The 72,089-nt window shown below is 37.8% G+C and overlaps 4 protein-coding genes, 1 long non-coding RNA gene and 1 pseudogene across 6 annotated transcripts in view; 4 read left to right on the top strand and 2 right to left on the bottom strand.

Moving 5' to 3' along the window:
- The window catches only part of LOC110921456, an 8,186-nt gene extending 7,424 nt beyond the window's left edge, over window positions 1-762 (top strand). For both annotated transcript variants that reach the window (XM_022165780.2, XM_022165779.2), the window contains exon 12: window positions 618-762. In XM_022165780.2, the coding sequence (XP_022021472.1) occupies window positions 618-685 (68 nt within the window). In that variant the 3' untranslated portion in view covers window positions 686-762. The remainder of the gene's footprint in view (window positions 1-617) is intronic.
- A 26,808-nt stretch (window positions 763-27,570) lies between these two features.
- LOC110923801 (glutathione S-transferase T3-like) lies at window positions 27,571-29,260 on the bottom strand. The gene is made up of 2 exons (XM_022167859.2): window positions 28,673-29,260; window positions 27,571-28,490 (listed from the first exon to the last, which is right to left on the bottom strand). The coding sequence occupies exons 1-2, from the start codon at window positions 29,073-29,075 to the stop codon at window positions 27,742-27,744; spliced, it is 1,152 nt and encodes a 383-aa protein (XP_022023551.2). The 5' UTR covers window positions 29,076-29,260; the 3' UTR covers window positions 27,571-27,741.
- Window positions 29,261-32,284: 3,024 nt separating this feature from the next.
- Window positions 32,285-34,542, top strand: LOC110925995 (probable xyloglucan endotransglucosylase/hydrolase protein B). The gene is made up of 4 exons (XM_035986736.1): window positions 32,285-32,400; window positions 32,473-32,803; window positions 32,911-33,104; window positions 33,956-34,542. Exons 2-4 carry the CDS (start codon window positions 32,495-32,497, stop codon window positions 34,353-34,355), a joined length of 903 nt encoding a protein of 300 aa, XP_035842629.1. The 5' UTR covers window positions 32,285-32,400; window positions 32,473-32,494; the 3' UTR covers window positions 34,356-34,542.
- A 2,947-nt stretch (window positions 34,543-37,489) lies between these two features.
- LOC110921598 lies at window positions 37,490-40,017 on the top strand (annotated as a pseudogene).
- Window positions 40,018-40,048: 31 nt separating this feature from the next.
- Window positions 40,049-41,753, bottom strand: LOC110921599 (40S ribosomal protein S27-2). Its single transcript, XM_022165949.2, has 4 exons — window positions 41,621-41,753; window positions 41,387-41,488; window positions 41,284-41,312; window positions 40,049-40,376 (listed from the first exon to the last, which is right to left on the bottom strand). The coding sequence occupies exons 1-4, from the start codon at window positions 41,621-41,623 to the stop codon at window positions 40,250-40,252; spliced, it is 261 nt and encodes an 86-aa protein (XP_022021641.1). The 5' UTR covers window positions 41,624-41,753; the 3' UTR covers window positions 40,049-40,249.
- Window positions 41,754-48,653: 6,900 nt separating this feature from the next.
- On the top strand, window positions 48,654-49,516 carry LOC110926425. Its single transcript, XR_002585224.2, has 3 exons — window positions 48,654-48,716; window positions 49,356-49,417; window positions 49,495-49,516. It is a non-coding gene; the product is annotated as an uncharacterized LOC110926425 (long non-coding RNA).
- Window positions 49,517-72,089: the final 22,573 nt, after the last annotated feature.

Genomic DNA, 72,089 nt, shown 5'->3' with positions numbered 1-72,089 from the left:
CCCGGACAGACAAGGAAAAGGCAATATCATGTTTTGTGGGTCGAGTGCGTGAATCTTGGAATCATCAAAAGTTTGCTTTTGGTTGTCTAAATTTCTTTCTTTTTTAGCTTTTAGTGAGGTTAGGTGATTGTATTAGGGTGGCCGGGGTACTCGCGGAGTCCCTGGTTAGGCTGTTACGGGTTCGAGCTCGAGTCAGAACATCGTCGTCACCCATGTTGGTTCGGTGGGCGGGTTTGGCTAGCCACAACCCAAACCCGTGTGAGATGTTTGATTTTTGTGGTAATTATGACCGTTGCCTTTAAAAATTCAAATAATTTTCTCTATTTAACCAACTCGTTCCATATTTTAATCTACCTCATCCACGTAAACTCTCTCAATTTTTTATTTCCATCAACAAAAAGTTCCTCTCAAAATGTCAAGGAATTCGTGGACCGAAGAGGAAGATATAGTGTTGGCTATGTCTTATGTCGCAACCCATCATGAACGCGTGTCCACTAGTATAAGGGTTTCGTTTTGGAACCGGGTTTTCCAACAATTTTGTCTCCATGTTGTTGAGACCACCTAAAACGTGAATCAACTTAACTCACGTTTCTCATTTATCTGTTTCAAATGTTCAGGATTTCACGGAAGGTTCATGAATGTGAAAAATCCCGACAACGAGCTCTCGGAATCTGAAATCATTTAAGTGGCCCTTGTGGACTACAAACACACCTACTACGAGAACTTTGAGCACGATTCGACGTGACAAATTATTAGGATGTATGTTTAAGTTTTATATTTTATTTTTATTTTTATGTAATGTTTAAGTTTTATGTTTTATTTTTATGTAATGTTTAGGTTTTATGTTTTTTCTAAATGTGATGTTTAAGTTTTAAATTTTATGTTTTATTTTTATGAAATGTTGGGGCAAGGGTACTACCCTAATGCCTCTTCCTCCCTTAGTTTAGAGAGGTCGTTATTGTGTTGTGCAAAATATTTTTAAAAAGTTTTCCTAAGTATAAGAATTACACATGTCATCGATACATATTGTTCACTCAATCATGACACTTTTAGTTCTTGAGACGGATCTCCATTTGTGTTACGTTAAATTTATAAAGCTTACTATTTTATTTTACTCGAAATAAAAATATAACCCAAGTTCTCTCTTCAATTCATTGTTATCACATTTGATTTCAACTTTAACTGTTCATTTTAATAATGGCTTTTACTAAAAGAAAAATGTGATGTCCATAAATATGTCGTCTCAAGCGTGAACACATAAACCCCTCAACGGTGGTCCGATTAGTGATTGAACATACCGGTAATCCATGTTTACTTGTGGTATGAATGAAATGGAGATGGGGTCAGTTTTAGATGAAAGTTGAGACCGAAGACTGGTTTAGTTTTGGCTAGGTCGATTCTTTTGGTTATCAAGTTTTTAATGATTTGTACTAAATATTTTATATTTTGTTCTCGTCGTTTATTCTTGACCATTTAGATCTTTTAGAGTTCCTAGATGAAGGAAGGGCAGATTATTATGTAGGGAAAAAACAGATAATTATGAAGCACGTACATATTCACATTCCAGGTAAAATTTGTTATGGATTGAATCCATCACAAGGTATGGAACTTGTCCTACTTCAATTGTATGGGCAACTAATGTGGGGTTTATAATCCAAATACACCCTCTCCCACTAGGCTAGTCTTTTGGGACGAGTTCTACCATTTGGATTCTAACAAAATAATATGACCAACACCACCCATCACCACTCTTTTAGGCCCAACGCTTGTGAGGCCAACGCAACCATCCACACCTAAAGGTCGTCGCCATTTGCCCCACCATCTACTAGCCCCTAACAAAACCACCACTATCATCACCTATCGGTCATTGTTGACATGACCATCGTCATCGCCACCAGCGCCGCATACACCACCTTCACCGCCATGTCACCATTGACAAGACCTCCGTCACAGTCATCTACGCCATCGCCACTGCCACCATATTGGCCCCCACAGTGTCGTTGTGTCATCACCACCACCTCTATTTTGCATACCTTGTAATGGATGGTTAAATTTTCAACTTTTGGTCTTTTATTGATTGTTATGCATATTACTTGCATAGTATAAATTTATTTAAAACATGTTCTCAAAACTTCACTTCGTCTGATTTGATCATAATATTATAGTTTTTTATTATTATTTTGATTTAGTTTAATGATCACTCACATATTTAGTTGTTCTCTATGATTTTTTTTTATTATTATTTTGATTTAGTTTAATGATCAATCATATATTTAGTTGTTCTCTTAGAAGATTTTATTACTCTAGACACCTATATAATTGTTTTATGATTAATTTGGTGATCTGTATTGATATCATCATAGTTGTATTATATGAAAAACAGTAGTAGCACATGGTTTGATGATATGAAATAATAACGAATACTCAACGTACACATAATACCGTTTTCTGTTGGTAACTTATAAAATAATAAAGAGATTCTATCTTGATGAGATTTAATACTATAAAAACTAAAGGGGCATTGCCTATTGCCTATGGTGTTAGAAAAACCTAAATCTTTAATAATTTTCATTAAATCATCAGTGAATACAATATTTTTTTTATAGAACCATCAGTAAATTAATTTTTAAAAATCTCGTAAATAATGTTTTCATTAATGAATAATATGATTATTTAACATTAATAATTATCATTGAAACCAATACAAATATACATAAACTGAGAGGTAATTTTGCGTAACTATTTTTAAATAGAGATTTAGAAAACCGTATAAACATTTATATATGTATCGTTTTAAGTGATACATTAGATGGTTTTTTAACCGTATATTTTTCTCTATTTTAATGGTCTCTACAACACAATATTTATAATTATATGGTTATCATAGCTCTCCGTTTAAATTTAGTTACGTTCCTTAAATTTGGTTTTGTATGTCTGAATAGAGTCACATATGTTATATGATAAACTTGTAAAATGTACATCTTTAGAAAACCCTATGAAACTATTACGTTTTCATTGATTAAATTCTAAATTTGATTTTAAATTATATGTCAATTTGCTTATTTGGTCGGTTGACTTTTTAATTTGCATAATTGGTCTAAAATATGTAACGTCAAATGTTTGAGCCATGAGTAGTTTAACTTCAAGAAAAAGTTGTTAAAAATTTGTAACGTATGAAACATGGATTCAAATTGAGCATATTTTTGGCAATTATGACTTGGTTGTCATATCGTTTTTCAGCCGTAAAAATCATTTAAAAATATATTACAATCGCATGTCATGAAAATATTCATAGCTCCTCGATCCAAACTAACAGACAAATTCGTTCCCGAAAACTCTTGAAAAAATTTAGGCCTCGGACGACGAAAAGAGGTGGGCCCAAAATTATGGTTAAGGGTAAATGAATTACAAAAATAAAAACTTAGTTATAGAGGAAAGACTCGACCTGAGACCTTTGCATTATTTTGAGATGCTTTTTGCCACTACACCACCAATAATTTTTTGCATAATAAACGGATAAATATACTAAATATATAATTTAATAAATATATACAAGCTTATAAAGACTTTTCAGGCCCTTTGAAATTTTGGGTCTCGGGTGTCGGCACGGGTTTGCCGGGCCCAGAGCCGGCCCTGCTAACAGGGCCGGCCCTGAGAATTCGTGTACCTTGTTCGAGCTTAAAAAAACGTGCCCTTAGACCTTACGAAATTGGGTATTGGGCTCACTAAACCTAATGTCAAAGCGCTAATAACTAATCTAAATCATAAAAATAGTTTTGTAAGTGGGCCTATGTTGGTGTTTGTATGAATATACCCTGTTAATTTTTTTTTACATATACATATCCGTTTTTTTTTAGATAATATGTCCTTCGAAATATCGGGCCCTGACCGGTGGTCCTCCCCGCCCACCCTCAGGGCCGCCCATACAAACTAAGTGGCTGAAATTAAACTGTAATTAGACATGATTTGTATTTTCTATCCTTTAACGTGTTACCAAATTATTAACGTGATCCTATTAACGAGATCAGCAAACCAATAAAGGCTATATTCGAATATAGATCTTTGGTGGAGAGATAAAAATTTATTACCGCGATACCTTGTAAAAGTTTATTGGTGTAGTTTAGAAGTAGAACAAATATAAACTTTCTCATTCAAAAAAGATATAATAACTTGGGTGGAGATATAATAGGAAGTTTATTTGGCTAGGAAGGCTAGGAAGTGATCTTGACCATCCATTTACTTAATCAAGGGCTAAGATTAAATCAGGGAAATTGAAAGTAAAAAAAGAGGCGCGTGACTTTTTTCAGGGGCAATCTAGTCAATCCAAGCCAATAGTTTCTCTCTCCTCCAATTCCCCCCATTTTTTAAACGTTAATAACTCTTTCATACGACATTATTTTTTTATAAAAATTGCACCAAAAAAACGAGTGTTTTTTTATCTTTAAAACGAGTATACTATTGCTATATTTTGAAAAAAAAAAATTTAAAACCCAGTTGCGTAAAACGCAATAGAAAAAACCCCAGTATCGTAAAACGCAATGAAAAAAAAACCCTAAAAAATGACATTTTTCTAAAACGCAATGCACAAAAAACACAAAGAAATGACTTTTTTGTAAAACGCAATGGCCAGAAAACACATAAAAATGTGTTTTACCTAAAACGCAATGCACCAAAAACACAAAAAAATGACTTATTTGTAAAACGCAATGGCCAGAATACACTTAAAATGTCTGTTTTCTAAAACGCAATGGACTGAAAACACATAAAAAAGTGTTTTACCTAAAACGCAATGCACCAAAAACACAAAGAAATGTCTTTTATGTAAAACGCAATGGCCAGAAAACACTTAAAAATGACTCATTCTAAAACGCAATGGACTGAAAACACCTAAAAAATGTGTTTTACCTAAAACACAATGACTAAAAACACTTAAAAATGTGTTTTTTTCTAAAACGCAATAGCTGTCTGTCACTGTGAACTGTCTGTCACTGTGAACTGTCTTATTTCTAAAACGCAATGGACACATAAAACTGTCTGTCACTGTGAACTGTCTGAATTGTCTACGAATTACTGTCTTCGAAATGAGCCAATTTATGGAAATTTAATTTTTCTGATGCGTTTTTAGTACAGCAATTTAATAGAAAAAAAAAATAACCCCAGCCAGGGGCTCTGCCCCTTGGACCCCGCCAGGGGCTGCCGCCCCTGGGACCCCGCTACCGGGGGCTGCCGCCCCCGGACCCCCGCAAAGATCGTAAAACGCAATGACTAAATAAAAAACCCAGATCATGAAAATGAAATTAAAGAATTTCTTACATGGATCGAAGCCGATTTCTTCATCAATTGACGGAATTTGAATGATAGAAACACTTATCAACGCTCGAATCGAACGAATCGAGTGATTATCTCCAAAATCACCGGAAAAAACGAGATTTTTTTATGAAATTAAACTGGGTTTTCTTCAAAAAAAAAGCTGAAGAACACGTTGATCGGGTTCTGAATCATTGATTTGTGATGAAAATCGCACTATAATGTAGTGATTATTGAGATATAAAGTGAAGAAATAGTTGAAGATGGTGGATTTTGAAAATGATGGGTTTTTGAATTTACTGGGTTTTGAAAAAGGAAGAAGAAAGAGTTGGATTGACTAAAATACCCTTTCTCTTTATTTTAAAATTTGCCACATGTCATAATCCTATGGCTTCCTATCCTTCCTAGAGAAAATTAACTTCCTATTTGATCTTTACCCATAATAACTTTTTAATATTGAAAACCGCATTACCCTGTAAGAGTTTATACTGGTTTTTAATGTATATAATAACCTTTTATTAATAAAAATCCTGATTAAGCTTATGAGGCTGGTGCATATAATAACGCGGCTAACATCATGACATGACTAAATGTCAACAGTAGGTCGTAGTTGGTCTGTGACTTTAAGATCTCTTTATAAGATGATGGAGCAAATTGTGGAGACATACAACCACCAAGTATAATTTAAAGAATCTGAAAATTACGGAGGAATATATTTGATATGAATGCAATTATATATTTGTCAAGTCTAGTTTTTATATCACAATTTTTCAAGATGATTGGATTGATAAAACGCTAGGAAAGTTACATAAGAATAGCAGGTAAACGGCCAACAAGCTACAGTGTATTCCACTTTTAAATAGCAAATCCATTTTACAAAAAAAAAAAAAAAAAAAAAAAAAAAAAAAAAAACTCTGGTTCCTAGGCATTGAGATATTGATGTGCACGATCATCTACCTTTTTCCAGAAAGTTGACAGTTTCATGAGCAAGGGAATCAAAAGTATCAAAGGCAAAAGAAATGAAGAGATGCTAGTTCTCGGCATAAGTTTTTTCATGCTTAGCAACTTTCTCTGATTATGCCTTCAACACAGCCTGACTAGGAACAAAACGGTTTCCCCTGAGCCCAACAGGAAGATATACTCCGGTAAGGTCCGATCCACAAAAGCATGTTTCCCACCTGCCCAACTGAACACAAGAACATTCGCTAGCCGAAGGGTGGACCTCCCTTCAAGTGGGTCTGTCAGGAAATTCGCAAGGGCCACTTTTTTTTTTGCAGAGATTCTTGCCCGCTTAAGCACATCACGTAGGACATTTCTGACCAAGTCATGTTTTTATTTAAAGCCCGGTAGCTCCTTGCAATAGACCGCACGCTCCTCAAAGTCATCCAAACAAACCTTGCGGCAAATTGGGCAAGACTCGTTAACAGGAAAGAAATGGATCATCAACTGGTATTAAGGATGACCCGATACTCCACCGCTGACATGTGTTGGCCTAGCCCTTCAATGGGGATAATAGTCATAAAATCTTGAGCATGAGGGTCTCGTAGACACTCTAACACTACTTTTTGGCACAAGGATAAGTCAAAATTCTCTTTCAAACTCTGGGTGGCTTTACTGTTGGTGTAGAATCCCATCCATTTTCGCATTCAAAGTCCAAGATCTTTCTGAACTTCACAAAATTCTTCGGGTCAGCGAAACTAAAAAGAATGTAATCAATGTTATCGTTTTAACGACTTGCTAGTGGATCTAGAATACTCATACTGATAAACACTTCAATAACAAAACCATCTCCATGTTGGTTCAGTTCTGTTTATTCATAATGGAAAACATGAAAATATACCTGTCACCGTAGACAGTGCAGAGGAGAATCCAGTGAGAGAAGACGACATGGAGTTCGACATCTTTGTCAAGGTGATCTGGTTCCTCCTTAGGGTGCTGACTGATGATGGTGACTGATTAAACCGAAAAGGGTATCGGCTATGGAGTGGTAAGGTCCGCTGGCTTATTCTCTCTTAGAGCATAATCAAAATCCAGCAATCCAAGTGTAAGCATGAGAGCATCCTTCCATGTAGCAAAGTTATCACGTCAAAGGTGGAATCCCGCAATTGGGCGCTGATAGTGGAAATAAGATGAGCAAGTTATGATACTAAGGAAGAAGTCCTAATGTGATCTAAGGGCACGTTAAACTAAGGCAGGCATAAATAATGACAATTTTACATTATGAAGCTGTGATATTGTCTATTACTAGCATCAAAATAATAGACTTAGTTAAAAAATTCTACTTAAACGAAGACAACTCAGCTTTGGCCAGAAGTGTAATCATTTAAGCATATGTGCAAAGTGGTTGTAACAAATCAGCTTTGGCCAGAAATTGAGACAATCACTTTAGTTATGCAATTGTTGAGTATGCCATCTATGAAGGAATTAAATCAGCTTTGGCCAGATATTAAGACATTCATGTTTATGATGCACACTCAACATAGCTTTCATAACACTTGAATGATAAGTAGATGTATCAAATCAGCTTTGGCCAGAAATGATACATCAGAAGCTCATTCAGGTAAAGCCATTTTGGTTTTGTAAAACATTATTTGATTCTGATTAATTAACTAAATAATTACAAAACCAATTATTTAATAACAAACCACCCGAGCTAATTCTTAGTTCACATTAAACAGCCTAAAATAATGAGGTTTCGAGTCAGGTCTCGACTGAGTTATGAGATCTCGAGTCAGTTATGAGGTCTCGAGTCGCAACCACGGTCTCGAGTTATGATGATATGCTGAAAATGGGTCAAATAAAACTAACTAAATTACCCTATTTCTAGACTCTCTAAGCTTTAAATTTATAAAACTAAGACTCGACCTAAACCCTAAAACACGCAACCGGCAAGTGAATCGATCGACGTAGTAAAGCTAAAGTAAGTCCGAGTGTCGAACCCACGAGACTCTACTGACTACGCTACGACTCTATCTAGACTCAAACTGACACGACATACTAAATTGTTTATTAATTTGGGGGGGGGTTCTAAAAATCCTAAATAAAATAATAAAATAATACTAGAAAGCTAGAGACGAACTCAAACGAAGGGTCTGATCAGTGAGAATGAAGACTACCTAGGCTAGACGCAGGCTAAACTCAGAATGGATTCCTATATGATAATGATGTGGTGTGGAACCGGGATCTTCTAATGCTAAACCTATTAAGATACCACTAAGCCCCTCAAACACTCTCGAGGCGATTCTTGTGGCACTACCTAGGATGTTACGCTCACCGGTTTTCTAGATTTCTTGTCCGTCCTCTAGTTTCTTGAAAGTGCGTATGTAAGACGCTCTACTTTGTCGCGCGAACGTCTAAAGCAACTATGGGTTTAATCTTGGCTTAATAGACAATGGGTGGTTAATTCCTTATAACTACTCCGAGACTATTAATATCCTCGAGCCTTTCCGCGACGAGTCTAGCAGCACACTTGATTTTAATTAATTACCGAATATTGTTCCTAAGGTTACTAACGCGTTTTCACCCTAAAGGATTAATGGTCTATTATGTGATATAGACACTCACCTAAATCAAGAACCCTAATCCGACTCTATTCCGTGATAAACACCGTCACCAAGAATCGAATGAAACAATAAACAATAATAAAATAATCACAAGCACACATACGCACCAAGACAAACTACCATAGCGTTTACAATACAAGAAAGATCCACAACCACATCAATAATCAAATAAAAATCCGAACTTTATTATGCCATAGTCATCGCCTAGGTAGTTTATGGTTTTAGCCGGAAAACATCATCAAGAACGTAATCAAAAACATTGTATAATCTGAATTCATGGGTAACAAGGTTTAAACAAACGAAGAACGAAAGAAAAAGGTATGTAGAACCCGAATCTTCACTCCCGAATGCTCCAAAGTGCTATCCCAATGATTCCAAGCTTCCAAGATGCTCCAAACACTTCCACAGCCTTCAATCAGCAGCCAATACTTGCCCTAAGATGCCCAAGTTCGTCTATATCCGGCTGTGCACGCGTATATGTTATTATATAACCAAAAACCCTAACTTTCCATGCAATCCGCAACCTTCTGCCGACACAGACTCTTCAGGCGGCCCGCGTAAAATATAGTGAAGAGATGATGCGGGTCGCCTAGGGTTTAAAAGATCAGAAACGTTCTTCATGTCACTCGCGGCCCGCGTAGAAGTTCTGCTCAAGTTGACGCGGGGCGCGAGAGGTAAAGATTCCTCTAATTCTCCTTTAAGTCCATGCGGGGCGCGTGAGGGTGCCTGTTAAGTCCACGCGGCCCGCCTGGGAGCTCCAGAACTGTAATTTCGCTTCGTTTCAGCTCCCGACTTCCTCGGTTTCCGTGCCAGCCTTCCGCCTTTCCAGATTTCTGCTCGTATTCGATCCTTTTGGCTGTAAAGACCTGGAAACACAAATAAATCAAAAGTATGTACATTCTAAACTAAACCGACACTAAAACTAACTAACTAACGACTAAAACCGACGCGAATACCGATGTATTTTGCAATACATCAAATATCCCCACACTTATCTTTTTTCGTCCTCGAAAAAGAATAATGCAAACGGAATCATAGTCAAGATAGTCGATCGGGACAAAAGCTTAGGTTATTTTATTAAATCGATACTCGTGTTAGCCGCGATTACAAGTATAATGATCCTCTTAAACCCAACCCGGTTTCAAGCCCTTATCATGCAATTTAGGTTCAAGTTCGGTCAATCCACCTAGGGTCTCACACTACGAATTGCAAGTCCACCTACTCCCCCCTCAAGCTTATAGGACAAAAGGAACCACCACTGAGTTATTTCCTAACCGCCTTATACCAAGATCAAGAGAGTTTAAAATCAAATCTATTCTTCCCATTTTTTTTTCATCATTTTATTTTTTTTATTTTTTTTTTAATCACATTTACGAGCGTAGACGTTGCTTTCCCTAATCCTAGAGGTATTCCGGCTGTAGAGTCGCTATCCCCAACCACAGATTACATAGGCCTCGGTACTTTTTATTTATTTTGCAAGGTCGATTTCACACATTCTAGCGGTATTCCGGCTGTAGAGTCGCTATCCCCAACCACAGATTACATAGAATGGCTACTTTCATTTAGTTTCTAGCTCGCTTATTTATTTATTTATCTATTTTTTTTTCAACGAGATAATGACCAAAAACTCTAACGATCTTAGCTTATAACGGCATCCCTTATACTATTATTGGCGGTTTCAATTTCCCCACTTTCCCTAGATGAGAACCCACTAGTAGACCGACAATTAGGTATAATTAATATCAAAGGAACCCGAAACCGAATCAAGCCTACCCGCGCATCCCAAACTAGACACAAGCACGATTTTTTTTATCTCATATTGTTATTATTTGAACCCGATCAAAAACCCGACTTTTCTATCATTTTCCGTTTTTATTTTGCAAACTTCTTATTTCAAAAGACATTTTCTATTTTTTTAATTTTTTTGGATTTTTTTTGAAATTTTTTTTATTTTTTTGTATTTTTTTTTTCGACTCAAGACTCACTAACTACAAGTTCCCATCCCCACACTTGAATGTTGCATTGTCCCTAATGCAAGGATGTAAACCTGACTCCTAAAACCTAAAAACAAAAATAAATAAATAAATATACAAGTATACAAGTGGAACGACTTAGCTGAATCATATGTGAGACTGTCAGTATGCCAGTCGATACCACACATGCCCTCCAATCCAAAACGCGCTCAGCAAACTGTACTAACTCGGACACGCGAACGGAAGCGGCATCAACATCAACCTATCACTCAAAACATACTAAACCCAAAATAATATAAACCATCAAAGTATCATCACAAGTATCAACCAACCCACAACCCGACCAACCAATATATCATATCAATATAAACCAACTATGAGGATCAAAAACAGCATAAAAATAAAACAAAAGATATAAATGCTCCAAGCACTGCTGCACATCCTCATGCATCTCCTGCTCCACCCTGCTGTGCACCGGTAGGCTCCTCCTCTCCACCAGCTGGACCCCCCTGCTGTGGCTGCCCTACCAGTGGTGGCTGTATATGGAAGTGATCGTATATAGCCTGAAAACCCAACTGCATCTCATGCCTAACCTGCTCCACCCTATTGTACAAACCCTCCAAAGTCAACGGCTCTGGCCGCGGCTGCCTGAAAGGATACTCCCGTGCTGGGAGCTGGTGCCTCTGAAGTGGCACCTGATACCGCTCCGGAATCGTGGTGTGCGCTGCCTCCTCGGCAGTCGGATCCGGAGACGGTGGTGCTGGCAGAATCTCTGTCCATGCTAGCGGCTCAGTAAACGTGACTATCCTAGCCAGCTATAAACTCCTCAACTCCACGAGAGATGGAGCGGGTCCCTCAGTCATCCTCTCAGCCGGAAAATCAGTAAACACGCCCAAATTGGCTGCCAACATCGTGATATACGGCCCACCATACAATCTGGCCGTACCTCCCCCCTTCTTCGGCCTCGCTAGGGACCATGCCAAAATACTAGCTAGGTTGGCTGGCCGCCTCTCAACCATGCACATCAAACAAAACAAACTGTGCTGGTTTACCTTGTCTCCCTCGTGCTTCCCTATCAAAGTAGACGCTAAGATCTTGTGCACGAACCTATATACCGGATCCCTGATGTCTGACGCCACCAAATTGCTCGAATATGGTGAAATAGCAATGGTGCGCCAGAACCGTGCTAAATCCTCCTTCAGCACACACGCCTCCGCCGGCTCTCTCACAACCTGCCTCAATAATCCTCTAAACTCGTCTGACCCAACCTCCTCAGCCGAATATAACCCTGTCGCCTCTGCAAACTGCATCAGACTCATATTAAAAACCTGTTTGCCCAACGCAAACGAAACCACATCCGGCTGGTCGAACCCTCCTGGTGCCTATAAATGAATGTGGAGTGAAACTCCATAGTCAGCTCAACATACTGAGGCATCTCACACTCCAACGCCCACCTAAACTTCTCCCCTAGAAGCTCCTGAACTCTCTCGACCTGTCCCAACCTCCTAACCAAATCCCAGTCAATCCTCTTAAACTCTAACAACTTCACCTTTTTTATTGCCTCGAATTTCATGTACTCATATGATCCCACCGTAAAACGCAACAACGGGCTCTCAACCAGCCTCTCACTCTGCCCGTGTGGGGTCCCAGCATCCCTGTATGTGATCTCTCGAAGTACCGGAGCATCCGGCTGCTCCTGTGCAGCCGCCTGAGCACGAGTATTGCACCTCTTGCGCTTCACACCCGAAGAGGATCCTTCACCTGACATCCTGTTCACAACAGATCAAATAAACATGCAAAACAGGTGAACCGTTAGTAATCACAAGCTATTTTTGGTATTTTTGAATTTTTTGATTTTTTTGGAATTTTTTTTTTCATTTTTTTCATTTTTTTTAAATAAAATAATAATATACTAATGTACAATCGGACGACGGCCGTATAGCATTTCATTCGCGGCCGTTGTCCGATATAAGTGCATATCACAAAAACAACTCGAAAATAGGCCAAACCTCGCCCGAATGGAGATTGAGTACGAGCGGAGCGGCCTAAAGTCAAGCGATGCAATAGTACGCGCACAACATGACACTAACACGACGCAACATGACTCGATACGGACAAAACACACTACACGACCCTAGACGACGCAAAAACTAGACTATAGACGCAACCTACGACTCGAAAACGACACTCTAGACGCAAAATACACAAAAAAATACACTTTTACCCCCTCCCGGCACCTTGCTCGCCCTCGAGCAATCCCAAGTGCCGAGAAATCATCACACACCAAGTGCGGAAGCAATGGAAGCAATGCGCGCAAAATTTTGTGAAAAATGGAATTTTATGAAACGGCGCGAAAAGCCTCCCCACACTTGAAGTGCATTATATCCTAAACAAACGTCCGCGTCCAAATAATATGCACAATAAATCCGCGGACAAAACCACCCCTCCTATATGTCTCTATCACACCCCACGCGCACATCGCTCAAATCAAGCATAATCAACTCAAACCAACCCGAGCCACCCGCACCCTAATGAATGTTCAACAACGCAGACTATAGGGACTCGATGTAAACACCTGCGGACTGACTGACCTACACACACTGACACTGACTGACCCGAACCATAATGACTACAAGACTCAAGAAACCGACGACTCGACACTTACACAAGACCAGACCCAGAATTATAACCTGCTGACCCAAATTTAAACTGACAGACCCGACCAAGACACAACTGAACCAACTCAACACAAATCTGCGGACTCAAAACGACAACTTGACTAAACTAGACTCGATGACGAAACAAAGTACAATAAGTAATTAAGCAGGACATACCTTATAAGCGACCGAGACTGTGGGGTAATATGGTGACCGGAAGTGATGGTGGTCGGAGATGATGGTCAGCAGCGGGGTGAATGGTGGTGTTGTAAGGCAGTGGTGGACAGGTGGGTAATAGTGGTGGTGATGGGTGGTTACAGGGTAATCGGCTGCAGGGGTGGTAGACGGTGGGACAGCAGGTGTGGGGTTTTCAGTGGTGGAGATGGTGGTGGTTGTGCGGTGGTTAGCAGGTGGGGGAAAGATCGCCGGCTGGATATTCGGTGATGGTGGGTAACAGTGGCTGTAATGGTGATGAATGGAGGTAGTGATGGGTGGCGGTTGACGGTAGAGATGAGGATGGTGTATGGCGGTCGTGAACAGTGGTATTGATGGTGGTGTTTGGTGGGTGAAAGCGGTGGTAGTGGTTGTTTGTGAATCGCCGGTGGGAGTTGGAAAAAAAAGTTAGGGTTTGAAATGAGCAGCGATCGGGGCTTTTGTTGGTGACACCGACTGAGAATGTTCACGCGACCCGCGTGAAGTATCAAGCCAAAATAAAGCGGGCCGCGAGTGGGTGATTATTTTTTTCAATTCCTTTTAAGTCCACGCGGGCCGCGTTAAATAGGGAAGAACCCTACGCGGGCCGCCTGGACAGCAAAAACCTGTTGTTTGGCTGACAGCAACAGCAGGTTACAACAGAAAATTTTTCTTATTAATCCCCATTTTACCCCCTGCAATTATTTCCGCGTTTTCAACGTCAAACGTACCTGTGCAGCTGTTCGGTGATCGATCTTGGCTCCGTAAAGGCGATGAAACCTGCAAAAATACTCACGACACACACAAGACGCAAGAACACACAAAACGACAAAAAAATGACGCAAAAACTCACAAAAACTAAACTAAAGACACGACACGGACAACGACGCAATATACAAACTTTACACTTGAGTTTTCACTCAAGAACCTACGTGGCGGTGCTAGGCGGGTCCGAAAGAGGAACGGTTTCCTCTTCGGCGGTATCGATGGGACCTCCTATGTAGTGTTTCAACCTATGCCCGTTTACCTTCCACACATGCGAACTCGCTTCATCAAACAACTCGACGGTGCCGTACGGGAAAACCTCCTTCAGGACGTACGGCCCGGACCATCTCGACTTCAACTTTCCGGCAATCAATTTCAACCTCGAGTTGAACAATAGCACTCGATCGCCCACTTTAAACTCCTTCAACTTTCGCAACTTCCTATCATGCAACGCTTTCGACTTCTCCTTGATACTCCAAGAACGATCATACGCGGCGTCCCGAAGCGCCTCTAACTCATGGATTTGGAAAAATCGTCTCCTAGCGGCCTCGGTCAAATCTAAATTCACCGTTTTGAGCGCCCAAAGAGCCCGATGCTCTAACTCGACCGGTAAGTGGCACGCTTTCCCGTAGACGATCATAAACGGTGTCGTACCTAATGGCGTCTTGTAGGTGGTTCGGAAAGCCCACAACGCATCGTCCAACTTGTCGGACCAATCTTGCCTACTCTTCCCTACTGTCTTCTCCAAAATCCGCTTCACTCCTCTGTTCGCGTTCTCCACTTGACCGCTCGTTTGTGGATGATACGCGGTGGACAAGCGGTGCGTAACTCCATATCTCTCCAACGCCTTTTCCATAACCGCATTGCAAAAATGCGTGCCGCGATCACTAATAATGGCTCTAGGCGTACCAAATCGCGTAAACAACTTCTTCAAGAACCTCACCACCACTCGTGCATCATTCGTAGGCGAAGCTTGAGCTTCCACCCACTTCGAAACGTAGTCAATCGCAACGAGGATGTACCGATTTCCACTCGAAGATGGAAATGGTCCCATGAAATCGATGCCCCAAACGTCAAAGACTTCCAACACTTGAATGGGATTCTGGGGCATCTCATCCTTGGATGAGATGTTGCCGGTCCGCTGGCACCGGTCACACTTCCTCACAAACTCGGCCGCATCATCTACCACCGTCGACCAATAGAAACCACAATCAAACACCTTCTGTGCGGTCACATGCGCACCATGGTGTCCTCCAGTCAAACCCTCATGCACGTGTCTCAGGATCCCCGCACCTTCTTCCCTACTAGCACACCTCCTCAGGACTCGATCACCGCCTATCCTGAAGAGATAGGGATCGTCCCAAATGTACTTCCTAGCGTCCCTCGTCAGCTTCCGCTTCTCCTGCAAACTCAACCTCTCCATCACAAACCCGTCGGCCAAATAATTGGCTATATCGCTAAACCACGGGAGGTCCACGGCTCCTGCCGTGACAGCATCAATAGACTCGTGAGGGAATTTATCTCCTATCGCCTCCTCACGAATCTCCTCACGCTTCGGATCCTCTAAGCGGGACAAGTGGTCCGCCGCCACATTCTCTGCCCCCTTCTTATCCCTAATTTCAATGTCGAACTCGGAAAGAAGCAGAATCCATCGTATAAGACGTGGCTTCGCGTCCATCTTCTGAAACAAGTGACGCAGAGCAGAATGATCAGTGAACACGACGGTTTTCGAAAGAACGAGATATGATCGGAATTTATCGAACGCGAACACCACCGCCAACAACTCCTTCTCCGTGGTGGTGTAATTCTCCTGGGCATCATTCAGCGTTTTACTCGCGTAGTAAATCGGGTGAAAATGCTTCTCCCGTCTCTGCCCTAACACCGCACCCACTGCGTAGTCACTCGCATCGCACATCAGCTCGAATGGTAAGCTCCAATCAGGCGATACGAGGATCGGTGCACTCACTAACCTCTCCTTCAGAAACTCAAACGCTCGAAGGCACTCCTCATCAAAGACGAAAGGAACGTCCTTCTCCAACAATCGCGTCATGGGGCGAGTGATTTTGGAAAAATCCCTAATGAAGCGCCTATAAAATCCCGCATGACCGAGAAAACTACGAACCGACTTGACACTAGTCGGCGGGGGAAGCTGGCTAATCGTATCTATCTTCGCTCTATCAACCTCAATACATGCTCGCGAAATCTTGTGCCCTAGCACAATCCCCTCAGTCACCATGAAGTGACACTTCTCCCAGTTCAGCATCAACTTCGTCTCCACACATCTCTGCAACATCCTCTCAAGATTCGTCAAACACTGATCGAAAGAACTACCATACACTGAGAAGTCATCCATAAAAACCTCCATCGAACTCTCGACCATATCCTGAAAGATCGCGATCATACAACGCTGGAATGTAGTAGGAGCGTTACATAATCCAAATGGCATGCGTCGGTACACGTATGTGCCATATGGACATGTAAAAGTGGTTTTCTCCTGATCCTCTGGTGCAATAGGAATCTGGAAATAACCCGAAAACCCGTCGAGAAAGCAATAGAACTGCTGACCCGCGAGACGCTTAAGCATCTGATCAATGAATGGGAGCGGAAAATGATCTTTACGAGTGGCGTCATTTAACTTTCGATAGTCAATGCACACACGCCAACCTGTAACAGTGCGAGACGGAATAAGCTCATTCTTCGAATTCAGAACAACCGTCATCCCCCCTTTCTTCGGGACGACCTGTGTAGGACTCACCCAAGCTGAATCAGAAATAGGATAGATCAACCCAGACTCTAGCAACTTCATCACCTCCTTCTTCACTACCTCCTGCATATTCGGATTCAACCGACGCTGCGGCTGCACTACAGGCTTGAAAACGTCCTCCATCAGAATGCGATGCGTGCAAAAGGTGGGGCTGATGCCCTTGATATCGGATAGCCTCCATGCAATCGCATCACTGTGCTCTCTAAGCACCTCGATCAACCTCGCCTTCTCCTCCTCTGTCAACTTCGAAGAAATGATGACAGGCATACTCGGCTTCTCTCCTAGAAACGCGTACTCGAGATGGGATGGAAGAACCTTAAGTTCTAAAGGCGGTGGAATCTCTACAGGAGTACTCTCATCACTAATCGCATCGAGCTCTAATGGCTCAGCACTAACCTCGTCACTCTCATCAAACTGCTCCTCCTCTACCTCATCTACCTCATCCTCAGAATGCTCGTCAACCACTCCCTCACCTACCAGATCGGCTCCACTAATGTATTCGAAGCACGTGTCGACACAAGATATGAATGAATTGAGAAAATAGACGGAATGACACGACCCACTAACATCATCTCCACAGCTAGGATGCTGCATCGCCCTATCGATCTCGAATGTGACAACCTCGTCACCCGCACGAAGAGAAATCTTACCGTCAAAGACGTCAATGATCGCCTTTGCGGTTCGAAGGAATGGACGGCCTAAAATAATCGGAACTCTCTCATCGGCCTCCATATCGAGCACAACGAAGTCTACTGGGAACACAAACCTATCGACCTTCACCAACAAATTCTCTACTATCCCACGAGGATACTTGACTGATCGGTCAGCCAAGGACAATGACATGCGCGTGGGTGTAAGCTCTCCTAAACCGAGACGCTCATACAACGAGAATGGCATCAAGTTGATGCTGGCCCCTAAATCGGCTAAGGCGTGAGAAGGGGTAGCGGCTCCCCCAAAGAAACATGGAATCGTGAATGTGCCAGGGTCGGTCAACTTCTCTGGTAGCTTATTCAAGACTACCGCGGAACAACCTCCTGTCAATGGAATATTCGAAAGCTCACCGATTCTCTCCTTACGCTTCAAAAGATCTTTAAGGAATTTCGCGTACTTAGGCATAGACTGAAGCGCCTCGATGAACGGAAGATTGATCTTCAACTGAGTAAACATCTCGAGGAATTTCCCGTACTCCTGAGCATATTTCTGCTGCCTGGCACGGGCGGGGAACGGAAGGCGAGAATAATCAATCACCGGTGCCGGCCGACCCCTTGTCGGCTGCTTCTCCACTCTCTGCTCTACTGGCGACTCCTCGGCGTGTGCTGTACTTGCTGGGGCTAGCCTCGTGTGCACCTTGCCTGGAGCCTCCATCTCGATCTCCTCATCGACCTCCTCCTCTACTTCTTCAACCTTTCTTTCTCTCACTACCTCTCCCAAACTCTTCCCACTACGGGTCGTAATCGCCTTTGCTGACTGGTTCGCGGGATTCGTGAAGGTGTTTCCCGAAAACTGACCCGGCGGGTGCTCCTGTAACTGCTTAGCAAGCCCGCCTACTGTCCTCTGAAGATCGAGGATGGCGACCTGCTGATTCTTGACCTGGAGCTCGTTGTTTTTATTAATTTGCTCCTGATTTTTCATGAACGCATCGGACCGCGTCATCATCTGGGCGAACATCTCCTCCAACCTGTTCGTGCTAACCTCAGGAGCCTTCCCACTAAACTGACTCTCCTGAGTCGGTCCTCCACTCATAAACTGACCACTCGAACCTGACCCACTAAACTGCCCTGAACCAGAATGCGTGTAAATACCGGGCCCTCTACTCTGATACTGACCAGATGGAAATCCAGGAGGATTTCCAGACGAACGATAACCACTCGAATTACCACTACCGCGCCAGTTGGAATTAGAATTATTGAACGGATTCGTGGGACCCATAGACTGACCGGCTATGTACTCTACCTGCTCAAGAGTGATCGTAGGACAACCTATAGTATCATGTCCCCCTCGACAAACCTCACACCTATCGACTTTCTTCTTTATCTCATTCAACTCCTGCCTCATCTCTTGCCTTAATTCCTCCTTCGCTCTCTCGACTGCAGCAGCTACCGATGAATCCAAGCCAACTTGGTTTACCCCTCGACCGGCCGAGGTGGTACGCACAGGAATGGAAGTCCTGCTGGTAGTGCTGTAGTCCATATCGGAGTGGGCAAAACTCTCAAATAAATCATTGCACTCCGCCACTGTCTTCTTTCCCATAAGCTAACCTCCTGCTGAAGTATCGAAACGAGCCCTAATCTCAGGAGTAAGTCCATTGTAGAACTTCCCTACTAACGCCCAGTCAGATAGACCATGCTGAGAACAACGGGTAATCAGGGTCTGAAAACGCTCCCAAGCTAAGTGATAAGGCTCATCTGGCTCCATACGAAATGAGTGGATCTGGTCACGAAGGCGAGATGCCTTGGCTGGCGGAAAATACTTGGCTAAGAATGCATCGCGAAGGCCTGCCCAAGTAGTGAAAGTGCCAGCAGGCTGGGAATCGAACCAGACGGCTGCGCGTCCAGCAAGTGAGAACGGAAAAACCTGAAGATACCTAGCATCAAGATTGACACCCTCAATGGAGAAGGTGCTGCAGAGACGAGTGATGCGATTGATGTGGGCGGGGGCATCCTCGTCGTCACGACCATGGAACTGGCAGGAATTGGTGATGGCGGTCATAATGTAGGATGGTATCTGCCAAGACCGATCGTTCGGGATCTCGGGAAGGGTGATGGGGGAATTACCACCGGCGAAGCCGGTGGTAGCCTGGTCGTAAACTGTCCTACGGGCCATGTGAGCTACGGGTGGCGGACTAGGTGGGCGGGTGGGTGGCGGGGAATTGTGGGGTGAAGATTTTGGTGTAAAATCGAAAACTGGGGTGGATTGAGAAAATGAAGTAGAGCTAGAAGCATGTACCTCGGACGTAGACGACGAGAAGGAAGACTTGAGTGCAAACGGCAACGGCGGCGGTCCCTGCGAGCGCGTATGGGGCATCCACTGCAAAAACCGAAAACAAACAAGTAAGAAGACTCTACTAAACGACTCGACTAACTATAAAAAAAAACACTAAATTACTTAGACACCTACGACTCAAACAAAGAAACAAAATAGCACGTAATATGTCAAGTAAGTCCAAACAAAGTAATCAGCGCAATCGCCAAGAGTCCCCGGCAACGGCGCCAAAAACTTGATGTGCTGAAAATGGGTCAAATAAAACTAACTAAATTACCCTATTTCTAGACTCTCTAAGCTTTAAATTTATAAAACTAAGACTCGACCTAAACCCTAAAACACGCAACCGGCAAGTGAACCGATCGACGTAGTAAAGCTAAAGTAAGTCCGAGTGTCGAACCCACGAGACTCTACTGACTACGCTACGACTCTATCTAGACTCAAACTGACACGACATACTAAATTGTTTATTAATTTGGGGGGGGGGTTTCTAAAAATCCTAAATAAAATAATAAAATAATACTAGAAAGCTAGACACGAACTCAAACGAAGGGTCTGATCAGTGAGAATGAAGACTACCTAGGCTAGACGCAGGCTAAACTCAGAATGGATTCCTATATGATAATGATGTGGTGTGGAACCGGGATCTTCTAATGCTAAACCTATTAAGATACCACTAAGCCCCTCAAACACTCTCGAGGCGATTCTTGTGGCACTACCTAGGATGTTACGCTCACCGGTTTTCTAGATTTCTTGTCCGTCCTCTAGTTTCTTGAAAGTGCTTATGTAAGACGCTCTACTTTGCCGCGCGAACGTCTAAAGCAACTATGGGTTTAATCTTGGCTTAATAGACAATGGGTGGTTAATTCCTTATAACTACTCCGAGACCTATTAATATCCTCGAGCCTTTCCGCGACGAGTCTAGCAGCACACTTGATTTTAATTAATTACCGAATATTGTTCCTAAGGTTACTAACGCGTTTTCACCCTAAAGGATTAATGATCTATTATGTGATATAGACACTCACCTAAATCAAGAACCCTAATCCGACTCTATTCCGTGATAAAGACCGTCACCAAGAATCGAATGAAACAATAAACAATAATAAAATAATCACAAGCACACATACGCACCAAGACAAACTACCATAGCGTTTACAATACAAGAAAGATCCACAGCCACATCAATAATCAAATAAAAATCCAAACTTTATTATGCCATAGTCATCGCCTAGGTAGTTTATGGTTTTAGCCGGAAAACATCATCAAGAACGTAATCAAAAACATTGTATAATCTGAATTCATGGGTAACAAGGTTTAAACAAACGAAGAACGAAAGAAAAAGGTATGTAGAACCCGAATCTTCACTCCCGAATGCTCCAAAGTGCTATCCCAATGATTCCAAGCTTCCAAGATGCTCCAAACACTTCCACAACCTTCAATCAGCAGCCAATACTTGCCCTAAGATGCCCAAGTTCGTCTATATCCGGCTGTGCACGCGTATATGTTATTATATAACCAAAAATCCTAACTTTCCATGCAATCCGCAACCTTCTGCCGACACAGACTCTTCAGGCGGCCCGCGTAAAATATAGTGAAGAGATGATGCGGGTCGCCTAGGGTTTAAAAGATCAGAAACGTTCTTCATGTCTCTCGCGGCCCGCGTAGAAGTTCTGCTCAAGTTGACGCGGGGCGCGAGAGGTAAAGATTCCTCTAATTCTCCTTTAAGTCCATGCGGGGCGCGTGAGGGTGCCTGTTAAGTCCACGCGGCCCGCCTGGGAGCTCCAGAACTGTAATTTCGCTTCATTTCAGCTCCCGACTTCCTCGGTTTCCGTGCCAGCCTTCCGCCTTTCCAGATTTCTGCTCGTATTTGATCCTTTTGGCTGTAAAGACCTGGAAACACAAATAAATCAAAAGTATGTACATTCTAAACTAAACCGACACTAAAACTAACTAACTAACGACTAAAACCGACGCGAATACCGATGTATTTTGCAATACATCATATGACCTTATGGTCTCGAGTCGAGACCTTATGGTCTCAAGTTATGACCTTATGGTCTCGAGTCGAGACCTTTGTCTCGAGTTGTAAACTTTTGAGCCCTTATGATTTCGAGTCGAGACCTTATGGTCTCGAGTCGAGAACTGTTGGTCTCCAGTTGTGAAGGTTTAAGGACCTGATGATTTCGAGTCGAGACCTTATGTTCTCGAGTCGAGACTGATGGTCTTGAGTCGTAATCTGATGATCTCGAACCCACTGTTGATAGCTGTTTATTGTGATAATAACTGAAAACTCGAATTCTAAGGGATTTTGTGATAGTGTTTCCTGTTTTAAGATGATCTAATTTTATCAAAAATATTTCGAAAATTATAACTGTATATCTTTTAACAGTTTTCGAATAAACTTAAAAGATAAAATTGGATCAAACCTGGAAAAACACTCATCAATCCCAATTACATTCCAAAACATAATAGAATTTTTCGAATTTTCCTAAGAACATGATGAACCCTAAAAAAATAAAGCATGAATTTTGGAACCCGAAACCTGAATTTTTAAGGTTTTTAAAACAGATTTCGGTCATAAACATAATCCAGTTGATTTCGAATGAACATGTGATTAACCTTTTCCGAAAACAGTGATCTCGAGTGAACATATTCGACTCAAAACCGGCTGTTAGTTTATTAAGTTAAAATTCCGTTTTCCAGATTTCTATCCCAGAATTAATGGATACGAAAACAGAACTGACTAATCAACATATGCTCTGATACCACATGTTGGTTCAGTTGTGTTTATTCATAATGGAAAACATGAAAATATACTTGTCACCGCAGACAGTGCAGTGGAGAATCCAGTGAGAGAAGACGACATGGAGTTCGACATCTTTGTCAAGGTGATCTGGTTCCTCCTTAGGGTGCTGACTGATGATGGTGACTGACTAAACCGAAAAGGGTATCGGCTATGGAGATGGAGGTCGAATGTGATGTTATGCTTATGGGGTATCTCTAATTGTGTAACTGTCTAACCCCTTAACCTCCACATAAGTCTCCTTATATAAGCACACAGGAGGAAACCTAATTAGTTAATAAGGGTAATATGGTCCATCAACAATTACCAACTAATTATCTTAATAGGTTATTATATATTTTGATCTATATTATGTAAATGATTATAATGGCTATAGATTAAATATTAATACATAATATATTTAATCTTACACTCCCCATCCAAAATCTTGGAAGGCACAAAAGCTCTTGGCTTTTTGTGTATAAGGAGTCAATCTAGCTTATGTTTCCTTGACTAAGACAAATGGTGTAGTTTTAATATTGGCAATATTGTCTCGTTTTCTTTATGTGATTTCTTGTTTCAGTTTGTGGTGATTATATACTTTTGAAAGCCCTTTTTAGTTTTTTTAATGGAGTTATTTTCCTCATCATTTGGAAAAAATTAAAGGGTTTATTGCTTAGCGGTATCAAATGTGTGTGTATAGTGATGTTCATTCTTAAGTAGTTGAAGGTTAGAGTCTCACAATGGATAAATGTATATGTATATCTAAAAGCAGAATTAATGAATGTGTTAATTAGCCGTTTTATTATATAAATAAATATAAAATGAGTTTTCAATATATAATATTTCAAGTTAAATAATACACATATATAAAAGTAAAAGGTTATGGATAATTAAACCATAAAGAAAGAATTCTTATGGGGAAGGGTGTTTAAGTGGCTGAGATTACAAGGTCACGTGCAAAGAACATGGTGTGGGAGGAACATGTCATGTGCACATGAACGCTACACCCAATGCCTGTCTGTTTATTTTTCTCCTAATCTTAGCAACCTTGCAAAGCCTTTGCAACTTTCTTTCTTCACGTTTCCTTATTACTTATTAGTATTTTTAATTTAGTTTTTTTTTTTTCGTTAATAGATGTCAGGGTGTCAATCATAACAAAATTGATGTATCAAAGGATTTTGTGTTTACGGGTTGACATGTCAAACGCCGAACACTATCAATATATTTATTTATGTTAAGAACATCAATTTATTCCTAACACTTAAATTATGTTATGTCCGTGTGGTATTTTGGACCGTGATTTTATATCTACGGGCTGACAGATTTTGGTGTAACTTAGACTCATAGAGGTGATCTTTGCTTAACAATGTACACTTGAGAATAAAATCACAACTTAAAAAAGAGATTGTCTAAGCATATCACTATTTTTAAATTTTCATCGTTGCCACTCTAAAAATATTAAATCAAAAGCACTTTAATCTTTCTAGTATGAAAAGAAATTAGTGATTTAACAACTTAAAAGATTATATATATTTTTTTAAAAAACAAATTTTCTTAATCCTGTTGTTGTATGACTTGAACCCAATACCTATAAACATAAACCTTTAATGAGAAGAATGAAATACTCTTTAAGCACTTAAAACAAACCTAAAAAAATATTGTATCACAAAACAAAACAATACAACTAGAAAAGTCAATAGATTATGGATCTCAAGTGTCAATTCAAAAGATTTTTAAATGGTATATAAGTTTCTGTTAGTTTAATTTATGTATTTTGCTTTTTAATTAACAACTAGTAGATTACTATGTGTGCTTTACAACAGGTTCGAAACGTAGATAAAAAGAAGTAATCACGACGGAACATCTATGAGACAACAAAAAAACCACGCCATGACTGTATATATTTGAAAGCCACGGAAAAGTTATGTCGTTATATACGAAAGCCAAGTTATTCGAACAAATTTACAATAAAACATATATAAATATAAGCATGATGGGTTCAAATATATGTGTGATAATATTTCATATGCTTGACAAAAGAAACTTCACCTATAAAATTTAGAAGTGCTCTTTGGCAAACAATGAATATTAGGTTTATTTTTTTTAGTTTATTATATGTGAGATAGAAACATAGAATGCTGAATTATTGCAAATCAAGATTTCATGTGGAGAGTTGATTAACACAAATATTTTATATTAAATTTAAAAATACACATCCAAGTTTTCAAGTCAAATGTTTTAACTCTCAAGTCAAATTTGTTTCATTTCTATCATTCACCAAACAAACTCCCTACTATCCTTGTAGTATCCTCCCTAGCACTTTTCTTATTCATAAAAATTGAAAAGTGGTTGAAGGCATAACCTTATTTTATTTAACATTTCAAGACATGGTTTAATGCTTTTAGTTTTACTTTTATTTGTCTTTCACTTATATTGATCTCAATTTTTATTATTGGGTTGTTAGGCCACTGTGGCGGAACAAAATCAACGCGTGATAGCATAAAATAACGCGTGGAACAATTGTTTTAACCACCGCCACCTAAAAGTCCACACGTGATAAAGTCCACGGATTCAATTTTCGTTATTTTCTTCACGGCGTGATGGTTTTTTTTTGTGAGGGTAATTGTTGGTTAGGGGAAACTGTTGGGTGTGGTGGTGAGTGATGACCATCGCCACCAAAAAAAGGTTGTGAGTGATGGAAAAATGGTTGATGACATGACGAAACTTGATTGGGTGCTTGTGAGTGATAGAATTCTAACACTAGTGACCACCCCCACCCCCTTAGATAAAATTTCAATTACTTATCTTCATAAACAAATTTAATCCCACGTCTAATTCTCAACTCTCAAGTATATACTCAACAAAATATCATAATACTAAAATACCCATTTTCAAATTCTATTCTATATACTTACAAATTCAAGTGAGATGTACAGTAGTTTTATTTTATTTTTGATTTTGGTGTCTTTGTTTTTTTTTTCTTTTTTGTCTTTTTTTTATTATTATTTTTTTATTTTTATTATTGTTATCATTATCACTTAACTTTTTTCCTTTTATCGTTATTACTCAAATTTCAGTATGAACACTTGCAACCCTTCAACTTTTTGAAAAATTTATAATCGAGGTTTACATGCATACTTATCGATATAAATTAAGTTGATTTACGTTTTGCTATAACCTTTTTTAGAAATAAGTCGGGTCAAATATAATCCATTTTTGTGTTTATTTTTATGTTTGTTCAGTCGGTCTACGTTATTTCAAAATAAATAAATTATTTTCGAAACGAGTCAGTTTAGTTATAATACATTTTAATTATACAATATAAATTCGAGTTACTTTACACTTCAACTCCGGCGCAGGGTGTCGCACCATTCTTTAACATAAATAACATTATTTTCTTACGTGTTTATTTTTATGTACGTGTCGGTATAAATTTAAGTTGGTTCATGTTTCAATGTAAGTTTCTTTCGCAAACAAGTCAGGCCAAATATAATACGATTCGTGCTTAATTTTCTGTACGTTTTTAGTTAGTTTACGTTTTAAATTTTGTTCGGAAACAAGTCAGGTCAAACATAATATGTTTTTATTATCTATATATATAATTAAAGAAATCAATAAAAGGACACTTGTCATTATTCTAGACCATCATTAAGTGTAGATAATTATTATTTAATTTAAATTATTAAATTTAATATATGTTTCAAACATTTAACAAATTACGGATAACGTTTCATAATATATTAAATTATAAAGTTATATAATTTAATAATTAACGATAATTTATACTTATCGGATTAATTTAAATTTAAATATTATTTTGCACCTATAAGTTTATCTATTTGGCTAATTGTTATATGCCTAATCTGTATATTTCAATATTTTTTAGAACTAATAAATTAAGACCACTATTATTTAAATAAAATTTGGGTTATTAAATGTATGTTCACATGACTATTAAAACTCGTGAGAAAGTCGAAGATAAAGGTGGTCTTCTAATCGATGGTTCAAATGCTTTCATATTTGTAAACTTGACAAACATCACACATTTTGATTATACATGACACAAAATTTTGTTTGGATATCAAAAGCATGTCTTAAAAATATTGTTTTCTAATTGTTAAATATTCGATATTAACTATTTTTAATTTTTTATTTAATTAACCCGTGTAATACACGGGGTTATAACCTAGTAGGATATAAATTCGAGTTACTTTAAGTTTTGGCGCCGCTGCAACGCGCGGGTAAATTTACTAGTTTATGACATTTTGGCACTTATCTTAAAACTTGTTAGGATATAAGGAGAGACTTAAGAGAGTATAACGGTCATATCATACCTTGCATTTAAAAAAGGGTAAAAAGAATTCATAATGATGTGTATCATTGATAAAATCGATGGCTGGTACTTTTTTTCTAACAGTAGTGTTTCCACTAAGACCACCCGTAGTGGTAAACAAGAATAATGCCTTCAACATGGGGCATTATGCGCCACGTGTCAGCCTAGTCACACTTTGGGCATTATAGAAAAATAGGTGTAGTGGGGCATTATCCCAATAATGCCCACTCAATCATTTGACAATTATTTTTTTTTTTAAAATATAAAAGATAAAGTCTTCATTAATTTAAAATATAAATTACAATACTTGAAAAAAAATACAAAAAAAAAACAGAAAATTAAAAAAACCGAAAAAAAAACAGAAAATTATAAAAACCGAAAAAAAAAACAGAAAAAAAAATAAAAAAACTAGATGATCTAAAGTCCATATTTTTCTCGTATTTTTTGAAGACGCATTTGAGCCAAGATCAACGCGTCGCCTTGGAGGTGGTCGATCGGTTTGGACAAAAACTCAATGTCATTTTCCATTTGTCGCGCCTCTTGCAACTCGTTGAACTTTTTGGTTTCAACTACTCGGTCTTTCATAATCTCCCAACGTTTGTGGCCGAGGTCGCGAATATCTTGGAGACGACGGTTCATCTCCTCGAAATCATCCTTTAGGTCGAGATCGGAAGACGACTCGACCGTTTTTTTCCCGGTTCCCTTTCTTCTACCGGTGGGTCGGACCAACTCTTCTTGAATTTGCTCGTCAACGTCCAACGTTTCATTTAAATCAACATTACGGGCATCGGATGTCGGAGTTGACGGGTCGGCGGAGGATGATGTTTTTGACCTTTTAGCCCGGCGTCTACTACTTGACGTCATTGGATTAACAAGCGCCCACTTTGAACTTTTTCGTAGTAGCTCCCAACACTTATAGTACGTGAAAGGGCTTTTCGTCCTATCGAACTCCTCCAAAGTCTTTGTTAAAACCCCGACGTCACATTCACCGCTCGGGCGATTATCGTAGTTACGTTGGTAAACTTCTTGAAACGCGTGACATTTGTTGTTGATGTCGGTCCATTTGCTAGAAATTGAATCCTTGTCCCGATGTTCGCCTTGACCCCACGAGCTAAAAAAGAGTGCACGCACCCTATCCCAAAAAACGGGGCCCGTTTGAAAGTTTGCTACAAATTTAAAAACAAAAAATAAAAATATAAGTTGAAATTTAAAATATAAAAAACAGAAAAAAAAAAACAGAATATAAAAAACAGAAAAAAAAAACAGAAAAAAAAACAGAATATAAAAAAACAGAAAAAAAAAGAATAAAAATCTGAAAAAAAAAAAACAAAAAAAAAAAATAACTTACCGGTATCTTCGTCCTCCGAAATATCGAGCCACGCCCGAGTCAACGTGTATTCCTCGTCCTTCGTCCATTTAATGGTTGTTTTTGCACGTCGAGGTTCATCCTTTTCCTTCTTCTTATGCGACCTTCTGCCGCTTTTCGATTTGTCTTGCACCGGTTCGGGTTGCGACTCCGGCACGACCTCGACATCGGGTTCGGATTCGGGTTCGGGTTGTGACGGTTGCGACCCGCCGGCTTGACCAAAGCCGTAGGTGGGAGGAACAAAAGGAGGGGCGCCACTCAAGTAAGTCGCGTAACTTAAAAAGCTCGGGTCCATGTCTTGTAGGTTGTACGGGGTTTGCGGTTGGGTTGTGTTCGGGTTCGTGGGTCTTGCGGGGCCACCAAACGGGGGTCGGTATGGATGCATGCTTGTAAAAAAATAGGAGAAAGTGGATGTTTTTTTATAAAGTAATAGAAGAGAGTGGGTGAGAAAGTAGTAGAAATTTTATAAAAAATTGGAGAAAATGGATTGATATATATAGTGGGTAAAATTTAGAATTAAAAAAAAAATAAATAACTTTTTGACCGTTGCCAACGGTCGAATTTGGCCCATCTTTCCAATTCACGGCGTTTTTAAAACCACGCCAGCACCAATTTTTTTCAAAAAAAACGCCCAGAAACGCCCCATGTAGTGGGGGTTCCGGCGTTATCCGGCGTTTTTTTGCAATTTTTTTTAAAAAAAACGTCCCGTTACGGGCAGACTAATGACGGGTGGAAAAGCTAAGCATATGATATATACAGGGGAGATTTCTAGAAACAAAACTAATTAACTTGTGATCTCCAGAAACAAAATTAATTTGTAACACAAAAATTTGTCCTATAATATTACCCAACAATTTTTTAATAGATGTTCACAAGATAGAAAAACATGACTTTAAATAAATTACATTTGATGTACTTTTGAACAGTTAAACATCAGCCTAAATTTCAGGGTTGTAAAACAAGTTCTCGCAAGTACTTGCTACAAGGTAGACTGCCAAGACGCGAGTATTTCTTGTCTAGGTCAATTACTTCCCGACTACTCTCCGCTTAGGGCGAGAACTTCCCGAGTACTCTCAAATCCGACTAGGGACCGCCAAACGACTTTTGCGAACATGCTAAATTTACAAAATAATAATAATGGTATTATTAGACGTATACAAAATATTAAAATTAATACGTAAATTTTTCAAACTCGCTCATTTCTTCTTTATTCCTTGACATACTTTTTTAGGGTGTATCTATTGGCACACTGATTTGTCTATCTACACACCTTAAAAGATGTTTTTTTGTCCTTATATGCAGTGTCTAACTGTGGCCAAAACGCGGCGTTTTGGTCCGGTTAACCTAACAAAGACTGACGGGTCTGTTGACCAGACCAAAACGCCGAGCTTTGGCCGCGTTTTGGTCCTGTCAATCAGACAAAAGACTGACACCCGGTCTGGTTGATAGGACCAAAACGCGGCCAAAGCTCGGCGTTTTGGTCCGGTCAACAGACCCGTCAGACATCAGTCAGTCTTTGTCTGGTTAACCGGACCAAAACGCCACGTTTTGGTCACAGTTCGACACTGCAGGGTATGCACATAAGGACCAAAAACACCTTTTTGAGGTGACTATCTACACACCAAGTGTGTAGATAGTTTGGGCCTTTTTTTATAGCTCATATATCATGATTGAGATTTTTTTTTAAAACTGAATTGTTTGTATTGTAAAAAAGAATGAAAACAAACATGAGAGTGACACATCATGGAGAGGGAAAAAAAGTCATGGAGTGAAAGAGAAAAATATAAAAGTAACAGAAAAGAAAGAAACGTGTCATTTTATTATTCTTTTCCTAGTGTAAAATTAAGATCAAGTATTCTATAAAACAAATAGAAAATAATCAAGAGCTTTGATTTTATACCTTTTCAATAGTTAAGAGAAATAATGACTTTACTACAATCGGCTTTTCTTAAAAGAAGTCGTTATAATGTGTGAAATTTATAGGAGGTTAATTATAAATATAAATTCTTACAACATGCGTAATGGTTAATGATTCTTAAGAGGCATTTTTCGTCATATCAGCATTATAACACTTCTTTAAAAAATATATACGGTTACTGCTTCTTAATGCTCATTTCATTCAATGCTTTCCAATTTTTTTTCTCTTTCGGCATTATTCTAGAAATGTTTTTCGTTCTTCATGTCTCTATAATGCCCAGAGGGATGATGCTGGGAGCGTTATGAAGCTCTTACACGAATACACACCCCTATAATATCCATTACGCATGGCCTCAGTGTTGCATAATTTTAATTATTTATATATATTACTTAACTTGTATAATTATGATGTAGATTTATATTGTTGCACATACAACTTTTCTTAGCACACTTGTCACCATTCTTCCAGTTACTCTACGTTTCAACCACGCCACAATGTGCTACAAGTAAAATTTCAATCTTTGATGTGATTATATTTTTTGATTACACGTGTCAATTTTCCGTTTATACGTGTTTAATGCTTTTTTCGGTACATTTCGTATGTATGAATCGGTCACATATAGATAAGTTATGATTGTACATTAAAAATTTGATTGCTTTACGTAATCTTGATCTAATATCAGAATGTTATTGAGTTAACTTGGATACGTCAAAACGTGCACCTTCATATGGTTGACACAACATATAACGTTTGGACTAATCCATTCAAGGCTTAAAATGTACCCGCGCCGTAACACACGCGGGTCTAATTACTAGTTATAACTTATTTGTCTTCTTTATATTTTAGTTTTTATCATCCTATGCATACAAACTAAAATAAAAAATTAAAAAAAAGGCTAATCCATTCTTTTTTTAACAGCCAACAACAGATCAATCCCGAGCACTATCGGGGCACCCCTGGATTAAACGGAGTACTCCGAGAGTAACCCGAGTCCACCACCAATTTCAGGGAAAACCCAGTAACCCACCCATCCGTAGACACAATGGTGAAATTACCAGTAAACTCGTTTGGCTTAAAGATTAAACCCAAATTTTCCTGAATCTCCTATCATTGTCCATCACTACCTCACTCTATATCAAAATAAGAGTTGAACTTGTATCTCAAAAAAAAGTAAATAAATAAATTTCCACCGTTTAGTCTAGAAATCATTAAGACTATCTCCAATGCATATTTAACACCCTTGTTCTTAGAAGTCCTTACCATTGGAGCAATGGTGCCATTTAAATCCTTTAACAATGAAGTCCTTAATTATGGATGCATGTTTGTATTGGTTTTGGTGATAAGGTGGACCCATACTAAAAAAATAAAAACTTTTATTTAAGGATTGTGTGTAGTGAGTAGGTGATGAGGTGGAAATTTAGAAGAGTAAGGATATTTGTAGGGTTGGAGATGAAATGAAGGTTTTTAAGGATTTGTAAGGATATGATGTGGCAGATGATGTGACAGCTAAGGATGCTTAAGGACACCCGTAGCTTTGGAGATAGTCTAACAAAAACCTCAAGAGAAATGCAAGCATTCATCACTTGATCTAGACAAAAAAGCGAATCCATTCATGGGGTTTTCTACTTGACATAGCTGGCTATAAACTGTAGCCTCCTGTAACCTTCATTATTTAAATATTCCTCTCTTCTCTACTACTCCTATACCATTATAGACGTATATATATACACCCCCTCCCCTCCCTTTATCCACACCCCTCTTCATACCTGGTTCATCATTCATATCACTAAAAGTAACAGTACAAACTTCACCCTTTACCCTTTCCCCTCACAAACTCCCTTCTGAAATAATATTATTATTGCAGCAAAACAACAACAACAACCACAATGCATCGGAACCAGATATGGGGAGGAGGCCATCTGGTCTTGATGTGTCTTTGTATCTTAGCAACGGCCCATTTCACCATCGGAGCCGCTCCAAAAAAACCGGTAGCTGTCCCGTTCGGCCGGAACTACGTACCCACGTGGGCTTTCGACCACATTAAATACTTCAACGGCGGTTCAGAGATCCAGTTGCTTTTGGATAACTACACCGGTACCGGTTTCCAGTCCAAGGGACATTACCTTTTTGGCCATTTTAGTATGCATATTAAAATGGTTCCCGGTGATTCTGCCGGCACTGTCACCGCTTTTTATGTATGTTCTTTTACCGTTTTACCCTTTTCCCTTTTTTTAGTTTTTTTTTTTTTTTTGGTGAAGTTGTGAATGTTTTGATTTGTGATGAGAATGTTGTGAAATGGCAGTTGTCGTCACAAAACAATGAGCATGACGAGATCGACTTTGAGTTTTTGGGGAACAGAACAGGGCAGCCGTATATTTTGCAGACTAATGTTTTTACCGGCGGTAAAGGTGACCGGGAGCAACGGATTTATCTTTGGTTTGATCCGACCAAAGCGTACCACTCCTACTCTGTTCTTTGGAACATGTACCAGATTGTGTAAGTTTTTTGGGTTTTTTTTTTAAATTTGTTTTGGATGCTTGGTTGTCTTTTTTGGTGTTTGGATATGCGACCACATTTAATGTAGGTAACAAACCGCTATTAACTTAACGGTATCAAGGTGTGATGGGTAAAAAACTTGTAGACTAACGGTGTCAAGGTGTTTGTGGTGGTCTTCCTACCCGAACGGTAGATCTGGACCTAACTCTAGTCTTTAGATCTTGGCGTGTCTTGTGTGTTGGTCCAGTGGTCAAAAGGTTTGTCTTCCTAGTGGAGACACATGTTCGATTCTCGTTTGGGCCATTTTCGAGAGACATTAGGTGAAGGGATGAATCGGGGCTTTAATCCCAGGTTCAAACCTGACGGGGTGAGGGTTTACGGATTCCATCCAGTTCCCGTGCATCTGGGGGCACGGTCGAGGAGTCGACCTTGTACATAGCCCCGAGTAGGGTGGGTTTACACGTTAGATTTTTTGCTGTTCAAAAAAAATGTTCTATTGTGGAATGTGGATGATAATTAGGGGTAGATTAGATGGGCGCGTCGGTTGATGTTCTAAAAATAGTAGGATTAGTTGGGGTATAAATTAGTTGTTCTAAAAAATAAACGCACTCCTCCTGTGTGCTTTTAACGGAATCTATCATCTCCGCTATGAAATCCGTCTCATCATAACTCAACTCTACTTTTTGTCGTATGGGTGAGTTAATTAAGCATACAGTCGTATGTTTAGCCTCACCCAAAATCAATTTGTGTGACGGTTTAAATCTATAGACAAATATGTAGATTTACGAGTAGGATTTGAACACGATAAAAAAGAAAATTAAATTTGAACATGGTTAAATGATCTACTACAGGTTTTTGGTGGATGATGTTCCAATCAGAGTGTTCAAGAACAGCAAAGATCTAGGAGTAAGATTCCCATTCAACCAACCGATGAAGATCTACTCAAGCTTATGGAACGCTGACGATTGGGCAACAAGAGGTGGGTTAGAAAAGACAGATTGGTCAAAGGGACCATTTGTGGCTCACTACAAGAACTTCCACGTGGACGGTTGTGAGTCGTCCGTGAACGCAAAATACTGCGAAACACAAGGCAAACGGTGGTGGGACCAGAAAGAATATCAAGATCTTGATGCTTATCAATGGCGTCGTCTCCGATGGGTCCGCCAGAAGTTCACCATCTACAACTACTGCACTGATCGGAAAAGGTTTCCCAAAATGGCACCCGAATGCAAGAGGGACCGTGACGTTTGATTTATTTTTACTATCTTGGATTCCGTATTGTTCCATTTAATTTGCATCGCTTATTTTTATAATATATGTTTACTAAAGTGAGGGTCAGATTTTATGATATTATATTTGTATCCTAATTCCTATGTTTTCGATGTATTATTTCTTTCATCTTTATTTATATATTTTTTTTCTTTTTTTGGAACTTGAATTGAATTTTTCATCTTTATTTATATATTTTTTTCTTTTTTTTGGAACTTGAATTGAATTTTTCCATAGTGTATAGTAATAGTAATATACTAAACTACTAAAGTATAAGTAGCAAAATATACTAAAGTATAAGTAGCAACCAATATAAAGAGGGTGCTTGACGTTGAGTTTTTTATATTATTAATGGGTTTGTCTGTCCAAGTTAAGATGTATGAATATTAAATAAATTTTCTGAAATTTCATTTGATACTTGTACAAAGTATGCTTGTTTAATGTGTACTAGGTTAAAACCCTGTATATTACACGGGTTGCATAAATATAATTATATATAATAAATAAAAAAATATATTAAAAAACTCGTATATTGTACGTATTGAATAAAATATAATGTCATATGTTAATATAAACAGTCATCAAGATTTATCTTTTAAAAATGAACATTGATGTGATGTATTATTTACTTATCATAATATTTTACTTTGTTTTTTTTTATTTTGTATAAATGTGATTTTATATAATAAATAATAAAAAATATATCTTTAAAAAAACTCGTATATTACACGTGTTTAATAAAATATAATTTCATATGTTAACACATACAGTTGTTAAGATTTATCTTTTAAAAATGAACTATAATGAACTATTTACTTATTATAATATTTTACTTTGTTAAATATGTATTTATAACTAATTTTTTGTTTAAAAATATTATTATTATTTAATATGATCATAATAAAAATAAACATTTATATTCTTATCCATTATTTTGTTTAAAATTATTATTATTATTATTATTATTATTATTATTATTATTATTGTTATTATTATTATTATTATTATTATTATTATTATTATTTAATATGATCATAATAAAAACAAATGTTTATCCTTATCTAAATATTTATTCTTAACTAATATTTTTGTTTAAAATTATTATTTAATATGAGAGATAAATAGGAAAATAAGGTGAGAAACAGCAGGAAGTGACACGTGTCCAAAAAAGATTTTCATTTATTAGTATAGGAAGATTAGTTAAATACTTTAATATGAAAGAAAAATGATAAGATAATTAATTCAACTTGACACATGATAGACAAAACCATGTAATTATTTTCCATGAGTAATATAATTATAAAAATCAAGCTTAAAGATAAACAAATCTTGCGACCAGTGTTTTCTAGTCGCAATTACCCAGTTTCGTAGTAGTAGTGAATTAACTTATTCTATATGTTTATGCATCAAAGTTTAATCAAGCAATTAGGCTCAGTATATAACCACAACATTTCCCATGATGGAAAAGAAACTTACAACCAGTTTTAAGATATAAAATAGAGTAAATAACTTTTTGACTCCTTGTGTTTTAGTGGTTTTAACTTATTGAGTCCAAAATCAAAAAGTTTAACGTTCCGAGTCCCTAACCGCTCATTTTATAAAGTTTTGAGTCCCTCTGTTTTAGTGTTTTTAACCACTTGAGTCCAAAATAAAACGTACAAGTGTTATAAATTGGACTCAAAACGTTATAAAATGAGTGGTTAGGGACTTACGGCGTTAAACTTTTTAATTTTGAACTCAACTGGTTAAAATCACTAAAACACAAGAACTTAAAAAGTAATTTACTCTGTAAATTATATTGAGATGCCAAACAAAGCCAAGTTTAATGGTTTCAGTTCATATGACTATGTATAGTAACAATCATAGGACTAAAACACAAACATAAAAATACGTGTAACGTTGGTCATTTTGGTTAATATTATGAGATATTATGGCACTTGTCTCGCTCTCTCTAAACTATTAAACACCATTCACCAACCGTTTGGTATACATTCACTCTAGCATTTACTCAATAGCTTACTCAACTTTCTCACTCCACTCGATAATTACTTTTTTTTTTTTTTTAACGGTAAGGTTTTATACACCAATTAAGGAGAAAACCAAATAAATGTTGGAAAACCCCCTTGTGAGAATCGAACTCAGGACCTCATTGATCCATTAGCCTTATCTCACCCTAGATGTCACTAGGCTATAATGTCATGGACCCACTCGATCATTACTATCACATGAGAGTCTGTTTAAAAATATGTTCAGTTATGGAGATCTTAACTAGTACTACAACTACATTGCAACAAATGGTATATTCATTTTGTGGTCTCCCATCCTCCAATTCACCCTAAATCTTGGGACACATTTCCAAATACTCATAATCAAATTAATAAAGTTTATGTAGATATGCATTTTACAAGGAAAAGTCAAAGTCATATCCGATAAGTGCCCATAGGTGCATAAACAACGGTGGTCCATTGCTATGGTTTGTCATAGCGGACCACCCCTACTAGACTTCCCTTATTGGAGGCCTTTGACCCATGCGGTCCGATTTGCTGGAGCGGACCAGCTTGGTCAGAAATGCTGGAGACCACCCACTCACAAGCTTTTTTTTTATTTTTTAGTGTAAAAAGAGGGGTGTGGATGTGGAGGTTTATTGTTGGAGGAAAAGCGGGGATTTGGATTGGTTGTGGATTGAAATGATGATAACTAGGCAGTCTGTTGGAGGGACTTTAACCACCGTTGGAGATGCTCTAAGACGATGATAACTAGGCAGTCTGTTGGAGGGACTTTGACCACCGTTGGAGATGCTCTAAGACTATATGGTGTGGGAGGGCATGAAAAAGAGGGACATTAAACGCCATGTAGCAATCACGTCAGCAAGGCCTCAAGGGGGCATGGTAAAAAAGCAGGGATGGTGTTGGGCGTGGAAAGGGCCCCACCTTTTGTTTAAAAAATAACATCACCAATCACAAACCTCCTACCACCAATCAACCCGCACCACATCACCAACAAAATTGCCTTCCACGCTGGTGGAGATCCTTAAGCCCCACCCACAACGTTGCCCTTCACACCATACACGGGATGGTGTTCCCGACGTAGAGGGACTTCCACGTCACATTTTCACGCCCACACCGTGTGGTTTGAGAATGTATGGTGAGATATCTACTGTATGTTGGAAAAAAAATAGTGGTGGGCGATCGTCATCTTCTAAACCTTCTCGTGATTATGATCGTCATCACCGTGAACATGAACGTGATGAAGAATACAAGGCTAGAGAACGAGCGAGAATCAAGAAGCAAGCGGAGCGAGAGCGCGGAAAGGAGCTCAAAGCGATTAAACAGCAGTATTTAGGATCAAACAAGCCAAAGAAACGAGTAACTAAACCTAGCGAAAAGTTTCGTGTTTCGTTTGATTGGGAGAATACAGAAGACTCGTCTTGCGATACGCACATTCTTTATCAGAATCCTCACTAGGCGAGCCTCATGTTCGGATGAGGTTTTCGTGCTGGTATAGACCGCAGGGAGCAGAAAAAGTTGGCTGCGAAGAACTAGAAAAAGTTGCGAGACGAGATTAGGAAGGAGGATGGGATTGAGGTTGCGGAAATGTATGATACGTTCGATATGAGAGTTGATCGACATTGGTCGGAGAAGAAGCTGGACGAGATGACAGAGAGAGATTGGAGGATTTTTCGCGAAGATTTTGACACATCTTATAAAGGGATGAAAACCCCCAGGCCTATGCGGAGTTGGGTCGAAAGTAAATTGAGTTCGGAACTTTTGAAAGCGGTAGAACGAGCGGGATACAAGACCCCGTCCCCTATTCAAATGGCTGCGATTCCGCTTGGTCTCCAACAGCTTGACGTCATTGGTGTTGCAGAAACTGGTTCGGGTAAAACTGCTGATTTTGTGCTTCCTATGTTAACATACATATCCAGACTGCCTCCGATAAGCGAGGAAAATGAGGCGGAGGGGCCTTATGCGGTTGTCTTGGCGCCTACTAGAGAACTCGCACAGCAAATTGAGGAAGAAACGGTTAAGTTTGCTCGTTATTTAGATATCGAAGTTGTTTCGATTGTTGGTGGACAGTCGATTGAAGAGCAAGGGTTTAAGATTAGACAAGGGTGTGAGGTTGTTATTGCTAATAATGTTTTAAAAACCGGTAAATACCGGCCGGTTATACCGGTATTACCGTTTCCAGATGTAAATCCGGTACGAAACACCCCGGTAAATAAGTGAAACGGCATAAGGTTTGTACCAGCGGTAAAATCCGGTATACCGATTTGAAACGTAATACCGGTACCGGCTTAAGGTTATTTTAGTTTGGGTTGTTACTTTTTTTTATTATATATGTTACTTATCTTACGTAATTTTTATAAATTATGATTATTCGTAATTAAAAGTTCTTATTTAATATTGTATGAAACGAAAATAATTATCCTTTAGTTAATGAGGATGGCGATAATAGTGAATTTCATCTTTTATGTGATCGTGAACTTGATGTATTCAACACTCAGATGGCTTAAACCTATCGTACATTTCATTTAAAAGAGTTTGTTGGAAAACTGAATGATTTTCAATTATCTTTTGGATAATTTTTTATTATGGATTTACTTTTGGATCATTTTTTAATATGTAATCATGCGTTTTTGGATTAACTTTTGAGTTGATGTTGTAATTTATGAAATTATAGAGTTAGGTAGTCAACCCGGTTGAACCGCTCGGTACAACCTGGTTCAACCGGTTGAACCATTTTTTAGCCTGATTTAAAAACCGGTCTTTAAAACATTGATTGCTACTCCTGGACGACTAATCGATTGCTTATAAAGACGTTACATTGTTTTAAACCAGTGTAACTATGCTGTTCTAAATGAAGCTGATCGCATGATTGATAAGAGTTTTGAACCACAAGTTGTGGGTGTGCTTGATGCAATGCAGTCAAGCAATTTCAAACCCGAAAACGAAGATGAATGGCTTGATGAGAAACAAATTTATAGAATGACTTATATGTTTAGCGCCACTATGCAACCGGCTGTTGAGAGACTAGCTAGAAAGTACTTACGGAACCCTGCTGTCGTAACTATAGGAACTGCGGGAAAAGCGACTGATCTCGTTACGCAACATGTTATCATGGTGAAAGAATCCGAAAAAATGTGTAGGTTGCACAAACTGCTGAATGATCTGTTAGACAAAACCGCCATTGTGTTCGTAAACACTAAAAAGGCCGCTGATCATGTATCTAAAACACGGTTACCGTATGACAACTATACACGGTGGCAAGTCGCAGGAACAAAGAGAAATCAGTCTTAAAAGGATTCAGGACGAAACGATTTAATGTTTTGGTTGCTACTGATGTCGCAGGGCGTGTGATTGATGTACCTGATGTGGCTCATTTTATAAACTATGACATGCCTGGAAATAATGAAATGTATACGCCTCGTATTGGGCGTACAGGGCGAGCTGGGAAAACGGGTACGGCTACTACGTTTTTGACTTTACATGATACTGAAGTTTTCTATGATCTTAAGCAGATGCTTACACAGAGCAATAGTCATGTGCCGCCTGAACTTGCTAGACATGAGGCTTCTAAGATCCAGACCAATAATATCATCAAGGCCAAAGATATCATCACAGCCATAGAATTAACCAAATAGCAAACAAAATCATTGCAATGCATAACAGGAAAAGTTAGAAACAAATCATTAATCCATAGATATGATATCAAAGATCCAAAACTTTAGTCTTTACAAGAACATAACAAAAGTTACCAAACTAACATTTTGTGTTCTCACCAAAAGGCAGGATAAAAACCTAACATAAAATACTCAACTTATAGTTCATTTCTGATTAGGCAAGATACCATATTGAAGTTCAAAACAACTACTTTCATCAATCTCCCTTCCTCCGGAAGGAGCACCCTTCAGTAAGCCTTGCACGTCCACCTGTCGGCTGGCACAACACTGTTTGACAGTTTCCGCACACCACCACAGTTTGCGAGTGGCTAAATACAGTTGTTCTGTTACACAAATATCATAAATTCAGTTATATGATGTTTTATACAGATTACACAACTAGAGAATAACCAAAAAACCCGAACCCGAAAAACCCAAACCCGACCAACCAGAACCTTAAATGGTTAGATTATCGGTTCACTTTTGAATACTGTCATACCATATTGTTAAATGGTGTTGACATTTTTTAACAACATGATATATTTGATAAAATTTTGTGAAAAAAAAGGTTATAGGATTTTTTCACCCCTGACTATTGGCCATTGGCCGCGGCCATCCCCAACTATCACTTTGACGCCTGTCACCCCCAATTTAACACTTAGTATGTTCTGTCACAATGTCGTTAACTGATCACTAACTTTTGACCTTTGTACTATACTTTTGGGGGTGTCATAGGGATCTTAGGAAGGTTTTAGGGATTTAGGACACCCCAAAAGTATATTAACAAGATCAAAAATTAGTGATTAGTTAACGACGTGGTGACAGAACACACTAAGTGTTAAGTTGGGGGTGACCGGCGTCAAAGTGATAGTTGAGGGTGGCAGCAACCAATAGCCAATCGTTGGAGGTGATAAAATCCAATAACCCAAAAAAAATATTTCTTTTAATTTTACATCTAAAGCCAAAAACCGAACGACCCGACCCAAACTAACCTGAACCCAAATAACCTATATCCGAACATCAAATGGGTAGGTTATCAGGTCCCTTTTTCCTAGCCAAATACCCAAACAACCCAACCCGAAAAACATTAAACCCCAAAAAATAACCCAAAGAACACCACTACACAACTATATGATTTCTATTGTACAAATTCAGTTCTATTGTACAACCGGTAACATGGGTTTATAACTTAATAAAATTATAAACATCAAATTAAACACAAAAATAAACAATATTTCATCAGGCACTTACATATTGAAGCAACCTTGGCACTTAACGTCCTGTTTGAACATAATTAAACAAAATTAGCACTTCAAAACATAAACTTATAATAACACAAAAATGAAAGAAATACCATGAAGAAAGAGTTTGGAGACTGCACAAGACGCTTGAGCTTATGCTTCCTCTTCTCCAACTCAGCTGGTGGGTTAAGCAGATCAACATCATTTGGCAAAACCTGTGTTTTTCAACAAATCGATTGCATCAGTCAACAATAGCTACAAGATAACTCTATTAATGTGTGTTTGATATATATTATGATCTAATTTATACTTTATTGAATCATTGAATCGTATAACGAGTTACTGACCATATTGAATCGAGATTTGAAGAAGGTTGGAGGTGTTGAAAATTGAAGATGCAGCTGCTCACAAAAAACCCTAGGTAAAGTTGAGAAACGTGAAGATGAATGTTATATATGAACCTCTAGAGTGTGTGACAACCGTTTGATGATATCTTGTAGTATTGGCCGTTGGATCTAGGGCTACACCCGGTCCAGAGAATACTATAGCTTGGGCCGTGAAGTAGCCTGCTTTTTTCTAGTTACATATCTACAGGCCCGTTCGGTTTTCTACTGTATCGTTTTTCTATTTTATCTAGGCTGTTAAAGTTAAGGCTTACGAACCCTCAACTCAATGGGTCTGTTTGGTATGCGATAATAGAATGGACGAGAGAATGCAATACACCATTATCATTCCATGTCTTTTTTGGTTACCATGTGTAAATGGAATGAATTATTATTGTGTATTATTTAGTAGGCAAAAAAATGAAGCGTTGAGTGGTGGTGGTGGCCGGTGGTCGGTGGTAGTGATTGTGGGTGGTTATAGATTGGGGCTACACGCGCGTCCTTGGATTGGGATCACACATAGTCTAATATCCCTGGATGTGGGAATAACACACTTAACTAAACGCAAACTTTATTTGGAAGTCTCTACACATTTTACCGATTAGCATGTCTGGTTGGTAGGCGGGGTATTAGTTGATAGTGCTATTAGGTTCGACAAATCTCACACCGTGCTGGGAGCCGGGCGTGAACTATTGACCTTTTCATTGCATAATTGCGGATAGACATTAATGAGGGCACAAAAACTATAACGTCAACATTTGGTACACACAGTTTAGTTGTCTTGATGAGGGTTAGCTACCCGAGTCATGGTTTATAACGCTTTTGCATGTGAACTTACGTTACGCTTTACGTTTGTAACGCTTTGCATTTCTGTACTTTCCTTGTTTAGAAAGTGTATTTGTATTTCTATTTTTTGAAACTTATAATCGTGTCGTAATTCGTGTTTCATTTTTTCCAAACTTGTAATTTGAGACTTTGATCATAATGGAAATACATTTTTATTCACACTTGTTTATGCACAAATACATGATACTTAATCAATCTCGAATACGTGCTTTATATATACGAAACCGAATTGTACTTGATGTTTAAATTATAATTGAAATCGTACTCATATACATTCTTAATGTTCACACACTTATATATCCCTTAAGATGCCAAAAAAAATAAAATTGAAACAGACCAATTCGTAGCCTACGGCCTGCAAGCCGTGGCCTACGAATCTGGGCAGACAGAATGTTAAAATAGCGTGAAATTCACCTTTTTTCCACCTCCCTTCTCCTATAGTCACGTTCCAACCTCCTTATAACCCATACCATAATCCCCTACTATATATACATCACTTCCACAACTCCTCCACACTTTACAAACTCTCTAAACTCTCTCAAGACTCTCTCAAAGTGCAAAAAAAAATCTGATTTTGGCAGAATATCTTTGGAGTTCAAAGTGAGTTCTAACTCACTTCTACTTATTCTTTGAGTTTTCTTGTTTCAAACACTTGGATAACATCAAGGTTTGTTACCAAATGTTCACTAAGGTGTAACAAGGCGGTACAACTCCGATTTTGGTGTCCAAAGTGGGTTTAGTTTTATACTTTCCCTAAACCTTATAGATGTTCATCTTCTAGTTCATTTCTTGTGAAGAACTTGTACCTACCTTGTTCTCAATCCAACCCATGAGTGTGGGGCTTGTGTGTGGTTGTTTGTCACACCCCAACCGATGGCGGAAACATCGGAGTGAGACGAAATACATTTCAATAGACTTCATAACACTATTTGTGACAAGTATCTAAGTAATAAATTTCATTCCATTTATAAAGAGTCAATTACAAGGATTTGAAACAAATACAACATGAATAATGAAAGACAATACAATAGGAATACAAATTTAAAGTGTGTATCTAAGCATCCTACTAGATTCCATGCGTCACCAATATCATCGCTAAACCTGCAACATGTTTTAAAAGTGTAGTTCAATACAAAAAGTATTGGCGAGCATACAAGTTTGGTGCGTAGTATATAAGTATAAAAAAACGATAAGGAACAATCCACATGACAAACCTAGTTATCAAGATTAACGTATAAACTGGCATGCGATTTACAAGTCAACCCTCTGTTTACGCAAGTATGAATGAATAAACCTAACATGACCTCTCGTTCACGGGTGGTGCGTTACTCTTATAGCGCTATACATGTTAAGTGGAGGCTTGTACGAATCTAATGACAAGTTCATCACGTAAGAATCACCCAGAAAACACGAATCAAGCATAACAAATAGTAAGCATGTATTGGATTGTTTGTTTATGTATTTGTATAAGAGTATGTATACTAAGTGTGTTTTGTATATAAAAACATGTTACACCCAAAAGTGTGAAAACGGTAAAATATGTCAAGTATACTCACAAAATTGCTAAGTCTTCCGATTATCCAAGCATTGACGAGTGTATGAGGTTGGGAGGATGAACGTATGAGGGTTAAAGTTCTAGGTATGTTTAGAGTCGAGATTTGGGATTTAAAAAAGAATATGGAAAGTACATATGCGAAAGTAATCATCTTTAACACATATGATGTTTTAGATGATGTAACCAATACTTTAACAAGTGAACATTAGTTCATCATCAAGGTTGATTACTTAGATAATATTTAGGCTATGTAATATGTTAATATATCAAATAGATAAAGCATGAGGTAGGAGGATGAATCCTCCATTTAGGAACCTCTCAAGTGTCATAGAATTCATGTAGGAGGTAGGAAGAAAAGTCTTCCATTTAGGCACCTCTAAGTGTTCACCACTACACTTGATGTTATGAACATTCAAGGAGGGTCATGAACTTACGAGTAATAATAGAATATGACTAACTAATCTATGAGAAAACATCAAGCAATGTGTGGATTTACAAGTAGGACAGCCCAAGCTAATCCTAGATCACACAACCATCAAGACTTGAACTTGAACATCACTTGTGGGTTAAAACCTTGAACAAAACAGAAAGCTTGTGAGATTTATACCTCTGATTTTGAATGTCTCAACCTTGTTTTTAAGCCTAACTAACCATAGAAGTGGTTATAAGCATAAGGACATAGGTTTGAGATGAGTTTCCTCAAGTTTAATCAAGTTTATCAATGTTTGAAACAAGAACAGAAAAATCAGTAAACTTTAGAGCCCTTTTGGCGACGCTCCAAGGCCTGGTTCTCTGTGGAAAACCAATGAAAACGAAGCTAAGGTTATTCCAAGCATGTAGGAAAAAGAATCGAGTGAATCGGACAAGAAATGAGGAGGTTATGCTTGTTTTAGTGAAGCAATGTAATTCTGCTCGAACTCTGATTTCACAGCTGATTATGGAAGATTTTGAGAGAGTTTAGGGAGTGCAAAGAAAGTGAAAAATGCTTGGATAACACTTGGGTTTTATAGGGGAAGGTTGTGGTTGGGTTAGGTGAGCATTTATGATGTTTAGTTGGGAGTTAGCATTAAAAAAAGACAACTAACCACAACTTAAATTTTTTGCCAGCTTTGTTACTTTTATTATTTTTTTATATCATTAGTTGGGTATTTTTTTTGTTTATTAATGTGTTACATGTTGTTTAATATGTATCCAACATGTAACAAGGTCTAAAATGTATAGTATACATGTTTTTAAGTAAGAAAAAGAAGGAAACATGTGACTACGTAGAAATCAAGTATGTATAATATATGTTTAGGTATCAAATAAGCGAAAAATATATGTGTTAGTCTCGTAATTGAATAGTCAAGCGTTTGTATGTATGGTCGATTTGAAATTACGAATACACGATCGTTGTTTGCGAGTTAAAATTACGTTTATGCGAATCACGAATCATGTATTAAACGAATGTATATTTCATATAGAAGATCAATTTTATTACGATCAAAGTCTCGGTTTTAAAATAATTTGAAATAGGATATGATTACAAGAGAAACAACTTTACGAAAATATAAATACAAGACACGCTTTCTAAATAAGGGAGGTTACGAAAAAACAGGGCGTTACATTGTTCTCCATCAAGTTTAAGGTCTAAGAAACTCCTAAACTTTCTGTTTTGATAAGGTTCCAAGTAACCTTCAAGTATGTGACCATCCAAGCTCACCATAGTTCATATGGTGAGCCTTGCATGTGTCTAAATGTGTGAACCATGGAAGCTTCGGCTATCCAAACTTGTTCCGCTACCTCACTTGCTCGTTTTGTTTTTGTTCATCCAAGTAGCTTTCAAGACTCAAAGTAACATAACCCTGCTGCACCTCTAACATTTGTCATGATGGGTATGGAACACCCGGGTTGATCTTACTTGGCTACTTGGCAAATTAGTTAGTTTATAATTCTTATTATTCATGACCAACCGGGTTATCAATTATGTTGATAACCTTGTGCTTTGGTGAATCATACAATGAGGTTTAATGGATGCTAACCATCCTACCTCCATGCTTGACTTACGTGATTTATATGATATTACATCACTTATACTATATAAAATATATATTTAGCCGGATTCATGATACTAACCAGATTATGGTTAGATGTTATGAACTTAGGTTATATTATCTTTGTTTATTTCTCTTTCGTGGTTCTAATTGTCAAGTTAGGACCAATGAAAACACATAAAATCTTAGTGTCCAAACAAGTATTTATACGAGATATATTTTCATACATAAATTCGAATCCAAACTCTCCACTAAATCCGAATACTCAGACACCTTCATTTCCCCAATGTAGGGTAACTTCGGTTTTCCAATCTCCACAACTCGTCAACTCTCGGTTAAATCGGGAAGCTTTGCAAAACCGTGAGTGTACATGACCCTTTTTACTTTTCATCACTTCTTGGGTGCAATACTTATTCCTTATTAAAACGCACACTTACATTTACAAACATGTTTACACACAAACAATCCAATATAAATGCTTGATATGTGATACTAGAACTCATACATGCTAGAAACTTATTTGCTTTATACTTGTCATTAACTTCATACAAGCCTCCCTTAACATGTACAATGCTATAGAATTAACGCACTGCCGGTATTCTTGAGCTCGTGTTAACTTAAACAAAACGGTCTTATCGTTGCTACAATAAGATTACGCTAGCGGGAAACTTTGGGTTGACAATTATAAGTTGCATGCTAGTATCATTATGTTAAGTCCTAGATTACGATTATGCCATCTGGATTTGTTTAAACGTTTATACTTATGATAATACTCAAACTTGTATGCTCGCCAATACTTTATGTGTTGACATGTACTTTAATACGTATTGCAGGAAATTGATGATGATAAACGAAATCTAGTAGGATGACTAGAAACACGCCTTAGATTTTAGTACTTGTTGTAATTTGATTTCAAGTTACTTCTTGTCGTAATTTGCTTCCAAACATTGTACTTGGATTTTAGTAATGAAATAAAATTTTGATCATTAAATATTGACACAAGTGGTGTTATGAAGTCTCTTGCAATCTCGTTTTCGTCTCACTCCGATGTTTTCGTTATCGGTTGGGGTGTGACAACGCTTAACTATAATTGTGAATTCACCAACTTTATGTTGATACACTTTAGCATGCTTTGTAGGACGTTAGGTACGGGTCAAATGAGGACTTGCAACTTAGAGAATGTCATGGCTTTTGGTTAACCTGTTTTCATTATTATGCTTAACAACCGTGGTTTTGATTACGTCTGAACTTTATGGTTTTGCTTCTGCTGTTAACTTAAACTAACGTTTTCAAACATCGAAACTCTTATCATTGTTCATGTTGAATGTGATAGCTAAACATTTTCCAATCAAACTGAAATGGTTCAACATGATTAGTGGCTTGATCTTGGTATGTCACGCGCCTCACGGTAAAACCCCGCATGTGGAAATTGAGGGCATGACACATAATATAGTACGTGCTTACATGTGTAGTATAGTAGTGTATACTATCGTATATGTGTAGTAGAATATGATATCGTATCGTATATCGTATCGATAGTTTTATTATAATTCTTTTATACCCTATTTTAAGTAAAACGATAAAATATCATATAAAAATGTTTGTAAAAAACAAGGTTCGTACGTCATGATGGATACAATTGCTGGCACTAAGAATTTATACAATAAAAGAAAACGTTGATTTGGGATGTCATGCAAATGGCAAGAAGATTTCAGGAATATGGTTCTTTTATGATGCAATACGACATTCATGATGAAAGGGTAAATTCTATAGGTATATTTAAGTAAACATGATGGAATATGACATTCATGATGAAAGGTAAATTCTATCTATCTATCTATCTATCTATCTATTATACTAAATGAATTCTCTTAGGCCACATGGGTTATTCTTAGCCAATCATTTTGCTGATGTGGACACCCTCTTAATCAAGATAATTCACCTTGAGCGCCAAACTCTTTTCTTCTAATCTCCTCTCTCACATTTTCACGTTTTCTCAAAAAAAAAAAAAAACCCTAAATCATCCACCACCGCTTACCACTCTCCACCATCACGTTCTTCTATATGAAACAATTCTACATGATTCGATCGAAACTGAATTAAAGGTATCACTTGAAGCTTTCACAAAGCCTAATTCTCAGCGAGTCGATTCTCATGTATCTATGATTCATCTTATACTCAGATTCAGATCCCATTTATCTCTGATTCCTTTCACAAACTCTACATCTATACCAGCTGATTCTCATCAAAGCGATTATCATAAACCCTAAATAAACCCTCAATTGGAACCAGTCGAATGCCAATCCATGTAAGTTTACTCTTATTTACATCGATATTTACTGATTTACGTTTACTCGTGATTTCATTCATCATCTGATTGTATATGTTAATCTTTGTTTTGTGTGTGTTTTACATAAATTACACATATTTTTGTTTTTAACCGATTTTTCCCTTTTGTTTGGATTATTCTTTTTCCAAGATACAAACAAACCTTTCAAACCCTAACACCAGTAAATTTTCACTTTTATATCTTTTCTTTTTTAGAACTATGAACGAAAATGGTCAGAATATGGACCCGGGTTCGTGCGTGTTGGTGGGTTTGTACTGTGGAGATGGTGGTGATAAGGTTAGTTTTCAGATTTGGTTGAATAGTATGGATGTTATTATTGATTATTGTTGTTGGATCTGGTTTTGTTTCGTCATTTTAAGTTTTTTTGAGTTGAAATTTAGGTGGAATTGGTTTATAATGGAAGCCGAGTGAATCGGTATATTTATGTGATACTATGGAAATGAATTGTGCTTGTTTAGATTAATTTTATACACTTTGTGTTTTTTTGTTTAAAGATTTGATCTTTTTGTTGGGTTCTTTTCAAGAGTTACAAAAATGCTTACATTCTTTAGTATAGTGGTAAGTTTGCCATACTTTTATTGATTATTGTAATTTCAATTTGGGGTTTTCCGTTCTTACAAATATCTAGGGCAAATTTGAGCTTTTATGCAATGTATTGATGGGTTTTGGTTCGATATATTCAAAGTTCATAAGGTTAAATATGTTCAGACGATAGAAGCTCTAATGGGTGTACATGGATCGACAGAAAGCTTAATCAGATAATGCTTGCTTATAGATATTATGAACTTGAACCATAAACGATAAAAGAAGACATATTGGATGTTGTTAGCTGGAATGATAATATTTACTCAGCAGTTATTATTTGGGGCAAACGCATGCCGAAGGTTTTATATGATACAATTTGTACATTGACAGAACTCAGGTATTTTGTTTTTCATGGTAACTTTTATGCTGATGGGGCTGAAGCATACCAAATGGTTAGTCGTGTTGAAAACCTTTTATTCTATTTTATCAAAATCCACAAACTTATAAAGATTCGTGGCTACGTATTTAGGAATTTTGGATCAGACATATTGATGGATCACCCTTCAAATCAGATGCAGAGAGACAGAAAGTGATACAATTTTCTTGAAGTAACGATATAGAGAAGAGTTTCCGCGGTAAGGATGATAAAAATTATCTTTTTCAGATGTATTTTTTATTTGTTTTGTTTGTTAGGTGCAATTTATGGGCTAACATAGATTGTACTCGTGCTACAGGAGCTAAAGATAGAGATACACACGAAAGACAGAGTTGGGTTATTATCTGACGCTATGCAGTTAATAGCATGCTATAACGGTGTTAAATCTTACAAGGCAAGTAACTTCAGACATCACGTGCATGTTAATTCTTACTGTTTTTAACAGTTATATGATTTTCAGCCTTTAATGGATGTTTAAACAGGTCACATAGTTGATCTAAATAAACACTACAAATCCATGTTGTTTGATTTTCTTAACGGGTCAGACTATCGCTTGGATTCTTGGTTAGCTTGCTTGCCACATGCATTTGTAACTTCACTTAACCTTTTAATCTTTTTAGTTTAATGCTTTCTTTGTAAAAAGCTCAAGTTCAAAACCGTTAGGGTAGTGTACCAGGCCAACTGGGAGCTAGGGGAGTGTTTGTTCATTTCTTTTTCCCTTTTATGTCAATGTGGTTAACCATTTTATATTACGGATCTAAATAGGCGATGAAGTTGAATCAGAAACGATGGCGTACTTTTATGAAATTAGCGAAGACGTGTCAGCCATTGCAGGTTATGGCGGCGAAGTTGAATCAGAAACGACGACGTATTTTGTGAAATTGGTGAAGAGTTTGTTTCAAACAGATGGATGGATCTGGTTATCGTCATGTTTGGCCTGTAAGTTGTTATCTGTTTGTAATTTAGCACTCACTCATTTAGTTATTTAGTGACATTTTGCTTAAGTTATTGGAGTATTAGCTATGTAGATTGACTGAAGATCGAACAAAGAGTGGCAAATTTGACCTTATCATCAAAATATGAATAAAGAACATGAAATTTGAATGATTGCAATTTTGAATGTTTTTGTTGCTACAAGTGGTTAGTAAATTCACATCATGTAAGTTTGAAAAGTTTTATGTTTTTCAAACTGTATTAAGTAAATGCATGCTCCATGCATGTTTTATATATATTACAGTGGAGGAAAAAAAGTGTATTTAGGTGGAAATTAAGGTGGAAATTAAGTTGGTTGGTATATTGTTTCTAAAATTTCAACTTAATTCTTTACATAATTCATAAATGGCATACCAAAAGTGTCTATATATATCGACATCTATCGCTATCTGCCACTATCTCCGCTCGATTCTAAAACAAAGAATAAGATTGATTGTCACATACTTCAAGTTTACGATTTATAGTTAGAAAAAGAATGGGTTTCTATTATTAAAACTTGGTTATTATTTCATGATTTTTTTCTAAAAGAAATTTATAATTCTTTTTTTTAAAGGTTAAAAATTGTTTTTTGAGCTTCATTTGTTCAACACATTTGATGTCCCAAGGTCTCATATTGTGATAATTGAGGGGATCTATGCGTCTAGTGAATTATGAGGCCTAGAGTATCCGTGACAGGTGGCGTTCATATTGAACTTGATAAATGGGTTTTAAGGGACATACAATGGGCGTTCATATTCAACCGTTTTTGAGTTATCCCGATTTGATTAACCCTGTGCTCAATCGGAATCGAGTTTATCCCGTTTTGATTAACCATGTATTCTTCATCCTTGATTATCTTTTCGTCTGCTATGTTAATTTAGTTCTGTTATCCAAAACCCTAATTTCCGTTTAGGATATTTTGATTTTTTTGGTTATGGTGTCATTTGTTATGGATGCATCGGTTTATCTAGGTAGCACTGGCATTGTCACAATGGATAGTGGTTGGTGAAGGAATAAAGATAGTGTGCAGGTCATGAGGGTTGCTTGGCATGCGGGTTTTACAGCTCAACTTCAATAAAACGGTTCATCCAATGCTGGTGAAGTTAGAATTTCTTCTGGTTGTTGGTGAGATGCTTAAATCAGTGCTAATTTCATATTGCTAATTTGGTATTCTTTATAAAGTAAAATAATAAGATATAAATGTGAAAACTTTTTGCAGCATTTTGTAACTACTTCAAAGCAATCACATCTGATCGGGATGCAATATACAGTTAAGAGCTTGAAATGGGCCAGTCAGTACATATGGGCACTATCCTTGCTGGTGATTTTATGGTAAGTTTGCTTTTGTTTGCTTTTTTTTCAATTTAAATTTTAGTTTTTGCTATATTTTGTTAAAGTTGCTAAGCATTATGTTTTTACAAATCTGAAATCATTAGAGGCATCTCTGTTCAACTGTTGGTATAACCAGTCAGATGGTTAAGCTGCTGAAAAATGCATTCAAAAGCCTAAAAGACTTTAATATAAGGTAATTAGACAAAAAAAACTTATTTTTTGGTGATTGAGCTTTTCGGTAGCAGTGGCAAAAGAGCAACACCAAATAACATAGTTAATTCTTCATTTTTTAGTTGTTCCAGTTGGCTGCATTGTTTCTAATTTTTCCAGCTGACCTTTATGTATTAATGTTATTTGAATAATTGTTTAATTTTGCAAATTGTTATGTGTAGGTGGCATTTTGGCTCACCAAATTGACTTCTACTGATTGTTGCGGGTGCTCATCAGGATAGAACCAGACAGTACCAACACCGGAAGATTAAAATATCAAATCGAGGAGAACCAAACCTATCTAAACGAGTTCCGTTTAAGACTGTAACGATTTGCGTTTTGGATTTTCTAATTCTTACAAGGAGTTTAATAGTTTTTTAGCGTTCTAAGGGAAATGACCACCATAGCTACCTAATATAGTTTTTTTTTTTTTTACTTATCTTTACTTTGCTTTCATAATTAAATTGGTGTCGAATTTTGGGTGCAGGCCATGGATACCAAAGACAAGGAGAGCAAATAACTAATTGGACATAGAGTTTTTGTTATTGCTGGTATGCTAACATTGAGACAAAGTTAAACTTTTATGGTAAATGAACTAATACATATATTTGGAAAAGTATTGGAGTTATGTGTTTTTCTTAATTGTTGTTTTATAGAGAGGCATGAGTGGAGCTGGTGGTTTGAGTGCGAAAATCTGGTGGCAGATGAGTTGTTAGTGGTTGTGGGCGGTGGTGATTGTTAGCCATACCATTGTGGTGATTAAGGAATAGAGGGATGGTTTTCAACAACCAGTGAGCCATTTGTAGTAAAGAAGGATGATTTCCAGTTTCATTCCAAGGTAAGTGTTTACTTTTTTTTTTTTTGTAAATACAGGTGTAAGTAAACTGGCAACTCACATGTTTTACTGTTTTTTTGTTATGTGCATTCAAAGGAAATTGGCATCAATATAGATTTCGCAACTTCGACCAGTTAATAATGGGTCGATTTTGTTTTATCTTTAATCTGTCGATTTAACAATTAAAAAAGCTAACTAAAAAAGAAACGAGTCAAACAGGTGGAACAGGTTTAATGTCGCTTACAAGTGGATTTGTAATGCATAAAACATCCTAAATAATTTTATTCAGTAGTTTAACTTTAATGAAATAATAAATTGAGGCACCTATCTTTTTAGAAAAAAAGATTTAACAATTTGTTTACACAAATGTGTATCGGGTCAATGCAACCCATTTTGACCCGTTAGTCGACCAATGAACCTGCCCATTTTTTGACATCTCTAACTAAATAGTTATGGCAATGGAATACAATTTACAAATAACTAATGCCTCATCCGGTGGACAAACCATCTAAACTTGAAACAAACTAGTTGATTTTTCATCCGCACGTTGCGGCGGGGACCCAATGACTGCAAAACGTTTGTCAATAACGGCAAGCAGATACAGAATATCAAAACATAAATAAAAATGTCGTGAAAAGGATAGTCACTCCATCCTAAAAAACGATTTTAAATAACATAATATATAATAATAGGACCCAACGTCCTACACGTTGGAAATTCGGTTGTTTTCGGTTCAGTTATTACGGTGAGAACACGTTAAAATATGGATGAGCTCGGTACCGGTAACAGCACCGAAAGTACCGATTCGGAAAATCATCGAAATTAGGTACCGACACCGAAAATGCTCGGTACGATACAGTATGGTATTTGAAGGTAAAAATCAATAAATACAGGTATGATGCTAGACCGGTGTCGAACCGAAAGTAACGATTCTGAAAACGCCAAAAGGTGGGTACCAAAATACTGTTACCGAAAATACTGTCACCGAAAATATTGTTACCGAAATCCCCGAAAGTAGGTACCGGTACCGAATATACCTGGTACGGTACGGCTCGGTACCGGTCGGTACTGGTACGGCACCGGTATTTGAGGGTAAAAACCGATGAATACCGCTGGCGAACCGGTACCGAAAGTACACCTGGTTCGGTATATTGGGTACCGGTACCGGTACCCAATGCCATCTGCTCATTCGTTAGTGATGTTACTATTAGTTCAATTATATTTTTATTACAATATATATTTTTTTATTAAATACTATTCATTCAGTTAAGTTTTTAATATATAGGTAATGAAGTCTTTGTTTATATAAAGAACATTACGAGGAGATAAGTCAAACTTTATATAATTACATTTGATCATCATCCTTATTAAAAGGGAGGTGGGTGGTTTTTCCCTTTCTTAATATACGTGCCACTAAAAAAAACTAAAAGAGAACGGGTATAACAGGTTAAAAGTGACTCAAAGCCTATTTTTAATGCATACAACCTAATAATTTGTTTTATTCAAAGATTATGATATTATAATCATATTACTTTCATATAATCCTCAACATATTTGTGGTAATTTCGTATTACATTATAACTTTATGTTTTTGCTATAGTATATAAATAAAAATATATTTATGTATTTTAGAACTATAACACTTTCCTTCTTGAGATGTTCAATAAAATTGCAATGAAAGTTAAAATTACTTTGAGATGGCACAGTGAGTGGGTCATACTCAGATAAATGGTCATCGGTCACAAGAGGTTTGGGTTCGGGTAAAGAAAGGGAGATTTAGGAGGTTTACAGCATTGGAATACATTTTTGATGCCTTTTGACTTCTTGGCATGTTCCATTTTTAACTAAATCTTTTAGTTTAACCCATTTGAATACTCAAGGTGAAAAATAAAATAAATTAAATCAACCCCAATGTATCATTGGTCAAAAAATAGCACTTCAAAAATTAACTATTATCATTTTTACAAAATCAGTTAATGTGGTCAGTTTTTGTTGACATAGCGTCTTAATTAGATCTAATCTTGCTATGTGATATATTGGAAAAATGGAGCAGAGGCATGGGGCTATACGGAAGCTACAAAGCAAATTGAAGGCAACAGGGGACAATTCAAATATCATCTCCTTCAAGAACATGCCGGATAAGTACCGTGAGTTTATCTCCCCAGTTTCATTATATTATAATAAGTTTTAGATATTTGTGAATTATATCGTTTATTCGTTTTATATTATTCAATTCATGTGATATGTAAATTGTAAATATAACATTATCAAATATGCATGTTTAAAACGGGTCAAAGCGGGTATGGTTAAAAAGGGTAATCTTTTAAGAATTGATGAAGTGGCAATTTGTGACTCATTTATATTGGATACAACTTTTATGCATGCTATATTGGAATTTATTTGTGATATGGATTCATCATTTAGCCTACAGGATGATTCACCAATTATATTAGGAAGAGTTAACTTTCGTTTTCCTCCCTGTGGTTTGATCATTTTAACGGTTTTGCTCCAATAGTTTAAAAATAGCCATTTTCCTCCCTGATCTTTTGAGTTTGTCGCCAGTTTGCTCCCTAATCTTTCGAGTTTGTCGCCAGTTTCCTCCCTGATGGAGTTAGAGGCTGGGAGCAAAATGAAGAAAAGTTAGAAAAATCAGGGAGGAAAATGGCTATTTTTAAACTATTGGAGCAAAACCGTTAAAATGACCAAACCACAGGGAGCAAAATGAAAGTTAACTCCTTATTTATCTTCTTTGAATTTATACATGTTAATCAAATTTATCCATTTATAATAGTATAAAACGAATAAATTAATACTAATTCTTTAATTATAGAATTCGCTCTAGATTGTAAGTATTGAATACAATAGCCAGAATGCCAGATACATTAGTAGAGTTTTTATGTATTATTATTGGGCAAAGATATTTACTGAGCTGAATTTTTGAAAAGTGTGGTCCAATGAGTTCGTAAAATGCATCTTCTTATCTAGAGGAAACATCAACAAAGATGGTGTCAAGAGGCTTGATGTTGTATACTTTAAAACCATTTGATGTAACATAATTACTATTAATTATACCTAAATATGCAATTTGATGCTTTTAGTGATAGTGGAGAGTTCAAATGAGAAGAAATTTTTCGTAAGAAGAGAAAAGAAGAAATTTCAACCAATAAGAAAGCTTTATTTTACTTCATTTAATATAAGTATTTAATGTTACTATAAGGGTACATTGGTAAATCTACATAGGTCATTAAATTGTAGTATTCCTCTTTAATAGCTAACTAGATTAATTTTTTTGTAACTTATCTTTAAAATATATATTTTTTCAAAAAAAATAAAATAAAATAATTTAAAGTGTAAGATAAATTATGAGTTGTGTAGGATAAATTACGAGCTGTGTAGGACAAATTTGAACGTGTAGGATGAATTTCGGAGTTGTAAGATAACATTTGATGTGTGTAAGCAAAAAAAGTTAGTGTGGAGGATACTAGTCTTTATGACTAATTAATTAGTCAAAAATGATAATACATGAGATAAGTGAAAAAACTATCTAATGTTTTACAAAATTACTCTTTGTTCTTTTTCTTCTCAATTAAATTTTCTTCTCAAATGAACCTTCCCCTTTAGTGATATATATATATATATATATATATATATATGCACACACTATTTAATGTGGACATTTTTATTAGGTAAGAGTTAACTACTTTTATATAAAAGTGGGAAAAGCGGGTTTGTGATTTAAATCCAATTTATTTTTTTTATAGATTTAATACAAAATTTCTTTCATTTCAAAAAATTATTTATAGAGGTATACATGTTGACACTTATTTGATATGTTATATATAATTTAAGTCGCAAGAAATATTCACATATTTATGAACTTATAGAGGTATACATTTTGACACTTATTTGATATGTTATCTTCTTTCCATTAAACTTAGAACTTATACTTTGGGATATTTATATTAACTTATTTTTTATAAGTAATGTGTGAACCCATTTGACAGGGAAGCCATTCGACAAAAAACAACCAGCGAGGTCAGTGGTACGGGAAGAAAGCCATGGCATCAAAAGAGTATAGGGCGAGCAAGACATGGAACATTGTGTGGAATCAAGGTAATACATAGACTTTGTAGCATTTATGTGTAATTGTTATCTAAGTGGTAAGATCATTGTTAATATTCGAACATTGTGTGGATTCCGCCTTATTCATTCAATTGAACATTAACTTTGTTGAAGATTGCAAAGTAGTAAGATTTTTTTTTAATTTTCAAAATTTACATAACTTTGTGATTTTTTAGCGTTGACTTTGTAGTTTGGCCTGATTATGTTCATGTTGATTGATTGATACAGTAAGACGTCGTTGGAATTAGTGACTCCGAGAGTTACTCTAAAAATATGGAGTAAAGCACACAAGAGATTCACCAGAAAAGTAAACGATCCTACCTGGTGCTTTGATACCATAAAGCATCAAAATCAAGTAAGTATACAATACAATCACCTCTCTGTATATAGAAGACGTGAGGAAATGAATGAATATAACATAGGTAACAACACAACAAACTAAAATAAAACTTGTGCTTAACTCTCTCTATATATCTTGATGTGGTTTTGGGATACTACCATTACATATGTGCAATTGGCATCGATATTTAAGCTTTGTTTGATTTGGCACATACAATCTTGGTGACATCAGTGTTATTGATTTGTTATGTTTATCTTTTTTTTCATCGATCGATTGTAAGAGTTAGCCCTAATCTTTTTCCGTTTCATAAAGTTGTTATTCTTTTGTTTGATTTGTAAGATGGTATAGTTGATTAAACGATTAACATGGGTATTTGTGGTAAGACATCAGTTAACTAAACTAATAATCACCTGAGATTGATTATCATATTCGTGAAGTCCATCTCCGGTTCGATATTATTAGCATATTAAGTGCAATAACATTCTTCTCGACTGCAAATATGAGGCTTATTTGGCCGATTTCGGGCTCGCGAAGCTAATGAATTCTGCCAATTATCAGCATGCCATGTCACGGGTCGCCGGATCATATGGATACATCGCTCCAGGCAAGTATTGTGTTGATTAAAGTAGCAATGATATAGGTTTTGTGATGCTACCTCACACTTAATTTGGATTTTCTTGTGACGCTGTAGGACTTGCTATTCACTTACAATACTACAGGCAATAGATTAAGGGAAATGAAAAAGGTACTTGGAAATTATGCTTCAAATTTTGGTCTCAAGCAGCTTCCCGTGGTTTATTACCCTTGAAATTTTGTAGTTTATCATCTTTCTCACAATCCTGTTTCATTAGGCCCAGGTGTGTGTTTGGGTAATCATGAATTTATATGATGCATAAACCCTGAGTGTTTATAGTTTTAGCTTCATAGATTTAATGAAACCTACTCCATGAATGCTTGCTTATGACTAGGTAAGCCCTCATTATATTTTAGAAATAATAAAAACTATTGAGTTCTTGAATGTTCAGTTTTAGGTACAAATATCTTACCCAATTGATGCTAGCAAGCTATGATGTTTGTTGATACTATTTTTTTTCAATTTATCCATTCAGTAGGGATAATTAAAAATAAGTATCAAATAAAACTATTTAATGATAAGTCTGGAATTCATTAATCGTGATTATATCTAGTTATATATCTAATTCTTTTATAAGCTATAAATGTCTTAATTTTAAACTTCAAATTAGCACTAAAAGCATATTGTAAAAAGGCATATGGGTTGAACTTGAGGACAAGCTGATTAAATTGAGTTTTGCTTCATGATCTTTTCCATTATTTGAAATTTGAGAGATTAAATATTCTTCAAAATTTGCTATATCTTCACCTGTTTATCTGGTATGTATTCCTCACATACAAAAAATATATGGTTGACTTAAGTTTTATACTTTTAATATTTTTTTATCAACTTTTTTGCACAGGATCCGGATACCCAAAGCCAAGCGTATAGGATTCGATACAAGTGGGACGCGATTTCAGCAATCCCTACAAACTTATATGGTCCTAGCGACAATTTCCACCCTGAGAATGAGGAGGTTTCATGATGCCAAACTTTCTAGAGACAAGGAAGTGGTGGTGTGGGGTCCAGGGTCATCGATGCGTGAGTTCTTGCACGTCGATGATGTTGCTTATTTAGTGTCGTTTTTGTTGGAAAAATATTCAATCTGGTCATGTTAATGTGGGAGTGGGAAGGAGGTTCCCATTAAGGAACTTGCAAAGTTGGTGAAAGAGGTTGTCAGGTTTGAGGTAGCGTTTGTGGGGGGGGGGGGGGATGGTTTGAAGCTTGATGATTGATGAAGTAGCAACGTCTCAATGAATTTCAAATGTGGTGCATAAAAAAAAATCTTTAAGGACTTGTGATTTTTTTCATATTATTTTTTCTCAGTTAATTGTAATTTAATATTTATCTAAGCAATGCAACGTTTCTTTCATTTAAAAGTTTATGTCAACATTGTTAAATAACATAATTTATTGTGAGACCACCCGTGTAACACACGGGTACTTAAACTATGTGGTTTATAAAGAGATTTTCAACGAATTGTGATCGTTGCATATACATGTATTTCAATTTGTCTTCGTAATCTAATATATTCGTTTGTGTTTTAGTGTGTATAAAATCATAATATTTATGTCAACGGTGATAATAAAGATATTTTCTTTTAGCAGCCTGTGAAATTCGCGGGTATAAAGAGATTTTCAACGAATTGTGATTTCTGCATATTGATGGTTAATAAAAGGTTTTTACCTGATTCGTTTCAACACGTGTATTTATTGATAACATTTTATGTAAACTATGATGATGATGAGATATTATCTTTAATCAACCCGTGTAATACACGGGTTCTTAAGCTATATATATATATATATATATATATATATATGGGGAGAGAATCATGAGAAAACTAGATATAAATGAGAAAACTAGAAAACTAACTAAAATCCACTAAAAAGGAGGGGGAGGGGGGACTTTTAATGAAGGAGGGGTAAAACTGGAAAAAAAATATATATAACTTTTCAAACACTTCCCATTTCTCCATACGTTATCATTTTAAAACAAAAATGGCACCATAAGATCACAAATTTTCTTATCTTTCATTCAAGTATATTCGAGCATATTTTTTATGACATAAAAAAAGATTTATGGTGTCGTCTTCTTTTCAACACTATTATTATAGTAGTGCACATGTGCAATATAACATGTACTACAATTGCATTACATGCTTAAAATTAGTTTTTTGAGTCTAGTTTAGCTTTTAGGGTTAGTTTTTTGGAGGTTTAGGATTAGGATTAGGTTTTTGGGTGTGGGGGAGGGGGGTTTAGGTTTTTTTTTTTTGGGGGGGGAGGGGGTGGGGTGGGGTGGGGGGTTTTGGTTTTTTTCGGGTTTATGTTTAGGGTTTAGTTTTAGGTTTTTTTTTTGGGGGGGGGGGGTGGGGGGTTTAGGTTTTTTTTTTTTTTTTTTTTTTGGGGGGGGGGGGGGTTTAGGCTTTTGGTGGGAGGGTGAATTTAGGTTTTTGGGGGGTGCGGGGGGGGGGGGTTTAGGTTTTTGGGGGGTGTCGGTGGGGGGTGGGTTAAGTGGTTTAGGCTTTCCGTATTAGTGTACATGTGCAGTACAACAAATTTTTTTTTTTTTTTGAAAATTTTTTTCCATACATAAAAAGTAGCGATTTTTCTTTAAAGAATTGTAAAAAAAATATTTTTTTGGTATTTTTTAGGTTTTTTTAGTTAGTTTTTTGGTTTTCTCATTTAAACTAGTTTTCTCATGATCCATCCCCTATATATATATATATATATATATATATATATATATATATATATATATATATATATATATATATATATATATATATCAATTTAACAACTTTAAGGAGATTTTCAACGAATTGTGATTTCTGCATATTGATGGTCAATTGTATGTTGCGTTATCAAGGGTGAAAACAAGAAATGGGGTCAAAATACTCATACTTGACAACAACGAAAAATCTATATATAAAACAACTAATGTGGTGTATAATGAGATTTTCAACGAATTGTGATATCTGCATATTGATGGTTAATAAAAAGTTTTTACATGATCCGTTTCAAGACGTGTATATATTCATAACATTTTATGAAAACAACGATGATGAAGCGATATTATCTTTAATCAACCCGTGTAATACACGGGTCCTTAGGCTAGTATGTATATATGAGTAAACACGATGGTTAATTTGTCACAATTTAAACATACCTACCACAATAATGAGAAATGTAACATATTAGAGCTTTCACATCCAAAGAACTAAATTGTGAGTGTGGGGTTTTTAAAATATAAAGAGTATAAAAATGGTTGTGAGTGGAGGAGAGAGAAAATGTTATTGTTCATCTGTATATTTGGGGGGACACTGTTCACCCACTATAATTTTTTAATATATATTGAAAGTGGTTGTGAGTGAAGGAGAGAGAAAAATGTAATGATAAAGGTATAAAAATATTATTTAATTGAAAAGGAGAGAGAAACAGTATTTGTTTTTAGTGGAAATATATTGATATAAGAGTTGTTTTTTAGTGGAATGTATGTATAATTTTAGGGGACTGGATGTGAATGCTCTTACGTGCTCAATAATATATGTTAATCTTGACCGTACACCGGCCTTAGCCTTTTTTATATGTCATAATATATCGAAGGAATTAAATTTTAAATTTAACTATACTTAATATTAAATTAACAAAAGACAATGGAATCCGTTGATTTTCACAGCATGGAGATTTTTTATTTTTCTAGTAAGACGTATAAACATGTTAGGCGAGTGGGTGTGGAGTGATGTCTCTAGCCACCTCAGATCAATAGTGTCCAAACACATATTACAAAAGAATTTACATTTTTTGTGGCATTCAAATTTTCGAAATACGTAAACTAATAAAAGTTAAAAGTAGAGTTTTAAACAAAGATACTTTTTGGGGTTGTCTATTTATGTAACACCTTGAATTTTTGCGTCCAATAATGTGTTAACACGTGTCATTTGATTACACGTGGCATTTATATTAAATAAAGGACAAATGTTGACAAACCTTGAAAGTATATAAATTCGAGGGTTATAAATGTGAAACAAGGGTAAATATACTGTATAGTAACCCTAAATGGTGCTTGTACCTTCAAACGAATAAATGATGGATCGTACGGAAGCGAGACACGAAAGGAAGTGAGAGATTACAAGCTACAGGGGTTAACTGTGTCAACATGTTTAATTATACCTCTGAGTGACCCTTTAACGTTCCCAAAGCTTTGTAACAGTGTTATACACTCACTAAAATATAATATATGAATTTCGCGAAGTTTCGTTATGAAACAGGAAAGTTACGATCAAATTCGTATAAGAAGGGCTAAAAGCGTCAATCATGAAAGTTAAGACTTTCTGAATAAATTAATAAACTAACCGGGGACTTAACAACGCGGATAAATAACACGAGATCCTTAGTTGTAATTAACCGAGGGCCAAACCGCAAAGTTACCCCTTCAAACCCGAAAGGTCAGGTAAATCATTACGAAAGATTTCGTTATTAATTACCAGGATTTCGTAATCATTTCAAAAGATTTTAAAAATCTGAAAAACAGGCCCCACGCGACCCGCATTGCATGTTTGGGTAAGTTGAGGCGGGCCGCGAGCCTCCTCTTTTACTCGCCTGGTATTTAAATCCCAGGCGACCCGCATTAGAAACGCATGGAACTCCCATGCGGGCCGCATTAGACGTCCAGATGCAGAAAGTTGTAACTACTTGCCTTTTGGAGCATTTGAACGACCAAACATCAATCAATGAGGCATGGGTGCCCCCTACTCGACCCATACACCTTAGGGACACCTGCCCATGATCCATGATCAAATGTAGGCTGAGTTGTGATGATCTTGAGGTCCTTTGAGCACTATAAATAGCAATGTTGAGGTTACAACATTCACACAACTCAAACACTTCCATCTGATCATTCCAAGAGCTCCCTAGCATTCTCTTCTGTTCCATAATCAAGATACAACTTCTGTAAGTCGTTCATAACCATTTTGGTCACACATTTCCATAGTTTTAGCCTATAAACACAACCGTCGTAACTAACGGTTGTCATTACGATAACTTGCAAATGGTTCAGTCTTATGACGGATCAAAAGTAGTTTTGAGAAGGTAATTATGTGGGTAATAAACCTCTAAAAGGGTTCCCCCTGATCACCACTCTAACTATGTCAAATATCGAGTCAAACGTGCGGTTAAAAAGTCAACAGAAAGCTATTTTAGCGATTTATGCATAATCTGTAATGTATATGCTATGGAACCTGTTTTGACAATCATAAAACATGATAATAAGTATATAAACTTGTTTGCGCTCGTTTGAATCGACCATTTACTATATTGACCCGGTTCGGAGCCGAATGTCGCAAAAGTTTGACTTTTGCTTTGACTTCAGTTCTGACCCGTTTTAGTGAGGTATAGATATACCTTAGGACTCTCTTAGGACCAGGTCACATGATGGTATAAACCTCTGTGATCAGTTCATGAGTTATCCGAGTCTTTTGCGCATTTCCGTCATTCGCCTAAAAGTTGACCGTAACGGCCTTTTGAAATTAAAACGAGTATTTCGGACACGTGAACGGACCAAAACCTTGCTTATTAAATTATAAGCATGTCCTTAAAGTTTCACGTCAATCCGAGGTCTAGAATGAGAGTTATGCTAATTAGCGCAATTTAAATAAACTTTTGTAATAAACGGCGCAATTAGCATAACACCTATCTAAACCAAGATTTCGTCACCAAAACTTTTACCCACTGTATTAAAATAATATTTTGGGAATTTTAAAGATTTTTAATAATTTTTACCTCGCTCATAACCTGCGGTTATGGCTACGGTTCGGTAAATACCGAATATGCCCTTTTCGGCCAAAACATGAGTTCTACAAGGTCTTTTGACCCGATTCCAGTTGCTACTGATTTTAAATAATAAATAAAGTATTTTAAGCTTTATAAGCTGTTCGGGAAACTCAGATTTCCTGTAGAACTCGAAAAGCCCTTTTTAAAGTCTTTAAAAGGACCAAAAAGCCCCTACGGGGCATAATAATAACTTAAACTCGTTACGGGCGTCACGGAAGGTATCCTACTGATACCACAACACATTTAAGGCATATTGACTTAGGAAACAAGCGTACGACTCTCATGGTTAACCGTTTCGCCTATTGCGCGCACGGTTCGGCTTATGAAACTAGTTTTCATAATTTAGCCGATACGGGTCAAATAATATCATTTGAACCCCAAAATCCAGAGTGTGAACCATTAACCCATATAAAACAAGTCTCTGAACTTGTTGGGACAGAATCACACTCCATTCTCGGTTTTCGCCTTTTCGCGCGATTAAACCATATCTATATATATATCGGAACCAACCGGTCTAGGCTACGGCCATTATAACGACTCGTTAGGATTCTAAGAGGTTAATTAAAACCTTCGTTCCAGATTAGGAGCCCCAGTAAAAGCTATCGGTGATTTAATCCAAATTAAGGAAATATACTTGCAAAGGTAAATACTTTAACTTATTTCCCCTATATGGGCTTGGGTTACGGTATATTAATACCGCTTGATTGAGCATTGTATTCTTCCATCGCTTAGGTGGTTAATTAAATAATATGATCGGCTCATTTAAACAGTTTTGTTTCTTATAAGCCTTTGGGGGGTTTAATGACCGTTGTCCCGGATATCCTTGGCATCATTTTACGAAATGGCCACGACCATCGACATCCCGGTGTAGGCGTACACCCGGTATAAAGTGTCGACATTAAATTAAAAGACGTAGCCGTTGGTTTTTATACTACGGTTTTACGCAATGTGGTGTGTCTATAAATCTTTAACCCGGCACGACCCGGGCTACTGAACGCATAAAAGAACATGTAAAACGTTCACAAGATTTTATTATAATTTTCCCAAGTTATAAAAGAGTTTGTGCCTTGTGCATTCAAATCAATTTTAACAAACATTTTCAAATGTGTCAGTTGAATGTATTTACCAGTGTAAACTGACGTATTTTCCCCAAAAAGATTAAGTGCAGGTACTGTACGAAATTGGCTGGTATTAGCTGCCTAAGCATCATGAATAGTCTCGCAAACTCGATGCCGTATCTGAATGAACAACAATTTATTATTTTGATCCGCTGTGGATATATTCAACTTCTGTAATACATTTGATATTACAACCAGAGGTTGAGTTATATATTTATCTTATGCTTCCGCTGTGCATTATATAATTGTGTGGTTTGACTATATTGTTGCCAACATCGTCACGGTAATCCCCCACCGGGCCCACCGGTGAGACACGTGGAAATCGGGGTGTGACAGGTTGGTATCAGAGCCAACGTTGAGTGAATTAAACACTACCCTGTTGTGTTTAATCTCAATGACACAATTGCACATACTTGAGTCTAGACAAGAACTTAGGACAAATTCGGATTAATACTCCTTATTGTCTTTATTTTCGATTCGATTTTTAATAAATTTTGGAGCAGGAAAATGCCACCTGTTATATTCCGAGGAAGAGGAAGGGGAAGAAGAGGCAGAGGAGAAGTCGTGACACATCACGATAACGAAGCTGGACCATCTGGTACAAGACATCCTTCGATGACACGGAGCGAAGAGCCACAACGACGAAGGGATCTTTACGAACCCGCGAGGCATTCCACTTCACACAGCTCGACGCCATCTTATCGGCACTCCTTTGGGCCAAACTCAGAAAATGATCCCAACAACCCACAACCTTCCTTCATACCTCTACAACGTTCGGTATCACACCGAAATTATGACGACCCTACTCCATACTACATAGGTCAGTTTAATCCGGCTGACTACATACAGGAACCATCAGGTTTTGTTCCACTAGGGCCACAAGACCATTTTTCTGAAGATCCCATGGAGGAAGATGAGGATCCTACTGAACCAGCTCGTGGTACGCCCACGCATCCGATAGAAGTCTCTGATGGGTCATCCTTCCATGGCACACCCTATCAGGGACCAGACAGTTTCCAAGCGTTGTTTGACCGACATGAGTGGTACTACACGCCACCTCAACAGACATCTCAACAACCGCGACATCCACAGGATCCCTCTGAGGATTCACGCTTTGTGGCAGTTACGCCACCACCTCCGCCACCGGCGCAACCAGTAATACCTGATCCGCCAAGGCGTAGGAGGACAAATGCTTGTATGTCTACACGAGGAGGAGGGGGTATCCACTTCAGCACTCCTCGACATTCTAGTAGTAGCCACTGTCCGCCACTACAAGAAGAAGGACCTTCAAGTCCTATACAGGAGGCGAACTCCGCACCAGCTGCACAAAATTCGCCACCATTTGGGTATGACCAACCCATACCTGCTTACACGGGTCCAACGGCTTACAACCCGTTCGAACCATCACAAGCACAATACAACTACGGCTATGAGCGCGACCCATATGTGGTGTCGGCAAGATATAATGCGCGCTACCCTGACGGAGCACATGGAAACATGGGACCACCGGACTACTCAGCTCATGGGTATCCAATACCTCCCAGACCTCCCGTTCCGCATCAAGCGCCACAACCACGTTTCTCTCCTCCTGAACAGGAAGAAATACTCCATCGACTAGATCGAGTGGAGAGAGAGTTCGAGGAAGAGAAGAAAAGCCACCGAGGATTTCTCAAAGGCTTGGCGAACCTACTAAAGGGGAAAAAGAAGAAACGTGACCATTAGCCCTTAATAGTTGTACGAATGTAATTTCTACTTTGAAATAAGTCCCTGTGTGGACAACTTATCGTATTTCAGTCCCTACGTGGACTTATCTTTAGTCCTTGTATGGACATTTATCTTGTATTAGTCCCTGCGTGGACTTGTCACTTTTTATTAAAACTCTACGGAGGTATGTACTATTTGAAAGACCCGTTTAGGGCAATATGTAATTGTATTTGAGATTATGGAATGTATGTTATGAGTTTTGTTTTAATATGTATAAAATAAATCAAAACCATTCCTTTTATATTGATCTGCCTAAATAAAGAATCTTAAAAGGTGAAACCTAGCTTGGTGTCTTTAAGATCCAGTCAAGATGGTACGACCTAATTGAAAAGATTCTGATTCCCTGTTAACCTCTGTACGCATGTTAACAATCATGGCAGATGTGATTCGTTAAAGTCACGCACGTCATTCTTATACAATAATCCTTTAAGGATTTCAAAACCCCACAAAATGATTTATAAATCGTGGGTTAAATCACCAATAAAGGTGATCAATCTTATTAAAACATCCATTAGTGATGTAGTGCCTACGGGCCAGTATTATTAAAAACATCCATTAGTGATGTAGTGCCTACGGGCCAGTATTATTAAAAACATCCATTAGTGATGTAGTGCCTACGGGCCAGTATTATTAAAAACATCCATTAGTGATGTAGTGCCTAAGGGCCAGTATTATTAAAAACATCCATTAGTGATGTAGTGCCTACGGGCCAGTATTATTAAAAACATCCATTAGTGATGTAGTGCCTACGGGCCAGTATTATTAAAAACATCCATTAGTGATGTAGTGCCTACGGGCCAGCATTATTAAAACATCCATTAGTGATGTAGTGCCTACGGGCCAGCATTATTAAAACATCCATTAGTGATGTAGTGCCTACGAGCCAACCATATTAAAACATCCATTAGTGATGTAGTGCCTACGGGCCAACCATATTAAAACATCCATTAGAGATGTAGTGCCTATGGGCCGTAATAAATGTCTTTTAACGACAAAAGGCAGTGGTGGTCTATGACTCCCTGTCAGAAAGAGATAAAAGAACAACGGTTCAAATCTCTATGCCTTTGATTCTCTGAAATCTCGGCTAATATTATAAAACATCATCATGATTAGGCTTTATGCCGCCAATACTATTTATATAGCTGAAATAGGATATATTCAAATCCTAATATTTAATGAAGTAATAAGTTAACAAAATATGGTCTCTGTACCATGGTTGACAAATTGTCATAAAAGACAATTATATAATAATCTCCTGAATAAAATTTTGTTATATTCTGTAACAGATTCAAGTTACAATGGCGGATCCCAACGGAGAGAATAGCCATACTAATGATGATGACTACGACAATGCGCCAGTGCATCTGACAGGTGCACAACTGAAGGCTCTGATTGACAATGCTGTTCAGGCAGCTCTTGATCGTCAATATACTGAGTCCCAAGGCAGAACCGTGTCAAAGCCACCCTCTAAACCAAAGACACACTCCAAACCACCCTCAGAACCCAAGAAAGATGACGACAAACACTCGTCCACTGAGCACAGCGTTCATCGCGATAGAGAATATACTGATGCATCCAGTGCTAAGGGTTGCACCTACAAATACTTTGTATCATGTAAGCCCCGGGAATTTACAGGGGAGAAAGGTGCTGTGGATTGTATCACCTGGCTAGATGAGATGGACACTATAGTGGACATCAGCGGGTGTGCAGCGAGGGATGTGGTGAAGTATGTGTCCCAGTCATTCAAGGGCGAGGCCCTGGCATGGTGGAGGGCGTTGGTGCAGGCATCTGGTAAGTCTGCTTTGTACAAAATGACATGGGAGGAATTTATTGCTCTCATTAAGGAAAACTACTGCCCTCAGCATGAGGTTGAGAAGATCGAGGCTGACTTTGTGTCACTGGTGATGACGAACCTGGACTGCCAGGCTTATTTGACGAGCTTCAATACGATGTCTCGCCTGGTTCTGTACCTTGTGACCCCAGAACCTCGAAGAATCGCCCGTTTTATTGGGGGCTTGGAGCCCGCAATAAAGGCGAGTGTAAAGGCCTCTCGGCCGACGACCTTCAGGTCAGTTACTGACCTCTCCTTATCTCTTACCTTAGACGCTGTCCGTCTGAGGACACTAAGGAACAAGGAGGCTGAAAAGAGAAAACGTGAGGATGATACCTCACGAAGATCAGGGAAGAAGCACCGTGGAAGCGGTGAAGGCAAAAGAGGGTCGGAGGCAAAGAAGGATGGGCAAACTGGTGAAAGGTCCAACTGCAAGATATGCAAGAAACCCCACTATGGGAAATGCAGATTTGCATCGAACTCACAGTCGCAATCAAAGACTCCTTCCTGTGGACTATGCAAGTCCAAGGATCATAAGACTGTGGAGTGCAAGAAAATAAAGGATGCAACCTGCTATGGTTGTAATGAAAAGGGGCATATCAAGAGTAACTGCCCTAAGTATGCCAAAAAGGCGGAAGAGACAAAGAAGTCAAATGCGAGAGTTTTTCGCATGGATGCAAAGGAAGCGGTCCAGAACGACAACGTGCTTACAGGTACTTTTCTCGTAAATAATATATTTGCAAGAGTACTATTCGATTCTGGCGCTGATAAATCCTTTGTAGACCAGAAATTTTGCCAACTACTAAATATGCCAATCAAAACCCTTGACGTGAAATACGAAGTAGAGTTAGCAGACGGCACGATCGAAACCGTCTCTACTGTTTTAGAAGGATGTGAAATGTCCATTAGGAACCATTCTTTTCCTTTATCCCTACTTCCCTTCAAATTAGCGGGTTTTGACATTGTGCTAGGCATGGACTGGTTATCCCATAACCAGGCCCAAATCATTTGCGGCAAGAGGCAGATAGTTTTAAAGACTCCGAGTGGTGAATCGCTTACCATTCGAGGAGATACGCAGTACGGGTTGCCCGAGGACGTATCTATGCTCAAAGCTTCAAGGTGTTTAAACAGAGGCTGTGTAATTTACATGGCTCAGGTGATAATAGAAGAACCTAAGCCGAAGATCGAGGATCTTCCTGTCATTTCTGAATATCCCGAAGTTTTTCCCGAAGAACTACCTGGTTTGCCGCCAGATAGACAAGTGGAGTTCAGAATTGACATCATTCCTGGAGCAGCTCCGATAGCAAGAGCACCTTACAGATTAGCTCCAACGGAAATGAAAGAACTGAGGACCCAGTTGGATGAACTGCTGGCGAAAGGTTTTATCAGACCTAGTTCATCTCCCTGGGGAGCTCCTGTCCTATTTGTAAAGAAGAAGGACGGATCGATGCGGTTGTGCATCGACTATCGAGAACTAAATAAAGTTACCATAAAGAATAGATATCCTTTACCAAGGATCGATGATCTATTCGATCAGCTGCAAGGAGCAAGCTACTTCTCCAAGATCGACTTGAGGTCGGGTTATCATCAGCTAAGGGTCAGAGATGAAGATGTACATAAGACAGCATTTAGGACTCGCTATGGTCATTACGAGTTCCTAGTGATGCCTTTTGGGCTCACAAATGCACCGTCTGCGTTCATGGATCTCATGAATCGCGTCTGCAAGCCGTACTTGGACAAATTTGTCATAGTCTTCATCGACGATATCCTTATATATTCCAAGAACCAAGCAGACCACGAGAAGCACATTCGTTGCATTCTCGAATTATTACAGCGTGAGAAACTCTACGCCAAATTCTCGAAATGTGAATTCTGGCTAAGAGAGGTTCAGTTTTTAGGTCACGTTGTGAGTGAGCGTGGTATCCAAGTAGATCCCGCTAAGGTAGAGGCCGTCATGAACTGGCAAGAGCCAAAGACGCCTACCGAAATCCGTAGTTTCCTGGGATTAGCAGGATACTACCGGAGGTTTATTGAAATTTTTTCAAGGATTGCTGCGCCCTTGACTTCCTTGACCAAGAAGAAAGAAAAGTACATTTAGGGCCCAAAGCAGCAAGAGTCCTTCGAAATACTGAAGCAAAAGCTGAGCAACGCACCTGTGTTGACACTACCTGAAGGTACAGATGAATTCGTAGTTTACTGCGATGCATCACACACAGGCATGGGGTGTGTGCTTATGCAGAAGGGCAAGGTGATTGCCTATGCTTCAAGGCAATTAAAGGTGCATGAAAAGAATTACACCACCCATGATTTGGAGTTGGGTGCCGTTGTATTTGCACTAAAGTTGTGGAGGCATTACCTTTACGGTATTAAATTTGTGATTTATTCTGATCACAAAAGCCTCCAGCACCTGTTCAACCAGAAGGAGTTGAACATGAGGCAGCGCCGTTGGATGGAAACCTTGAATGACTACGATTGTGAAATCAGGTATCATCCCGGCAAGGCGAATGTAGTCGCCGATGCCTTGAGCAGAAAGGAAAGGGTAAAACCCATTCGAATCAATGCCAAGAGCATTGAAGTCAAGAACAATCTAATTGAAAGGATATTAGCTGCACAGCGAGAGGCTGTGTTGGAAGCTAATTACCCTAATGAAAAGCTAGGAGTAACTGAGGAGCAGTTGACTCTTAGCAAGGATGGAATCTTGAGGCTGAACGGACGTATATGGGTTCCGATTTGTGGAGGACTACGAGATGTTGTTCTCCAGGAAGCCCATAGTTCCAAATACTCAGTTCATCCTGGTGCTGATAAGATGTACCAAGACTTAAAGGCAAATTATTGGTGGATAGGCTTGAAAAAGTCTGTAGCCGCCCACGTAGCAAAGTGCTTGACTTGTGCTCAAGTCAAAGCCGAGCACCAAAAGCCGTCTGGCTTGCTACAACAGCCTGAACTTCCCGAGTTGAAGTGGGAATGCGTAACTATGGACTTCATAACCAAGTTACCCAAAACCAGGAAAGGAAACGATACAATATGGGTCATAGTCGATAGGCTGACTAAATCAGCTCATTTTCTACCCATCAAGGAGACGTATAGCTCCGATATGTTAGCCCAACTTTATGTTGATAAGATTGTAGCCTTACACGGCATACCTGTGTCTATTATCTCCAACAGGGATACTAGATACACATCTCACTTCTGGAAAAGTTTCCAGCAATCTTTGGGCACGCGTTTAAACTTTAGTACGGCTTACCATCCACAGACGGACGGTCAAAGTGAGCGTACTATCCAAACGCTAGAAGACATGCTTCGTGCATGTGCGATCGATTTAGGTGGTAACTGGGATAAGAATCTACCCCTAATCGAATTCTCCTACAATAATAGCTACCACACCAGCATAAAGGCTGCGCCTTTCAAGGCATTATACGGTAGAAAATGTAGATCGCCTGTTTGTTGGGCGGAAGTAGGAGAGGTCCAATTATCAGGACCAGAGATTGTTTTCCAGACAACGGACAAGATTGTCCAGATCCGGGAACGTCTCAAGGCTGCCCACGATAGGCAGAAGAGCTACGCTGATCCAAAGCGTAAGGATTTTCACTTCGAAGTGGGTGAAAAGGTATTACTTAAGGTGTCACCCTGGAAGGGGGTGATGCGTTTCGGCAAGAAAGGCAAACTGAGTCCGAGATACATAGGACCTTTTGAGGTCATTGAACGTGTCGGATCAGTTGC

Source organism: Helianthus annuus, chromosome 17 (genome assembly GCF_002127325.2).
Source record: "Helianthus annuus cultivar XRQ/B chromosome 17, HanXRQr2.0-SUNRISE, whole genome shotgun sequence".
Classification (NCBI taxonomy): domain Eukaryota; kingdom Viridiplantae; phylum Streptophyta; class Magnoliopsida; order Asterales; family Asteraceae; genus Helianthus; species Helianthus annuus.
This window is presented reverse-complemented; position numbering and strand designations above follow the sequence as displayed.

Bases quoted from the DNA above. Each gene is read 5' to 3' on its own strand.
- LOC110923801 (XM_022167859.2), bottom strand. From the start codon at position 29,075: ATGCATCCATACCGACCCCCGTTTGGTGGCCCCGCAAGACCCACGAAC. The intron at 28,491-28,672 runs GTAAGTTATTTT...TTAAATTTGTAG, and splicing joins TTCGGAGGACGAAGATACCG to CAAACTTTCAAACGGGCCCC.
- LOC110925995 (XM_035986736.1), top strand. From the start codon at position 32,495: ATGCATCGGAACCAGATATGGGGAGGAGGCCATCTGGTCTTGATGTGT. The intron at 32,804-32,910 runs GTATGTTCTTTT...GTGAAATGGCAG, and splicing joins GCACTGTCACCGCTTTTTAT to TTGTCGTCACAAAACAATGA. The intron at 33,105-33,955 runs GTAAGTTTTTTG...GATCTACTACAG, and splicing joins TGGAACATGTACCAGATTGT to GTTTTTGGTGGATGATGTTC.
- LOC110921599 (XM_022165949.2), bottom strand. The intron at 41,313-41,386 runs GTATTTCTTTCA...ATGTTCAAACAG, and splicing joins CTCCAAACTCTTTCTTCATG to GACGTTAAGTGCCAAGGTTG. The intron at 40,377-41,283 runs GTAAGTGCCTGA...TTTGTGTAACAG, and splicing joins TGCCAAGGTTGCTTCAATAT to AACAACTGTATTTAGCCACT.